At 37.2% G+C, this 72,089-nt stretch overlaps 1 protein-coding gene across 1 annotated transcript; it reads right to left on the minus strand.

Moving 5' to 3' along the window:
* Positions 1-33,876: 33,876 nt before the first annotated feature.
* Positions 33,877-50,665, minus strand: LOC149186573 (putative inositol transporter 2). Its single transcript, XM_089412636.1, has 8 exons — positions 50,445-50,665; positions 47,898-48,084; positions 47,684-47,754; positions 47,052-47,387; positions 46,811-46,918; positions 46,518-46,706; positions 35,272-35,673; positions 33,877-34,617 (listed from the first exon to the last, which is right to left on the minus strand). Exons 2-8 carry the CDS (start codon positions 48,028-48,030, stop codon positions 34,069-34,071), a joined length of 1,788 nt encoding a protein of 595 aa, XP_089268762.1. The 5' UTR covers positions 48,031-48,084; positions 50,445-50,665; the 3' UTR covers positions 33,877-34,068.
* Positions 50,666-72,089: the final 21,424 nt, after the last annotated feature.

Here is a 72,089-nt window from a genome sequence, read left to right on the forward strand (position 1 = left end):
CGGGTATTCCTGTGTGGTATACGATCTACAAAGATATCTGTTTAACATGCGATAATAAATATTGAACACAACTAAACAGAGATGATAACGTAAAAGATAATTCCTTTGACTAAATAGTTAGTCAAAGGAATTTATAAAATATATCGCATATATGATGAGTTATATATGAAAATCACAACTTCAGCTAGGCATCATACAAAAGTGCAATTAATGCTTAACGAAAACAATAAATCTCACATATAATTCATGAAAGTAAAGTTTTGCCACTAATTAAATGTAAACAAAATCAAGCATACATGATAATAGCACCATATGTGTGAAGTCCTGCTCATTTGACAAACGACATAGACCAACTTATTTCTTCAAATCAAATTGTCTCCCAAGAATACAAAAGTGCATCAACAAAGGAAAGTAGTCTGATATCTAAAGGAAATGACCATGTTCCATAATTTTACCAAAGCATTCACAAGCTTGCAGTAGTGCATTCTTTGAAAATGTTTTTGATAAAATTCTGGACCCTTCTCTAAATGCATGAGAAGGGTATAAATACCATTCTAACTAAATGTGCAAAAATAGATTATACAAAATTTGAGGAGGTTTCAAACAACCTTCCTCCTAACTAGGTGTTGGGGGGAAAAGTATCTAATGCAGAATGCCTCTATCCCACTCTGAAGGTGATAGTACTTCAGCAACAACTGAATGCAAAGCTATTCAAAGTTTCTTCTTTATGAGATAAGAGAGGGAAGAAAAGGATGATCTACTAACCGTTATCTTGCGCTAATAGTCAATCCAGTCTTCACTCCTTGCTGCTTGCTCCTAGCTCTTTGCCCTTTCACCGGCCCAGCTACACACAGATCCTGTAAAAGCACAAGAAAAGGAAACTACAAGAAGCATACATCCATAATCGATTATAGGATTAGCATAAATCAAATATACAAGCATCTATTCATCATAAAGACACATGCATATAGAAGAACCTCAAATACTTTATTGATAATAGAAGTAAAGTTCTGAGAGAGTTACAACCACAATGGGCCCAATCCAGCAACACCTCCCAGCTGAAAGAAATCTCCTCTTCACCTCCTTCAAGCAAAAACACCCAATAGCTCTATACACAAACCAACAGCACTTCCTTACTTGCACAAAATTCCAGCCTCCTTAGACCTCATGAGAGAGCTCTATATATAGGAGATTTGGAGAAAGGATGAGTCAGCTTGAGGCTGGCATAAAGCTGACTAGTGTCCTCTCCCACTTTAGTTAATCTTCAGTTCTTTAGTCCACTTGGAGAATCTTGCTTCCACTTGGAGATCAAGACCCTCTTACTCATCATAGGGCGAATTCCTTGAACCAAGTGTCAGTTTAGAAGCTTCCTGGGCAGTTGACACCTTGCAGAATGACTGTGCCACTTGGCCAATCTCGCCCAGCGCAGGTAGCCTTCATTGATTTTGACCTTCAGCGCAGGTACAAGGAGGAGCAGTTGACATTCAGCGCAGATGCTCAGTGGAGCAGTTGACATGATCCAGAAATAGCCTGTTTTTTAGTGTATTCAGGTGGAGAACTGATTTTTAGTGCTGTGGTTTGCTGACCTTGTTCCTCTAAGGGTAAGAACAACATGTTTAGGGACTTTGGATCCCTCAGATTATTGACATTTCATGCTCCATGTTGTAAGGCACAAAAATGTCTATAACAGTTGCCCCCTAAAGTATGAGGTCGTTTATCGGGTGAAATGCTTTATCAGGAGGATCCGAAGTTCATTCAATCGCTGAGAGGTGCCCTGTAATAAAATACAATACAATACATTATTTTTCATTCTGCTTTCATGATCTAGCTGAGGCGGGCATTCCCATGCTCAGCTTTATAAATTCATTTTGGTACATAGAACAGACGATCGTCTGATGGTAGACTGATAATTCTCTGCTGAAATTATCATCCTTTGAGTAGGATGATCATCTGCTGCAATGATGTACATAACAAATGTCTTTATATTTCCTGAATATATATCGCAGCCCGAATGGATGAAACTAGATCCGGGGTCTTCAATCTCGTTCGATCTTCACTCTAAGTACAAGTCGATCCATGTGAGAATTACGCTGAAGTCGAACATGGAAAGACATCGCTTGATTACCGGTCAATAATGTAAACCGTTAACAAGCGCAAGAGGAATCACCAATAATGACAATGACCCTCAAGGTACTACAGTACAATTCACGTGGTGTGAATAAAGGACTTGGCGTCGAACACCACGCAAAATCTTCTGGTCGAAGGTCATTGATGTATACCTGTCGCCGGAAGTGAGAAACTTGCCATTGAGGCATGCAAGCTTCAAAGTACTGGGGGGGGTGTTCCTAGATCAACTTCTTGGATAATGAGCTGAAGTCGACAAGAAGCGATCCGTCAAAGGAGGGCCTTAATGAATCCCACATCAGTGACACGGAACGGAGCTAATGACTTTAGTGGAGGTGAAAACAATCTGTGAAATATGATTCAGGGTGGCGATCATGGGTGGATGAAGGATAATGTATGGCAGTGGATGGGACACGGTTGACTCTTTCTGAACACATCTCTTGAACATATAACGACACTGATGTGATGGATCGGTAGCATTACCCCAAATACGGATGGTTTGGCGAAGACCATGGTGATGAGACCGGTGAATGAAACAACCCAACCCGATATGATACGGAGGACAAAGTGTCATGTTCAAGAGCGACTTGCTACCATCAAAGCTTTGAGGTTCTCCCAATTTTTCCCCAGTCATTTCTGACCAGTACCTCTTTATTTTTGTCAAGCTTGAGGAGGATAACATATGCTTGTTCTATAACCTGCCCTTCGGGCAAGCCCATCGCTATGTTTTAACGAGCCTAGCGATAGGGAAACTCGTTCTCGTCTAAAGACAAGTTTGTCACTATTTAATCATTTTAACGAGTCTAATGACAAGGAAAACTCGGTCCTTTTCATTTTTAGAGAGTCTGAAAAGGTACAGAAAGTTAACTCCAAAATTCATTTTTCGTCATCTAATCCCTTAAGTCCGAAAAAGTATAAAACAATACAGAAGGGATGAATTTTCGATAACTTTAACGAGCCAAATAAAACAAGCGCTCGACCTTTTTGTGCAATAATCCCTCAGGTCCAAAAAGATTAAAATCTAGAAGAGGGATAGCTCTTCCGGTCGTTTAACGAGCTGGAAGGCCAAAACTCGGCAAACTTTTCATATTTTACGAGTCAGATAAAAAGAGCTCAAAGAAGACTCGTCTTTTGAGGAACGAGTGATAAACAGGGATAGCAGCGGATTCCAGGTACAGGTTGGAATTTTCCAATCACGGCAGTGTCACAAGGATGGCTAAGTGAAATCACTCTTCGCAGCTGTTCCTCAAAATGGGTAAACAATCATATGGAGGTGAACGATTGGCCAAATGAAATGGAGGTGGCGGGTGCAAACACGACCAAGGCTTTTATGGCTAATAAATTTACGATCACAATGGTTATTTACCGGAATAGGTTCATTTTTTAATGAGCTTGAACTTTGGAGGAAACTCTTTGCTCAAAAGCTTATGTTTATTTTTTAACGAGCATGAACTATGACGCTAAAACTGCTCGGATCTCGCTTTTCTATTTTTTAACGAGCATAAATTCCGCGGTAAAACTGCTCGAAATACCAGTCATAGGATAAGAAATGTCTTCCTACAAGATTCCAATTTTTATAGAGCTTGCACCTCACATAAGCTATGCTCTAAATTTGGCAATTTTTGACCTTTGCCCCCCATCCTTTCTTTATGTAAGTTAGGAAACGATCAATGACCGCTCTTTGCTTACACTCCAAAAGGTTTGCATGCCCCCAGGTATAAGGTACAATTTCAAGGCTGCCCCTACTTATCCTCCAAAACATTTGTTTTGATGGGTGAGGCTTGCCTCTTTCAGGTTATCCAAAAAATGGTTTTATTTGCTGCCGCAAATGAAACTCTTTCTTTGGCGATGTCTATCATTAGGTTATCCAAAGATGGTTACTACTTGTTGCAGCAAAGGAATCCCTTTCTTTGGAGGCTGCCCCTACTTATCCTCTAAAACATTAGTTTTAATGGGTGAGGCTTGCCTTTTACCCAAAGATGGTTACCATTTGCTGCCGCAATAGAATCTCTTTCCTTGGTAGCCTACCTGTTTAGACAAAGGTGAATGACTAAAATCATCAAACACATAACTTTGACAAAAGAGTCATGTTCTAGAACAACCCCTCTTCCATCCACGGACGGGGTACGGACTAGTCATACTTTTTCACGGAAATTCTACCTTATACCCAAGGTTTCCTCTGCTCGAAGCAGACCAGGATGCATGCCCCCTGGGTTCCAGCCCTATCTTTCCGAATCACTCGCACTCATCGGGAAGGAGGACTAGGGGTGGAGACATTTCTTGGGTGAATAGACCATTCAGGGTTGGTATTTGACTATTTGCGATGCGTGACCCCGGAAATGAAAGTTGGTCTACGAGCTTGACCATTCTTCCTTCGTGTGGGAAACACATTACTCTAAAGAGTGAGGAGACTATAGCTCCCATGCAATATATATAGTCTCGTCCAAGGAGTAGGTTATAATCCAAGGGTCCTTGAACGACCATCACGTTCAATTGAACGGTCTTCCCTTTCAATGTAACAGGTACATTGGGGAGGATCCCTAATGATCGACTGGTTTCTTTATCAAAACCCGAGAGATTTCTTATCTCAGGCAAAAGCGCCGGGGAGCCCAATGCTTTCCAAGCAATAGAGGAAAGGATACTCACAGATGCCCCTTCATCAATGATAGTTCCAGCCATTACCATTCTGTAGATTTGGACTATGATTCTGAACGGTATATTGGCTGGTAACCGGGGTCTGCCTAGTTGGTTCCAATCAAAGGATACGACCAGGTTGCTTGGTGGTGGGACCGAATACACGGCCAGATACGATCCTGATGATGTTCCTTCGTGCGATAAAGGAATGGGCGCATTGCCCTGATGCTCATCAGAATCTGTGTTGATGAAAAGAATCTGGATGGTGTCATCCTTTTTCTCTTCAGTGAGGGTGTCACTTGAAGATGAATCTTCAGTGACGGTGTCATTTGAGGATGAAACCTCTGAAGGAAGAACCGGGTCAACTGCCGTATCGACCTTTAGACTCGTCTGGTCTGGATTCAGTAGGTTCATTTTCAATGACTGACGTTTCAGCTGACCACTTGAGTGGGCCAGCTGTATTTTCAACCAACGAAGGACTTGACACGAGTTTTTTGTATCCAGGAGGAAGTACTACCGGAGAAACCGAACGATCTTCCAAAACTCTCTTCGCTTCGTCTAAGAAGGGACAACGGTGGATGGCGTGACCGCCTTCACACAGTCTGCAGGGGGATTTTGCTCCCCCTCTTTGTCTTGAACCTTCACTTTCGCTGGTTGACGGTAAACAATCAACATGGTTATCAGAGGTTGATGCTCCCGAATTGTGCAGACGAGGGGACCAGTCCCTTAGTATCCGGGGAATACAGGGACAATCTCTATGGAAGTGGTCTCCTCTACATATGACACATGGCGATTTAGGCCCGGTCTGTGCTGTGTGTGGGTTTTTGTCAGATGTCTTTTGCTTGCCCCCAGTCGCCTTAGGCTCCTTCTTCTTTTTCTCTTTCTTCTTCTTTTCCTTCTTCTCCATAGGAGCTTGGCTTTTGCCAGCTTTACCTTTTGAAGATGAAGGATTGGAGGAAGGGTTAGAGGAAGTAGAAGGCTGGTGGGAGGCTCTAGACTCATCTAACTATTGACTCGACTGCTCAGGAACCATGGTGTTCTGAACTACACTAGTTGAGAATAGCCAAACAGGCAGGCCAATTGTCAGTCCTGGAAGCGACAATGTGGCCATGTGGGGCGCACCAACTTCTCCCCAAGAGGAGAAAGGACCAGGATTTCCATCATGTGGAGTTCCTTGGTTGGGGCGTTCCATGTTCTCAACTCAAATATCAACGCGGGAATAGGAGGTGATTATGTTCCGTTTAAAATAAATTTTATAACGACGCTTAGACACAACTTGCTTTTTCACTTTTAAGAGTCGAGAAAAAGCTAAAGATGACTCTAGTCTCCTTCGATGTTTTAACGAGCCCGAAGTGACAAATGCTCGGATGGACTTTTTCAGTTATAGAGTTTGAAAAAGGCCAAAAGAAACTGCTCTGGAGTTCTAGGCAGAGGGTGTGCCAAACCTTTCGCAAAACCACAGAATACGTTTTACGGTACGAGTGGTCGATCTTCGTGAATGCTGTGTTCACTGCATTGCGATCAGTAGGGCGGCCGACACGGTTTCCTATGGATAAAGGCTTTGATCCTATAGGGGTCTCCCAATATATACGCGACGGTACGTGGGAGCACAAGTCCGTATTGATACTTATCGCTTCACCGTGGAGGAATCACCCAACCACTCAACGCTAAGATATCACGTTTAACGATGCCGGAACACGTCTCTAGCTTAGACCTCTAGATGTTTGCGTTATGTTTCAATGCGTTGTTATGTAAATTCAATTTATTTTAAGGTTGATCTTGTTTAGCAGTTTGCCTTTATGGATCACCACGAGATGTATAGAAACACTCCTGAATGCAATCTAAGATGATAAGCAAGCTTTTCAATCTTTCAACTTTGAAAACCTTAACTACTGAGGGAGAAGGAAGATAACACCTTTTCACACAGATCATAGAGCACACACTAATGCACTTTTCTAAATCAACATGCAAACTGTCATAATGTACATGCACAATGCAAGTATTTCTTTTCTCTTTCTTAATGTTGATGAAATGCAAAAAGAAAGCTGTTGTATAACTTTGAATTCAATTTCGAGCGGAAGCAAACAAGTTTGTCCAAAATCGAAAGACACCTTACGATTCACTTGTTTCGACACTTAGAAATATATAAATTCAAACCATATAACGAAAGCGACAAACTCAATCAGCTATGAACAGCAAATAAACTAACTCTTAAGATCAGAACGACACTTAATCACAGGTCTAGATCTAAGAGGTCAATGCAAGACTGGTTCACTTTCGTTATGGGAAACTGTAAATGACACAAGAAATACAAAAGAACAAATACAGTTTCTTTATACAACTGAGGCGGAATAATGACAAAGGAAGATGGTTTCAGATAGGCCCACTGACTGGCAACAAACAGCAAAAACAATAGTGAAAACAAGGCAAGACACAGCAGGAAACCCCAGTAGCTCCAGCCAAGACTGGTCCAGCGCAGGTGTAACACTGCCTGTTTGACCTTCAGCGCAGGTAGCCCCTTCGGGAACTGCGCTGAAATGTAGACTGCCTTTGTACAGCCTGCAATGAAGAACGAGACTTTCATCCGTCTTGGTTTCCGGGTCACAGATTGCTCAAAAATTCACAGTTTTTGCTCAAATCAGAAGCTATCAGTCAAGGACACACTAAGGGATGTAAAGGAGGATGAAAAGCTATCACTAAGAGCTTATTAGAGTCCTTGTGGATCAGCTCTTCAAATCATAAACTTGCCCAGAAACTGAGCTAGAGTAGCTGCCCTCTACTTTGTGTTTGATGGATTCAAACACAGTTCGATTCGGTACTCCCTTTGTTTATGAAATGAATAGCAAAAAACCACAAACAACCAACAAGATACGATCCCCAGCGGAGTCGCCAATTTGTTGGGGGGAAAAGTATCTAATGCAGAATGCCTCTATCCCACTCTGAAGGTGATAGTACTTCAGCAACAACTGAATGCAAAGCTATTCAAAGTTTCTTCTTTATGAGATAAGAGAGGGAAGAAAAGGATGATCTACTAACCGTTATCTTGCGCTAATAGTCGATCCAGTCTTCACTCCTTGCTGCTTGCTCCTAGCTCTTTGCCCTTTCACCGGCCCAGCTACACACAGATCCTGTAAAAGCACAAGAAAAGGAAACTACAAGAAGCATACATCCATAATCGATTATAGGATTAGCATAAATAAAATATACAAGCATCTATTCATCATAAAGACACATGCATATAGAAGAACCTCAAATACTTTATTGATAATAGAAGTAAAGTTCTGAGAGAGTTACAACCACAATGGGCCCAATCCAGCAACACCTCCCAGCTGAAAGAAATCTCCTCTTCACCTCCTTCAAGCAAAAACACCCAATAGCTCTATACACAAACCAACAGCACTTCCTTACTTGCACAAAATTCCAGCCTCCTTAGACCTCATGAGAGAGCTCTATATATAGGAGATTTGGAGAAAGGATGAGTCAGCTTGAGGCTAGCATAAAGCTGACTAGTGTCCTCTCCCACTTTAGTTAATCTTCAGTTCTTGAGTCCACTTGGAGAATCTTGCTTCCACTTGGAGATCAAGACCCTCTTACTCATCATAGGGCGAATTCCTTGAACCAAGTGTCAGTTTGGAAGCTTCCTGGGCAGTTGACACCTTGCAGAATGACTGTGCCACTTGGCCAATCTCGCCCAGCGCAGGTAGCCTTCATTGATTTTGACCTTCAGCACAGGTACAAGGAGGAGCAGTTGACATTCAGTGCAGATGCTCAGTGGAGCAGCTGACATGATCCAGAAATAGCCTGTTTTTGAGTGTATTTAGGTGGAGAACTGATTTTTAGTGCTGTGGTTTGCTGACCTTGTTCCTCTAAGGGTAAGAACAACATGTTTAGGGAATTTGGATCCCTCAGATTATTGACATTTCATGCTCCATGTTTTAAGGCACAAAAATGTCTATAACACTAGGTAACTAACTCCAAAAATAAACAGAGGCTAAATAAACAAAACTAAGAGGATGGCTTGATGTCTGCCAGCTTGTCCTTTAAATCGCAAATATCGGTCATCAGTTGAATTTTAGGAGGTGCCCCGAAATGAGTCCTAAGTTGTCATGTGAAGATCGCTTCGGTGAGCAGTGGCAGCATCCTTTGAGTCATATCAAGGGAACAGTTGAGAGTCATAATCGGGCTATGTGGCTTAACAAGATACTGCCAATACGACTCCCAGTTGGTCATGGTCAGTTTTGTAATTGCCTCTCTTTGAATCCCCTCCTTTTCTTGCCAGCCTTTATACAGAGCAGTTAATGTTGAAAATGCAACAAGATGATGGAGCTTAGTGGAAAGGACTCACCTTCACTAAGTGGGCCTGTAGGCTATTTTTGGCGCAAAGTCCATTTTTAGACTATGTCTATTTTTAGACATATGGATCATGGTCTATGAGTTGCAGGATGCTATTTGTGGATGATTGGCCATGTTGGTAAAAATAGATGGACTTGTATTTTTAGACATATGGGCGGAGTCTATTTTTAGACTGCCAGAATAAAAATAGAACAGTCGAATATTATTAGCTCTTAATAATATTTGGACAATAAACATTATCTTATCCTCTTGGAGCACTTCAATTCGAGCTACGGATGTGGCAGATGCAACTGTCAGAAGGAAATACGCTTTTCTTATGGGTCAATTGAGCCATTACATGATGGACTTCAGTTAGAACTCAAGTGATTGAGTTTGGTGGAGTTGATTGAGGAGTTGATGGAGTTGTATTTAGTTTGACTTGGTTGAACTAGTTGTATTTAGTCTAACTGCAGAATACACCAGTGATGAGTGATGTGAATTAATTATTAATTAATTAACTAATTATTAACTCATAAAACAACTAAAGAATACATCAGTTAACTCAGTGCATGGACAGTTCAGTGGAGACAGGTGTTAGAGGTGAGTGAAAGGGCAAGACAGCTGTCAGTTGTGACTATAGTTGTGCATGAGATTTGCACAATCAATGGATTGAGTATTGCCAATGAGGATTGCGTGGTTCAGCCAAGGGAAATACGAGTTTGGATCAGCCATACTCATCCATTCTCATGCAGGATTGCGCAGTGGAGGCAGGCAAAGCAATGGAGGAGATTTTAACCTGTGATTGATTTAGATCTGAGCTAGTTTTGTGTGTAACAGGTGGAGATAGTACTGAGTACTTGTGAGGAGTATTGTACTATGTATTGTTACATGTTCTCAATCATTATAATATACAGTAGTGTGGGGTTTTTAGCTGTATGCTTTCCCCAGGTTACATATTGTGTTAATGTGCACATGCAATTGATGTTTCATTGTTTTTAATTCCGCAAAATTGATGATCAACGTAGAGGAGGTTATGTATTATGCATGTATTCCGCAATAGTGTATAATCGGGATAATCTCTGTGAATAAGTGTCATATTATTCAAAATTTCTACATGGTATCGGAGCAGAGTTGATCATCAGATCTATTATTCAGAAAGTGTTTACATTTCATTTCTTCAGGCAGAGTCTGTAATTGGGCCAGGTAACCTCTGGATTCATCCTTTCTTTGGAAGGTGAGATATCCGGTAACAGCCCATACAATCAATCTCTGTATGAGAAATAATTTGTTCTCACGAATTTTAGATCAGAGGCGGTTGAGTTTTGAGTTGGTGGAATTCGAATTTGCAGCAGTGTTTTCTTGGTGTCAAAGTTGAAATGTCTTTCAACAGATTGCGATTGGAGTATGCTCTTGAGGGCAGCTCGAATTATATTGCATGGAAAGACAGGATGGAGGCCATGTTAGATGACAATGGGCTGAAGGAGTTCATAGAGGCTGAGGTCCCAAAGCCTACTAATACTACTCACGTTGAGGTTTGGCAAAAGAAGATAGCAAAGTGTTGAAGGATTCTGTTGGAGGGCGTGAAGGATCACATTGTGTCCAGCCTGCATGGAAAGGCTTCTCCATACTTGATGTGGAAAGTGTTGACAAATTTATTCCAAAGCAAGAGCGACTAGAGGAAGTTGGCGCTCAAGGATAAACTCAGAAACATTAAGTGTGAGAATGGAGATAGTATGCCCAGGTATCTCACGAAGTTCACCCAATGCCGGGATGAGCTGGGAAGTGTGGGGGTGACTGTCGATGATGAGGACTTGGTGAGCTTGGCTCTCCTTGGTCTTCCGAAGATTTGCATTCCTATCAGGACTTTGTCAATGGTTGGGAGAAATTGCCAATATGGGAGAGACTTTGGTCATATCTTGTGCAAGAGGAGATCAGATGGAGCACCAGAGACAGTTCTTCATCCATGCATGAAGAGGAGAACTATGCCTTAGTGAGTAAGGTGAAGAAGGGGAAGGAGAAGGTTTATCTTTCCGAATCCAGTTCTTCCAATGATGGGAAGAAGGGTGATAAGTCGAAGGTGAGATGCTTTCATTGTCATGAGTTGGGCCATTATGCTACTAATTGCCCAAAGAAGAAGTCCAAGAAGGGATCCGGGGAAGGATCTGAAGGTGAGGCACTTGCTTCACAGTTCAAGTTGGATTTCACATACTTCGCATGCAGGGTTTCATCCATGGTGGGAAGTGGTTGGTTTCTTGACAGTGGAGCTTCTTTCCACATGACCGGTGACAAAAGTTTGTTCAGTACTTTGGAGGAGAAAGATCTCCAAATACTCATAGCGATGGGTAATGATGAGAACTATAGTGTCTCAGGTGTAGGCACGGTTATTTTTCAGAGGGAGCATGGAGCTCGCCTTACCTTGACCGACGTCAAGTATGTACCAGGACTGAAGAGAAACTTGGTGTCGATCGCGATGCTGGAAGACAAAGGCTGTGATGTAGTCTTCAGTAAGGGAAAGGTTTTCCTTAGACACATCATCACTAGACAGGTGAAGCAGATTGGTTCACGGGTCAAGAACCTGTATGCTCTTGAGGTTCAAGATGCATGCAAAGCCTTGAGCAGCGAGGCAACTGATGGAGACTTGGTGGTCGAGAGGAAGCGTATATTACCTCTCAACATGCAGAGCTAGAAGAAGTCTCAGATGATTGTGGAGGATCCATGATTGGTGCAGTAGCTTCAGGAGGTTGTGGAGTAGCCACAACAAGGGAAGCTCAGAGGAGATCGAGTAGAGACATCTACTCATGCAGAGACCTATAGTAGGGGGAAACTTCGAGCCAGGTGGGCTGAGGGATCACATGCAGCCATACCTCCAGGTAGGAGATGGGGTGATGTGGATTAATCGTCCCAAGGAGGAGGGGCAGGATCCTTGAGGTACCCAACCTCTTGGATGAGACCTTGCTACGGGAGCCCCGATGTGGAGTAGCAGGAACTGATTGATTGGGTAGAGACAAATGCGGATGGAGCAGCAGAGAGAGCGACAGTGTAGGGAATCCTAGGACAGTGCATAGCTAGCAGGCTGCAGCAATGTGAGAGGCACAAGTGTTTTGCACAGTGCTAGGTGGCACAGAGAAGTGTGCAATGGTGCGAGATGCATGGAGATGTTGTAGTAGCGCAGATGTCAGAGAGGGAGCACTTGTCAGCAGCAGGTAGAGCTTCAGCATCAGAGTATGTTCCTAGCCCAACAGAGTGGTCAGTTGGGAGTGTTTTTGTTCCAAGTGTTGTTGGAGCAAGTGGACTGGGCAAATGTGTTGCATGCAGAACATTCCAGAGTTGCAAGATAAGGGTTGCAGATGATCCATATCTTTTTGAGAGGGAGCGTTGAAAATGCAACAAGATGATGGAGCTTAGTGGAAAGGAGTCGCCTTCACTAAGTGGGCCCGCGGGCTATTTTTGGCGCAAAGTCATTTTTAGACTATGTCTATTTTTAGACATATGAATCATGGTCTATGAGTTGCAGGATGCTATTTGTGGATGATTGGTCATGTTGGTAAAAATAGATGGACTTCTATTTTTAGACATATGGGCGGAGTCTATTTTTAGATTGCTAGGCTAAAAATAGAACAGTCGAATATTATTAGATCTTAATAATATTTGGACTATAAACATTATCTTATCCTCTTGGAGCACTTCAGTTCGAGCTACAGATGGGGCACATGCAACTGTCAGAAGGAAATACGCTTTTATTATGGGTCAGTTGAGCTATTGCATGATTGACTTTAGTTAGAACTCAAGTGATTGAGTTTGGTGGAGTTGATTGAGGAGTTGATGGAGTTGTATTCAGTTTGACTTGGTTGAACTAGTTGTATTTAGTCTAACTGCAGAATACACTAGTGATGAGTGATGTGATTTAATTATTAATTAATTCACTAATTATTAACTCATAAAGCAACTAAAGAATACATCATTTAACTCAGTGCATGGACAGTTCAGTGGAGACAGGTGTTAGAGGTAAGTGAAAGGGCAAGGCAGCTGTCAGTTATGACTATAGTTGTGCATGAGATTTGCACAATCAATGGATTGAGTATTGCCAATGAGGATTGCGTGGTTCATCCAAGGGAAATACGAGTTTGGATCAGCCATACTCATCCATTCTCATGTAGGATTGCGCAGTGGAGGAAAGCAAAGCAGTGGAGGAGATTTGAACCTGTGATTGATTCAGATCTAAGCTAGTTTTGTGTGTAACAGGTGGAGATAGTACTGAGTACTTGTGAGGAGTATTGTACTATGTATTGTTACATGTTATCAATCATTATAATATACAGATAGTGTGGGGTTTTCAGCTGTATGCTTTCCCGGGTTACATACTGTGTTAATGTGTGCATGCGATTGATGTTTCATTGTTTTTAATTCCGCAAAATTGATGATCAACATAGAGGAGGTTATGTATTATGCATGTATTCCGCAATAGTGTATAATCGGGATAATCTATGTGAATAAGTGTCATATTATTCAAAATTTCTACAGTTAAATGGGGCATTTCTTTCGTATTTCCCTCTTTAATGAGATTGATTGCAAACAAGATGTGATTCACTGATTTGATGATATTCTTTGATACTTTGGTTGCCCTTGCAACTACTAGCTCAGCTTGTTTGATTCTGGCATCCCAATCTATGAAGAGAATGTCTTTATGAGTTTCCTCAATCTCTAGTATATTGGCTTTCCTTCCATCTTCTATTTCCTACCATTCGATGAACTCAGAGATTCTAGTGTTTAAATTGTTAAACTCCATTCTCTGGTCAATTGCCTTATCTGTCAGTTGGTCGCTAATAGTCAGGTAGGAAGTAATGTGTGACACCTTCTGGCAGAAATACACTTGTTGTTTCACCAGAAGGGAATTTAATTCCAGGACCTCTTTAATGAACTCCTCAGTAGTGGGAACATCCTTTTATCTTTCCATGGATTGCTGCATTTCCTGGAGTTGCATATTTTTGGCCGATATATCAGCTTCATGGCTTATTTTCAGGATGTCCATGTCTCGCTTCAATTGTGCCAGTTTCTTAGCCACCTGCCTATTTATGCTTGCTTTCTCTGTCTCGAGCTCTTGTTCAAGCTGCATAATTCTCTCCTCTTTCTCCCTTAGTAAAGTAGAGACCTCAGTAGCCTTGTCCACAGTGGCCGATGTGTATGCTCCCATGAACTATGATAGTCTAGTCAAGTTCTCAGCTGGATTGAAATGAATCTCCTTCCAAACAACATCCATCAGCTCGTTTCCAGGTGGGAATTCAGGTGTATCTACCCTTCTCCTTTTTCTTTGCCTTCTAACTATAGCCTTGTGAAGAGGGCTATAGAACACATCAAGTGGAGGTATTTCAATTACTTTCAAAACAATTTCCAATGTGGGTAGAGAAGGGATAATTTATGTATGCTAGGACATTGTGGATTGTTCCTCCATAGGTATGGACTGTTCGCCGATTGACTTGGGCTCTGTGTCCTTATGAACATGCAGAGGCGTTTTTCATTTCTCTGTTTCTTGGGTATTTGAGGATTTGGGAGCGCCTTTCAATTTCTGATTAAACTAATCCCACTCCTACTCCAAACTATTGGCCTCACTCTCTTAAAAATCAATAATAAATCCAATTATTAAATTAAATAAATAAAATCATGAAAATTCCTCAAACTAAAGAGTCTAGTTTGGATGAGAGATTCTCTCCAACTAGCTCTCATAAATTAGTGTGTAAGTTGAGAAATTGTCTCAACCAAGTGAGTCTAAGATAGATGCACTATTTTAAGACCACTTACTCATGTATTTAAATGTATTATTAAATTATTTAAATAATGTGAATTACATGAGCATAAGAGACCACATGATGGCTCTCTGCCTTTTCCGCCAGTTTAATTTTTGGTGTTAATTTGCTATGCATATGGTTATATGGCTTTGTGATTCTTCTTCATGTGGTATGAGAGCAGTAGCCTATTGAGGAAATCACTGTGAATTCTTTTTATGTGGTTTCTTTGTTGTTTTTTGAGAACATCTTGAAGTTCAATTTTTTGAGAGGTTTTTTTGTGGTAAATTTAGAAATCTATAGAGAGCCACATGAACTGAGTGTCCATGGTCAAGCCTGGTGTGCCAGACTTGTTTTCAAGTTAAAATGAAGATCAATGCCAGAGATCGTGGAAGAGTTGTCAAACAGGTGTGTCAATGTCTATCCGTGTAGGGTAGCATGACCAATGCCTATGGTTTTTTTAATAAAGCCACTATGTGAGTCGCCATGTGAAAAGACCTGTGAGATGATTATGTGTGATTAAGAACAGCGTGTGGAATTGCGGCGCAGACTTGTGTATGAAGACTATGTATGGTTGAAGCTATTTGTGTTGGAGGCCTAGATTACAACCTGTCTTGAGAACTGTGTTGGATATCTGTTTAAATGGATTTGTGTGTGTGGATGAAGGCAGAACCTGCGTACAGGTGAAAGAGCCACTGTGTATAATCTCTTATCGTTGAATCCATAGAGCAAAACCGAACTTGGCCTGCAAACAATTCTTCTTTAAGTGTGGTGTGGTTGGTGCATTGCGGTGATAAGTATTTGCTATCAATCTTGTTACTGATCTCAAAATCCATCTCATTACAGATCACAGATCCATTCATTTCTCGAATCTCCATTGTAGTTACTACAACAAGATATCCATTTTTCTCAGTCATCTGAATGCGTGATATGTCCTCCATTAGTTGCAAAATGATGGAACGCTGCAAGAGCAACCTTTGATCTTCTTCAATGCAATATCCAATGAGTTTGACCAGATTTTCATGGTGAAGCTCACCAGGGAAGTTGACTTTTGCCGTCAAGGTTGAGTGTCTTGACTGCAACAGTGAGGCCAGTGTCAGGCTTGACGGTGGCTGTCGCAGACTGGGTGCACTGCTTTTTACCCGGAGATACAAATGCCCATGACCCCATCAAACAGCTCGATTGTGCAGGTTTAATTTGATTCTCCAAGTATAAATATGGGCAATACCCACATCAGATTCGTGTAGGTCTTGAGCCCAACACAATCAATGTGGGATTTATAGAATGTACACGCAACGAGAACTGACTGCCTTGGCTCGGATGGATGGATATGCTCATGAGAAGCCTGCGTTTATCCTTTTTAGACGACTCTTGAAGACTTTCCTCACTAACCGCGGCATCTGGTTGTGCCATATTTCCTTCAGCCCTCACATTATTTGATGTTTTGACTCCAAAGAATCTTGCCTGCTGAAAACCAGCTCCAATATGCACCAGGGTAAGCCTACGAGATAGAGCACCAGGCCTTAATGCGGTTCGAACACACGCACTGTTTGTTTCTCTGAAATCAAATGTCGGCAAGAGGGTTGTGGAAGAATGCAAAGCCAACAGCTGAATTGAATATGATGCCATCATCACCATCTAGATGAAATCCAAAACTACAATAACCCCCTTTCAACCCCTAGGAAGTTCAAAGCTCTCATCAGCGGGATCGAAAATCAAATCAGGTCTCTGCGGAACTAAGTCTCTAGGCTTTGTACCATTGATGGAATTCTTGCTCTTAGACCTTGATTTATTAATCTCACGCAATTTTTAATGTGACTTGCATAAATTTTATACAAATTGTGCGGGGTGTGGCTTTAGTGGAAACATAATGGAAAGTGTCACTTATAATAATGAAGTCATAATTGAATTTTTTGTTTTTGGAGTGATAAGGTGAAATTCTTTTTGTAATTTTGGAGCGATAAGGGTGTTGTAAATCTAGAATGATATGTCAATTTTTTTTAAAAGGGAAGTTCATTATTGAAAGAATTCATTTTTGAAGACAGCTTGCTTCAAGGAGTTCTCACAGTTTGTGCTTGAGAAATTTCATTCACGATTTTGTAAAAGTGAAGGTTGATGTAATTCATAATTTAATAAAACATATGTTTTTTGTGTGATGATTGTGTCCTAGATCTGCCTGAAATTAAATAAGGGGATCTTAGGTACACCGTGTGTAATGAATGCATCTGCATGACTTGTGTTCAAATTATCTCTTTGTATTAAGCTTAAAACAACTACATGCACATAAGCAAGCTTAAGAATAAGAATGCTTAATCGAGCTCCTGTAATCAAGCTTAAGTACACAAGCACAAAGCGTCACATCATCATCTTGATAAGATGATCTTCCAAGCAAGCACATTTCACATCATGTAATCAAAGCAATCAAGTTAAGGACGCTACAAAATCCATTATTTCAAGCCAAGAGGACCTAAACATCATCAACACTTTTTGTATCACTTGCAAATACACATCTTTTCACTGAATTGTGAGGGTGAATTCTCGGTTGAAACCGACACCCATGTTTTGAATTGATAAGGAATCAATTAAACCAAGTGCATCCATTGTCTTTTCACTGAGTCATTCAAATCATTGTAAGAATTTCTCTTGGGTGCATTTTCGATAGTATTCGACACCCTTCTTTGATCAATCAAGAGTGTGAGGTCAAGCAAGTGCAAATCTCACAAACATCAAGTGAGCCTAAAACTGATTGAAGTAAGCATCAAGCGAGCATGAAAGCAAGCAAGTGTGAGTTCAACCAATCAATTGTTAAAACAAGTTCAAGCGAGCATGCAACAATCAACCAAACATCAAGCGAGCATCCAACAAGTATTAAAAGCAAACGAGTGTGAATTCCAACAAGTTCACATGGAAAAAAGCATTCAGTTGTTAAAGATTCTTAACAATTTGATCCTCTCAACTGTTGAAGACATGGTACAAATCACCGAAGCAGCTCTCGTTAATATTTCAATGATTCTACAACAAGCACATGAAACAATTTAGTTCCTTCAACTGGAGTCGCAACTTCAAAGAGATGAGTTACAATATAAGAGTGAGGTTTCCAAGTCTTTCATCTGCACCGATGAAGATAAAGATGTTGATTCCAAGTCACTAATCCAACCAACTTCAAGTGTCGAAGTGGTCCCTGATCCAGTTCAACTTTCTTCCAAACCAATCATCAAGCCATGGGAAGAACTTCAAAGTAACAAAAATCAACGAGGATTAGGATATGACAAAGATGAAAACAACTTGCATATCCCCCACTATTCTAAGTCGGTCAAGTTCATCAGCGCAGGGTTTCTTGATCAAATAAAATCAACAAGCCATGAGAAAGTTGCAGACAAACAAACACGCGTGCAAACTGAAGTTACAGTCAAACCAAAATGCCTTCATTTTCAAAGAAACGGTCATTTGGAAGATCAGTGTTTTGATCTCCATCCTTGTCACCATCGTGGCAAGTCAAATCAGTCATCAACACAATGCAACAAACAAACACAATCAGGTAGATTGAAGATTAAATATTCATGGATTGATCCCTGGGAATGGTCATCCATAGTCCAAAGATTGTATAAGTTTTACAATCGAATTCACTCACACATATTGCAACCAACAGTAAAAATGAAGATGGTACTCTCGTGCAGTTGAATGGAGGAGTACACCAATGAAACACCCCTACACCTGAAGGGGGGGAGTTCATCTATCAAATGCAGATGATTGTCTCTCCTTTTAGTTGACAAAGGGGGGAAAATGTCAATGAAATTGACAGTGGTTGTCAGACTGAAATTCTCAGCAACATCAGTGAATCAGCCAGCGGGCATCTTCATCAGCCAGTGGGTGATCATCATCAGCAAATACACTAGTGGGTGTTCATCAAATTATGTCAGTGGACACCGGATGTTGTTTTCAAGCAAAGGACAGTTGGATCCTTTTGTGGCTTGGCACATGATGGAGTTGTCAAGTGACATTCAGAGATGAATCAGTCATGTAGCTGACTCATGGTATCTTCATATTGTAGTTTCTTTAACATCCAGCTTTAATGGTTTTTCGGGAAAATGTTTTTTGAGGATCAACTTGAGAAATTGAAAGATGGTTCCTTGTTCATTTTGGATTTATCATTGAGGTGGGAAATGTTAGCCTCACTCTCTTAAAAATCAATAATAAATCCAATTATTAAGTTAAATAAATAAAATCATGAGAATTCCTCAAACTAAGGAGTCTAGTTTGGATGAGAGATTTTCTCAAAATAGCTCTCCTAAATTAGTGTGTAAGTTGAGAAATTGTCTCAACCAAGTGAGTCTAAGATAGACGCACTATATTAAGACCACTCACTCATGTATTTAAGTGTATTATTAAATCATTTGAATAATGTGAATTACATGAGCATGAGAGACCACATGATGGCTCTCTACCTTTTCCGCCAGTTTAATTTTTGTATGTTAATTTGTTGTGCATATGGTTATATGGCTTTGTGATTCTTCATCACAAACTATTACCTTTGGCCTCTGTAGTGATCTCCGTAGTCGAGGTGCCCATCACTTGTTTCTCAGCTGACTTCCTGCTGGACTCAGTTGTGTTGTCTACGTCTTATGGTTTCCCTGTGTCTGGTGTCTTCTCAGTGTTCACCTGAGAGCCTACTTGAGAGCTAGGACCTCCACTATCAACAGTGACACTTGGTGTAGACTTATCCTCGGGCTTTAATAGATTCAATGGGATCACCCGGAGCCTCTCATCTCTGAATTCTTGAAATATTTGAAAATCTTTAGGTTTCAGATTCACCTTTTCCCATTCGAAGGATACAACCGACTGTAACAAATCCTCAAAATAATTGTCTTCATGACTCTATGGCTTGAGCTTTATTCTAGTAGTGACATTATATGCCACATTGTTTGGATAAAATTGCCTCTTAAGCAATGTATGAAGCCTGAGGTGTTGATTCCTTAGTAGCATGAACAAAATTGCCTAAAGCAAAAGAAGTGCATTTGATAGGGGAAATGGGCCATAATTATTTCTTTCCGTCTTTGAGAACTTTAGTTAGGCCCCTTCCCACAATCTAGTAGGCAATCTCTCTTGCTAATAACTTATTAGAAACATATAAAGGAAGGATGTGTGGATCAGCGGTGCTACCAAGAAACCTAATGTAGGTGAACCATTCTTCAATGAAATATTTGCCGATAGTAATCAGGTCTATTGTAGCTTCTTGGGAAAACCTAGGGGCTTTCTTATTGAAAATTATTTGATGTAGGGGCAACACAACAGCATGAAATGTCTTATAGAAGTGAGGTATATAATGTGATTCCCATATTTTCTTATGACTGAGATGGATTGGGTAAGGATCTTGTAATGTCCATTTCCAACCCATGGTTGGAAATGTCGTGCGAAAATAAATAGCATCCATAATATATGCACTAAAATAGAAGGGAGGGAGGTTATCTGAAGAGGAGGCTTTCTTTTGTCGATATTCGGTAATGGTGGTGGCTAGGTTGTCAGATAGGATGGAAGGCCAATTCATAATATGGGAATTAACACAGGCATCAATCAGAGGAATCCATTCTATTGAAAATTTAGTATTTTTGAGTATCACATACAATCTACATAACATGGTTGCTGCATAGTTGTAGGGGTTTTCCAAAAAGGCTATATCATACATACATGATTTGTCATATTTGAATTTGTTGTCCAACACTCTCGAACCCTGAATTAGCTTGAATGGGTTTGGGTTCTTCTTTGCGAAATTGGCCACAAATGTGTTGTCATAGATATCCTACGGGTCAGGTATGTGGTACATTTTCTTCAAGTCCTCTACTCCGAACGACCCTATGAGCTCCATCCTTGAATTCTTGAACTTCCTATCTTCAATGATAAGGTTTTCAATCACCCACCTAACCATATCTATATAGGGGAGGATTTTAGCTCTTGCTCCTATCCTATGAAGGAAAGAACAAGAAGCATCTCTTCATTGAAGTCTTGAAGGTCTTGTTGAGTCAATTGTTTCTCTCGTAATAGTGATTTTAGGACGCTCATCCTCCAGCCTATTGTAAATTACTTCCCAAGCTGTTGTGCCTCCAGCAGCATCACAAACTATACCAGCGAAGATAGGAGCCATCTTTGTAAATTCATATTCAACAATGGTCTGTTTGCTTTATTTTTGCATCACCTTTCTTAGTGACATGTCTTTTGTGGCTTGCCTGAAATAGACAAGATATATTATCGCAGATGATATTTGATAATTAAGACTGAAAGATTCTCTGAAATGAATTTGGATCATGAGAAAGGTTTAATGAGATACTCGATTATAACTACCCATCGCCTGGCAATAGATTATCCTTCCTCAGGCCAATAAATATTTATTAACCTGTCAACTAGTTTGTTTTGGTATTTAAAATGTAATTATTCCACACGTTTTACCGCTCTTAAGCATGTATCGCGGTTTTTAAAGGGATACAGTATAGCGCTACCTAATGCATCAAGCAAAATGCGATTGCAAATATCGCAATATCGCATTTCGTAAATCGCTAACAGTCGTTCTAATGTCATGGTTAAGTTTCTTCCGAACTACACGAAGTGCGAAATGCAATTGCGGAATGACAAGGTGATGTTATCGCAATGGGAGACTTAATCTCATATTGCAATTTTCTGAAGGTGTTTTAACATAGTCATGCAGAAAAGTGCGATTTGCGATGTGGATTTCATCCTTAGTTTGTTTTGCAAGGTTTTGCTAGGTATTTTCTTAGAGTAAGGTATTATTATCCTAAGCCTAAAAATTTAAAAGGGTCCCCATTTATAGCCCTAACCTTAGCTATTGTTATTTATAAATGGGGGGGTTGTTTCGTAGTACAACACGTCCCCATTATTTATTAGTTTTTTCTTTAAATATAATGGGGGCTGGGGGTGTTGAGTAGTAAAACAGGCCACACGGCCTATAATATCAAATTACATGTAGACAAAATATGGCTCAAAAGCCATCTAGGTGACTAATCCCTATGATGCTCTTAATAACATACAATCGCCCGAGAAACCTTGTAGAGTAGACAACTGATATGCCATGGCACCCTATAGTGTATCATTGCATACAGATAAGGACCTCATTAATCCCTATGTCTGGTACATTGTGGATCAAACCCTTAAGATGATTCTCAAACCCAATATCTTTACAGTGTCAAGTTCACCCATATCCTCCTTTATCCCTACAGCCTCATCTTGAACAAGATGTGGTTGTGCTCGGAAATGAATAAGAAACATACCTATTGGTCACACAAATCCAATATCTAAATGTAAAAAATCAATAGACGGTATCTAATATATAAAAAATAAAAAAAATTGTAAAATCCAAAACACCAAAAATATTCAAAATGACTTTGTTTACCTGCACCACCCCATTTCTCGCCTTCAGATAAGACAAGCTCCAAGTCTTTGTGGAAATCAACTCCAGCATATGGGTAGTCCTCGATCATGATCAGCTGATTTCACATCCATCTAAAGAAGGTAGGGGTAAGACTCATCGTAGGTGTGTCATCATGATGAGACATCAGATCTACCCATTGCCTCATGTGAGATACTCTAGGTGCCAGAAACTCACAAGATATTTGTTGAGAACAAAGTAATGGTATCCTCTCCAAGGAAAAGGATATTATGATAGAACCATACCCAAAGGTCTTCAATCATCTTATCTTTTCCTGATTGATATACTCTTTTAGGTTGGCTAGAACCCCTTCATAGCAGTTAAATAGTGTTGTCTCCAAGCACTCTAAGGTGTATTGCATCTAGGTCTTGGTGGCTAAATGAAAAGCAGCATTGCTAGCCAACCAAGTGATAGTGAACAAACTACTCTTGAGAGGAAGGTGTACCACATCCTTTATCTCAAGCTTCCTATCCTTGGTTATTTTAGCACGAGGTTGATAATGAGAAGTAATGTAATCCTTCATTGTCTCCCCACCTCTCTTGAAACCAAAAAGTGAAATGGGAGCTCCTCTCCATGAAAAATCTGTTACGAAGTAGATGTCCTGCACATTTATCGTGACAGTGTGTACTCCAAACTTGAATTATTATCCCTGTACATCCCAACATCTGACCAAATACTTTGAGTATCATCTCTAACTGGGCCGTCATGCTTGGAATCATGAAAATTTTGAGAAGCCCTCAGTTTCTCAAAGCTTGAACTATTATTGGGTCATTGTCAACAACCATGTCTTGAGCCTCATGCTATCTTTGTCTCCAGGTAAAGTCCATTTCTCTCCAGTGAATGTCTACAACATGACATGAAAACACACATAAGTTCAACCATTTAAAAAAAACTGGGAGAAAAATCACTTAAAAACCAATTTTTTGAAAACCCTCTGCACCCATCATATTGTCTTTTTCTTGGATAGAGTGACCCATCACAATCACCCCCACTGGTGAGTGCACTAGATCACCTTTCCTAGTCTTATTCTTACTTACCCATCACACCTCACAATATAGGGAGGGTGTGATGGGCTGAGGGTGCATTTTTAAACCTAAAAACTCAAAAAAATCTCCTAAAAATGCATGAAATGAGAAATGAAAACCATGAAAATGAAGAGAAAAGATAGATCTCTTACCTAGAACTGGCGGTATTGAAAAAGGTCCACTGGATTGGCCACAATCAGCTGTTGAAGCTTGAAGGTAAAAACACACTCAGAGCTCACTTGCAATGGTAAAAATGAAAATGGTAAAAAATGAACTACTTTTTCACTTTTTACATTCAAATTGGGCATTATTTTAATATATTTTAATATTTTTTATAATTTGACCTAATTTTTACCATGTATCGTGTATTTTTTATCTTTGCATGGTGTTTTGAGTAGGTTTAAAAGATAATTGAAGGATTTGATGCAGATTATAAGTAAAATACAAGTCATTTTGATCAATGAGTATATTTTTATCACTTTTTCGGGCTCGTTAAATGTATAAAAAAGGAACCACCTAGAGTCCTCTTTCAGCTCTTTTCAAACTCCCAAAACATGAAAAGTTTGTCAATCACTTGTATTTTCGAACTCGTTAAAGTAAATGAAAATACATACGCATTATAATTTTAAGCCTTTTCGAGACTGGAATGGACTATTTATAAAAAAGGAATACTTTAGTCAAACATGACAAAAAGGTTATCCTGAGTATCGTTCTATTCATTTTCAGACTCACAAGACTAAATTTACAAAAAGGAACCTCTTGGAGTTTTCTTTTTGCCTCTTTTTCAAACTCTCTAAACATGAAAAAGGAGTCGAGTTACACCTTCGTTGCGCTCATAAAACTATTAAACAATGATGGACTCGTTAAACATGACGAGATTGAACCACTCCTTCTCAGGGTTCATTAAAAATACTCAGGAGGATTCATCTGAAGGATGAACTTATAGATCAAACATATGTTATCCTCCTCAATATTGTCAAAAATAAAGAGTTACTATCCAAAAATAGTTAGTTAATTGGGAAAACAAGGCTTCATACATATTAATGGTAGTGAGTCACTCTTAAATATGACACTCTCACTTCATCTTTGTGACTTCTTTGGGTTGGGGAATCTGCTTGCCTCTCTATTGATTACACCTTCATCATGGGTATTTGATGCAATGTTTCCAACTCCATTCAATGTCACTAATACGTTCAAGAGAAAGTACACCCTCAATTGACATCTACTACCATACCTTAAGCCTTATTTCATGTCTTCCGCACCTAAACTAGCTTTGCATCATTACATTCTTTCTCAAAACTTGATACCCATTTCATGTCGTTGGTGGGTGGATATATCAAGGCCCTCATTTGATGGGTTTCTTCTTGCCGACATTGACACATTATCCAGGAAGTTGACTTAGAAACTCCCTTCAATGCCTTGGAACTTGCATACCTCAATAACAAGTTTCCTCGCTTTCAGTGACATGTTTCCATCATTGGCCTTCGACCGAGAGGTTCCATGTGGTGTTCAACTTCAGCGCATTCATTCACACCTCATGGATTGTACTGTAGTACCTTGAGAGATATTACCAGTATCGATGGTTTCTCTCGCATCTATTAATGGATTACATCACTGGCTGGTAATCAGATGGTGTCTACCATGTTCGACTCCAACTCATTTATTCACATGGTTAGACTCATCCTATAGAGTGATGAGGTAGAAGACCTCGGATCTAATTTCATCCATCTGGGCTACATTCCCAAGATTCATAGCAAATCACAAACTATGAAGGCTATCATCGTCCAGAAGGCCATCCAAGCATGGGTCCACCATTGGTCATTTTTGGACATGACTTTGATCATTATACGTGTAATATTGGATTATAAGTTGAGTATGGGTATGCCTACCTCAACAATAATATCATGATGATTATGTATTGTAATAGATGACGATCTCAACCAACCTTGCTTGATCCGTACTTGTCACAAAGTAAATCACTTTAGTCCTTGGCCACTACTTTTGACTTTGTACTTTAGGGGGCAATATGTTACAGGTCATTTTGTCACATTCACTCAAATGGCCTAGAAATTGGATCAATCAACATCCTTGACACCTTGTCATTATCCCTTTACAAATCCTCAAGCATTACTTCTCTAAAAATTCCAATAATTCTGGGTTTATCAGCTTAAAAACTCATTTTTGGGCCCATCGCACCCTATCTTCTTTGCCACATACAATGGTTGCATCTTGCATACCTACATTGACTAGCGTAGGTTTCCTTTGCTACAGGTGTGATAGTTCTAGAATTTCAGGAAAATTGAAAAATAATTACGAAAAATATCTTTCCAAAAGCTTCTAAGGTGGTTTTAACCATTTACTATTGATTGAGATCTCAAATTCCTATCCTAGAGGTCTTATCTCTTATCCCTAGAGTTTATCCTCCCTCATATGTGGATCTAAGTCCTAGATAAGTAAAACCAAAACTACTTTATTTACCCTATAAATTCACTGCCTCTCATAGAGTCTCAAATGGTTTTTGGAGACTCTTAGTTATGATCTGATGCTGCTTCTTTTTACCTAAGGATCCATTACCATCCTTGAGCTGTGATTCAAGGCTTGCTTTGTGGATAAGGAAGGACAAGTTTGGTGGGAGACACCTACTTAGTCAAGGACTGTAAAAGGGTTGTAATCTTCTCATACATTTCATTAATACAAAAAAACTTTGTTTTCCTATACTTGTGTCTATTTGATGCTTATGTATGTCAATGCCCTCTTAACTCATTGATTAGAGATATTAGTTTATTCCATGTATATCTTGTAGTTCTCTTGCTTGTTGGAATTGTTTTACAGGTCCCATGTATAGTAATGGGAGCTAAAGCTAAAGTTTACAAGCCAAGAGAAGAGAAGGACTTGCATTGGACTCCAAGTAGGCCTTTCCTCCATTTTCTAATCTCTCTAAGGAAAACATTGTCCTTTTTGGTTCCTGTTGTTTCTAGATCAGACCACTAGATCGAGGGGATTGACTTTTGTCTTTAGAAGAGAATTTTCCAAATAAAAATATGTATGTATGTATGTATGCACACACACACACACATATCTGTGTGTGTGTGTGTGTGTGTGCCTTTTTTAATAAAAATAATATGCCTCGAGTTATTCATCTTTGGAAAAATTTAAAAGAATATTGAAGCATGTAAGACACTTGGAACAACATTCAAATCAACATCTAGGAGACCATTAGTTCAAAGCCAAAAGCCTTAGGGAGTTGAGAAAATTATTTTCATAGAATGGACATTTGGCAAAATCCTCTCTCCTCTATCAAGAGGAATTCCATTGGAAAGGATCTCTTTCTAGAATCTTAGAATAGACACCCGAATGGTTTCATCAAGATTAGTTTTAATGGGGAAGCTTAAGGTAACCTAAAACCAACGGAAGTGGGAGGGAATTTTAGGGATGACACCAACTTCGTTATCTTCATACTTGAATCCAATTGAGGGAAAAAGTACCAATATCAAAATGGAGTTGGATAGCTTAGTGAAAGGGTTGGATTTATCATGCCATATTGAAAACAAGAACCTCATTATGGAGGGAGAATCATCAATAATTATCTAATATTTCATGAAAATTATTAGTAGCACCAATCCATGGGGGATTCACCATGTTGACCAATATCTTATCATGTTCATTCATAAAAGGGGTTTTTAAATTGTAAAAAATAAAGTCAATATTATAGTCATTAATGTTGGGGAGGGTGATGTGAGGAGAAGGGATGTTTATAGGTATTGAGGAGTATAAAATGGGGTATCCAGTAAAAATAGGGGCTTTTTCAATTTGAACAATGTGTTGGAAGGTGGGGTTCAAAAAAAGGATTTTTGAGATGTGTTTATTAATATTTGGTGAAATTAAGGGTATTACTTAATATCCCATGAGCATACATGCTATGCCAGAAGTTCAAAAAGTGAAGACCCCATGTACCATTCTAAACAAAGTTTCACAAAATTTGTGTCACTTCGTCGGATTCATGAAAATTTCCACTTCTGTATACTATGTCTCCAACATCATTCCCTTCCACATCACAAAAACGAAAATGGTTTAGTAGATCCAATTTCAAATGGAGTAGTAATGTTGGATAATCAATAAATTATATTTCCTTTGAAATCTATGGAGTTCAACCAGCTCAAAAATGATTGCTTCATGATCAACAAGCATGAAAAAATTACTAGAAGGGTTGTCAAGACAAGGATTATTCCTACATGATTGGGAAAGGTCATGGGTCATCATGAAATCCAATGAAGAGTATATACGAGTTTGCAGGGCTATACAAGTTTTTATGGTTAACTCATGTTTCCCAATAGGAGATTCCAAGAATGATGGTTGGATATGATATCATGACAAGAGAGAGGATTTTTGGGATTATAGCCAGTGTTAATGGTCAATAAGAAATCCCATGGAGGAACTAATTAGACTAGATAGTTCTAGAATTTTTGAATTCAAGCCATGAATTAGTAATTGGAAATGGAAAATGGAACTCCTAGTTAGTATCATGCTCTATGTTTTTAAGATTTTTGGTTCTATGTTGCTGTGTTTTTTGTTTTCGAATGGTGTTTAGTATGTGGAAAGTTTGTGTTATCTAGAATAATGGGGTGGGATCTGAGGAGTTAACTTGGTGGCCTTTGCATCCTACCTCCTAGCCTTTTCTTTCACACCTATTCTATGTCTAATTATAATCTATCTAATGTCATCGTTGGTACTCATCATTCATAATCTCAATGAGAACATAGATAAGGCAATTTTGTGGGTTTGAGACTTGTATTTTCAAGGAAAACTCCCTTTGGTTTACTTTGGGTGGTGTCTAGTCCCTCCTTTGGTTTTCGAGTATATTTCTCTTACCAACCTTCTCCCTTTAGATATTTTCACCTTGTGTATTTATGTACACCAACATCTAACTCAATTGAGTCAAATTGCTAGTTCCTCCTTTTGGAACCCTTCAATAACCATTCTCAATGAATCTCGAAGGAAGAGGGGTCATTCCTATTGCAAGAAGCCTTCCTATTAGAGGCATCTCCCATGCATACACCCCTTTTTAAACCCCTATGCACTAGACCTGAGCTTAGCTAATGCAATGAAGGTAACCTCATGTTTCCACTAGTGTTTCTCTAAGGAAACCAAAAAAGAGATGGATAGGATAGAAAAACATACAAAAGAGTAGAGGCTGTTGGTTACTAAGGAGTAGCTAGAAGTAGAATTTATAGAGTGGGTACTTGACTCAATATTTTAGAGGACTAAAGAAACAAAAATCATTAAACTATGTGGAATTTTGATACCAACGGGAAGAGATGGAGTGGAGCGCAAGTTTTAGATTTCTTTGTTTTGCAGCCTTGTGCAACACATTGTGACTGTTGAGCAAAATGTTGTCGCTGCTATTAACGAAGAGTTGAGAAGTGGGGTTGTTGGTCTCAACTCTTTCCATGGCTTTGACTATGAACGGATTTGGATTCTAACTGTGGTAGAATGGAAACCCATACATAGATGTGGGACTCTAGATCAAGAAGGAAAATGGGGTATGAGGCATGTAAACACTCCCCACATTTGGTCAGCTTTTGCTCATTGTTGATTTAGGGAGATATAGGTCGAGGTTTTGTATCATATCCCCTCAGGTATTTGGTATTTCTTTGTTGATGGCATGAAGGGGATATGTGTGGTTGAGTGGGGGTTTCCACTGGTTGAAAGTCCTTTTCTCTCAAGATTATTCATTCCTCTACCCATAGATCATAGTCGATCTGGCCTAGAAAAGTCTTCTCAAGGTGGAGGGATATTTTTCAGATTTTTTTCAAGAATCTCAGGGGGGAAACCCCATTCTCTGGACCAAGGGCTCAAGTCTGGTTGAAAATATTAAACAAAGCGTCCAAAAAATCCTTGGTATTGCTTCTCAATCTCAAAGTTTATTATATGAGGGGAAATTACTACATGGTTCTATTATGATGAAGGAATATGGCATTGTGTGGGATTCTGCCATTATCTTAAATCTAAGGATGCGAGGTGGAGCCCAAAGTTCCAAAAGCCCTAGTGGATCAACATCATATAAGGAAGTTGTTTGATCCCAAAAAACCTGTGGATTGAGCTCTTTCAAGGGCGCAATGCAAGGGAAGACACACAGTTCATCTGATCAAAACCAAAATATCCTAGGACCTTACATTATTAAACAAATGAAACAAACACTAGTTATGATAGTTAATCTAATAGACGTAAATGGTATTTTCAATGTCCTTTAATCTAGAGCTAGTATTTGTAGATTCGATAGGTTCTTGCCCAAATTGGTAGATCTTCATCAATGGGTATCCACCACCTAGACCCCCACTATGATATTTACTTGTGTTCCAAGGGATTCTTTACTGTACAATTTGATACACAAAAAGAGCTAGAATTTGCTCTAAATGAGGGGCCATGGTTTTAAGGCAAAGTTAGACTCTTCATTAGTCCATGGTTTCCAGAATTCAATGTTACAACAATGGTGGTCTCAAAAATGCCGAAATGGGTGAGACTACGCAATATTTCTCTTCCTTTTTGGCCATAAAGTATTAGAGGGCAATTGAAATAGATTGGAAAAGTTAAACATTGATATAGATAGAACAGATAAAAAAAGGAACATTTTTACCTTTTTCGGAATTTGTGTAGAGATAGATCTTAGCAAAGGTCTACCTTATCACATTCACTCGACTCGTAAAAATTCTTAGTGAACCGAAATATTAGATTTTGAAAACATGACATTCAGGTGTTGTATTTGTTTTCAAATGGGATATTTGTGTTGATTTACCACCACCTTGTGTATAGTTTAGAGTCTTAAAATCATTAATGTTACCAAACCAAGAATCTCAACCATAAACTACTTTTCACGGTGGAATAAAATAGCAGTAAATCACACATGCACATAATATAGACAACTTTTTACAATTTTTCAACCCAACTTCGTTATATTAATCCAAATGATATAATATAACAGTTTAGGGCTCTTGTACCAGGGATAATGGCCCTCATACATCCACTAGTACAAGATACAAAACTGGGGCTTGGTGTTGGTCCATCGACAACCAGTCGACCCTCAACAAGATACTCTGACCATCTGGCTTATGAAGTCAACTCTCTCAGCTCCCCTCGATTGTACCCTATACCTACCTGGTCCTTCAGCTCCCGATCTGCAGCACCTGCCTCTATCAATGCTCCAAGTCCATTTGGTCATTGAATCTCGGCTATCTAATCTTCTCACTAGTTGATCGTTCACCTATCAACGCATCAACACATCGAGACTCTTGTCGAGTTTTTCATAGCTCGACTTGTGAACAACTCTCAACTTCCCATTATTGCTCCTCAGCTACTCAGGGACTTCAACCCACTATGGTCTTCTTGCACTGCTCCAATGAAAACCAACATAGAGCATGAAGGGTTGCCACCTATCACTACAAAATGTCCATCTCCCACAATGAACACAGGTTAGGAGGATTTCCCATCTTCTGTTGTAAATGTACTTCTCCACACACAAGTCTCAGGCTCCACAACTGCTCCTCTGGTTCGTCAACCCTTGAGCTCAACAACTGTCTCTCTTGCAAATACCTTTGTACATCAGGGTGTTGCTCACGGGGCTCCAACTTGGACACTATCACACTGTCCTCCAGCAGACCACAAGTTCCCAATCACATCCACACTTGGTCTTCTCTCACGCTTCCCTCCAACAGTCCACGAGAGACCAAGTCCACGTTGTAGCATCTACACCTAGTTAGGGCATCCCCACACTTAGAAGACCCATGGACTCCATCACTCTACCCTTTGTTCTGCAATAGAGGAGCTATTGCACAAATGTAGGCATCAACAACTTGTCCTCTCCTAGGACTCCATCAACTCATCAACCAAGGGAATATCTACAACACTTCTTGTTGTTGTCCTCTTGCCTTCCAATCTGATGTGCCTGATGTCACCTTGGCTTCTTGATAGGTCTCCCAACAATCCATGTGGGCTCCTTCAAACAACTCATAAGGCCTCCTCAAGCTACCCATCAAACTTATCGAAGTTTGGTCAACATTTTTTACCCAACATCCATCCAAAAACACTATTGTAATGATGTTTGACTTTGTTGTTGGGATAGTTCTGGTTAGAGCACACGTTGCATCCCTAACTCTACCTAACATTCATCAAACAAACCCTTTCAGGACTACGACATACCTTAAGAAGGCACCTCCCTTTCCACGCTACCTCTTTTAGGGCCTAGTCTACCCTTGACAGCCCTTATGTAGCTCTTGAGTGTGTGCTAAGGCCTATGGCCTAGCACAACAGTCCTCTTGTAGCACCAACCCTCTCCAAACAATTCCCAAACACCCTCCAAACAACAATGTTTTGTTCCTTAGGAACTCGGCCTAACAGCGAGCCTCCTCGGCCCTCATCACAACAAACTCGACCCTTATTTTACGCATTGTTCCAGACCAAAGACAATCCACACTTGCCTTAACCACACGACCTCCTGTAGCAGACTTCAGGTCCCTTCCTTTCATGTTGTTTAGGCCTCCTCCTTTGCTGCGATTTCAAAGCTCCTTTCTCTAGGAGAGATTTTGCACTAATGGATGCCTAAAATGCCTCACACTCACCGTCTATATATACTAATAAGAGGGGCCTTATAAAACATCATAATGAGGGGTTGCCAGCTAACATGAGCCAAAACACCTTAGGATGACCTACATACACACTTGTAAACCCATCATTAACCTTAAAAATTTCATAACTCCTCAATGACAACTTTGAATCAGATGATTCTCATTGCATTAGAAATGTCTCGTCGAGCGTTATCATCCTCATCCATCACATGTTGAAGGCTCATCATGGTTTTGGCCAAAACATCTATGGTGCAAAACCCTAGGCTTGGGTTCCAAGCCCACAAGCCTACTTGTGGCTCTTTGACCTCTAACCCTTGAACACTAGGGCTTGGAGTGCCTCCCAATCTACATAAAAAACAACAATTTACAAAATACATGTCCACAAGCTAAAAAAGTTACAAAAAGGAAAAAGAGATAGTCCCAAAAGCCAAAGGGATGGCAATTTTCAAACCCTCAAGAAGAAGAAGAAGAAATGATGGAGAACCCTCCAAATGTGGATGTATAGAATCATCAAGGCACATAAGCAGATGAGGGAGTTGAGAATCAACACACTGAAAGTCCCTTTGAGAAAGGCACAAAACTAGCAGTGATCCAAGCATGAAATACACAACATACAAGGGCAAGTGGCACAAAGAGAACACATGCTTTTGAGAGTTCAAAATTAGATAAAGAAGTGCCCCTTCAGACTGAGGAAAAATAAATGGCATTGGTAATTGTCGATCCCAACCTTGAGGGTTGGAAAAGAGTTCAAAAAAAGAAAAACAAAAAGGAGAAGCTTAGTGATTTTTCACTTAACAATGGCATTTTAATGTATTTTACTGTATTTTCTTTTTTATTGTTTCATAAGTCAAAAGGCTTATATGTTTGAATGCAATATGCATCTGATTTTCCTTCTACATGCATACACATAGGTGGTGTGTCTACATAACGTAATTTTATCATTTTCAATGAATAAAATTATGGTTTTTTTAATCTCCAAAGAAAAAAAAAAATCATTAGGCTCACTCAATTGTATTGGATGAACAAAGTGTTCATTTCTCACATAGTTGAAGTGTCTACATAATGTAATTTTATCATTTTCAATGAATAAAATTATGGTTTTTTTTCTCCAAAGAAACTTAAAAAAAATCATTAGATTCACTTAATTGTATTGAATGAACAAAGTGTTCATTTCTCAGGTAATTGAAGAGAATGCAACCCAACAATATGCCAACTTGTATTAGTTAAACATAATGGATAAAAAATTCAACGCTCTTTACAAAGAGGTATTCAACATTGAAATATGGTCAAAAACCGAATAAACTTACTAACAAATCATGGTCAACAACCAAGCAAACTTGCCAAGCTATTTCATGGAGACCAATGATCCATTCCCAACATCAAAATGCACTCCATCAAACCCTAGTTGGATGAAGAACAAAAGAAGGGAAACCCTAAACATTTATGTCAGAAATAAGAACTAACTTCAATTTAAATCACTTTGATTTTCTTGATAAAAATATTTAAAAACAAGCAACAAGTATCTCCTCAATCACTAACTTTATGTTTTGCTTTCAATTATTATTAAATAAATAAAAAAATAATTTAATTTATAACTATTTTAAATTGCTTTAAAAAAAACACACACACAAAAGTAAAAAAAACACACACACAAAAGTAAAGTCTAGCCATTATCATTATTATAATTCTAATTTTCCAAAAAAACAAACCATATATATAACTATATTTACTCAATACTAATACTAAAAAAAAACGTACATAATATAAATGCTAAAACTTCCTATTTATCTCACCATACATAATGCTAAACTTTCTATTTGTCTCGCTATACATACATAAAGACCAGTCCATTTCCACAATATGTGTTCCGTTCTCTCTGATTGTGCCAGTTAATTTAAAAGAAAATAAACCTCAAGCTCTTATAATAAACTTTCCTATTAATTATTACTTGAATAGCTGAACTTAACAGATATTTACACCTGTAAACCATTCATATAATTTAATTTAAATTGAACATGTATTAATTTGGTTTGTTGTCAAAACCAAAGTCAAACAGATCATAAAACGTCCAAATACTTTTGTGCAGTGCAGCAGCACAGCTAGCTATATAATCAAACACTCTAAACATCTTCATCACTCTCCGCTTTTTGGCCCTTATCCGCTTTTTGGCCCTTATCGCGTTTTTTCACAATGTAACAGACAGAGCTCCATCGATTGCCCTTCTTCTTCTCCATATAGAGATCGTGCAACATCTCCTCAAGCTGCTCCAGTGACATGCTCTTCGTCTCTGGCACAAACAGGATGACGAACACCAAGGTAAAACACGCTATGAACATGAAAATCATAAATGTTTTGGAGACACCGATGGCAGAGGTAAGGGTCAAGAACGTCTCCGACACGATCAGATTGGAGATCCACAGACAGGTAGCTGCAAGTCCTCCGCCCATACCTCTGTATTTAAGAGGGTAGATCTCTGAGTTCACTGTCCAGGGTACGATTCCCATGCCAGGCGCAAAGAAGCAAATGTAGAGAGCCATTGCCAATACGGCAAGCCAACCGAACTGGCTGGGGCATCCCCGAGTGAACCAAGAGCTGCTAGAATGGCGCAGTCTGTGGCACATATGTTGCACAGTTGAATTGGACACCAGGCAGGTTCCAGTATAGTGACCCTGTATCAATGTCAATGTCATGTATAATTATGCTAATGAAATCTATGATGGGTAAAATCATAATCATATTTAAAATTGTACTATTTATCATAATCTCATTCAAAATTGTATTGTCTATAATGGTAGTTGGTAGTTGAAGTTGAATTTCAGATTAAAAAAACTTAAATCTTAGAATATTAAATAATACTTGTTCTTTTTCTTAAGGGATGAATATTTCTGGAACAACGTACTTTCATTGAGACATTCAACATTTCAGGTCAAGACTTCACCTATCTTCAAAGATATAAAGCTCAAATGACTTCACCTATCTTCAAAGATATAAAGCTCAAATGAGAGGGGATTCTAGTTCACTGTCTCTGAAGATAAAAGAAAATTTGAAATTTTTATCCTTAAACATAAGTAAAGTGCTTACCCAAAACATCGAACTTCAAAATTACACAATATTACATAAATATTCTATCATAATGTTTCCCAAATATGAAAATCTACATAATAAGTTTCCTTTCTCCTTTCACTATTTTCACTCTTTTTTTTTAATTTTCACTCTTTTTTTTTTAATTAAATAATAATAAAAGCGTAAAATCTCATTCATTTATGGAATCTCAGTCATTTATAATGATCAAAAAGGTAGAATAGCAGTCAGTCAAACCACACCTTGCGTAACATTGGTGTTTGACAGAATCCACAGCTGTTGTCCAGGCACTGACCACAGGTCCAATGCTGACTTGAAGTTTGAAAAGCTGGGCAAACATAGGCACTTTCTGTACCCAAGGTTCTCGATGAGGTAAGTACAGGAGGAGAGTGAGTTTCTGTGTAATGGAATGCACCTGTGAGCATTGCAAGTGCCAGGATAACTCCACTTAAACTCACGATTGCAAGCATCCTCCTTCCTGTTCTGTCAATGAGGTACATTCCCAATAAGGATCCCACTGCATTCAGTCCTGATGTTATCAGCGATAGCAGCAGAGCTGTTGTGTTCGATGCGAAGCCCGCCAGTTGAACAATTGTGGGACTGTAATACATTACAGTGTTTATCCCTACAAACTGTTGAAGGATCTGTTTCAAAACAAATGAATCCAAGAGTTAGTTATCTCAATCATAAATAAAATGCCTAAAAAGCATTTCTGATCAACATGCTGATCATGAATCCTTAACTTTAACAGAACTTATGCTGTAAAGGCTAAATACAGAAGAAAATCCACTTCACCCAGGACTTCCTGAGCAAATAAAACTCAACGTGTAGGTCTAGAAGCTATAGACACCTGACAGCTTAGGGTTTTTAAACAGATACACACACGAGATTTTCCCGCCCCGTCCCTGTTCGGCTGTGGAGCTCCTTCGTGGCAAAAATATATTGGAAAATGAATATTGTTTAATAAAATATTGAAGATCCACGCTTAGATAAAATACAGACGAGGACAGATTACAGAGGCAGGAAAAAGGGGAAAAGGCCTGAATATAAAGAAGGAAACCAAAGTCCATTTTAACAACTCAATTTAAATTAAAAGAAAATAAATTGAAATTTTTATTTACACAGGAAAATGAATTCATCAAAAAAAAATTAAATTTACCTGCTTGTTAAATCATTCACTCAGACATTTCAACATTCAAACTGCATCGAGCTGCAAAGTATTTATTACACTCTTAAACAATGTATGCTTATTAAATCATTCACTCAGACATTTCAACATTCAAACTGCATCGAGCTGCAAAGTATTTATTACACTCTTAAACAATGTATGCGTAAGTATGGATACACCACCTCCAGAATGGAGTGTTATTAGGTGATGAGGTTAGCCCTCATAGATGGATAGAGGTATGTCTGCATGGGTTAATTCATGCTATGGACAAGGTTATGCAGGGTGACAAGGTTATGGAGGGTGAACAAGATAGAAGTTATCATTGCATAGTCAATTTATGAGTTTCGTGATGATGTGATTTAGTTTTCAACTCCACTTCATGGAGATTATGGGTAAAAAAAAAGGTTTAAATGGCTCAAGAAGCATAAGATGATGGAGGTTTGAATGAAGAAAGTTACTAGGGTTTACAATACTGATGGTTTCATCTCTAGGTTTAGTCTCCTTGGCTTGACTTTGAGATTTTCTTATTGGTTTCTTTGTGTGGTGAAGATTGAATGAAGAAAGTCACTAGGCTGTGTAGTAATGAAGGTTTCATCTCTAGGTTTAGTCCCATGGCTTGACTTCGGTTTTTTCTTATTGGTTTCTTCATGTGTTGTCTTAATATCTATTACAGTCCACCATTGAGTGAGGATGCACAAAACCCACTGGGAACTAATTGTATTATTACATATAAGTTGTAAATGTTTCTATCTAATTTTTTTGTTTGGGTGGGTGAAAAATACCTTAACTTCAACTATTTCCCCGTAGTAGTTGGGTCTCCACTTTACCCATTCTTACAGCCACAATATAAGATGCCCGACATTGGCAATGAAATGAGCCCAAAATCCAACAAAAGGGGGTTTAGGTGGATGATCCAGGTGAATATCAGTGGCCACTCACCTCTTCCATTAACTCAATGGTTCTCTATCTTCTTAGTAGTTTTTCTATTTTTTTCAGCTCCCAAACTTTTGAGGTCATTTTGAGACCCTAAACGATGTCTTTTGGTTATTAAGGGTCCCAAAGGTTGCCATGACGTTCCCTAACCCAACCAAAAGTTGTAATCCTTGCATAGTTCTTTCCAATGAGCCACTATGTGCTCCAAAAAATGATTGTATGCAAAAGTTGTGCCTTTGGGAAGTTGATGTACCCACTAACCACCTTAAAGTCTGCAAACCTTTAGCATTTCATCTTCTAAGATTAAGGTTTTAGACCTCTAAGGTTCTTTCTTTATGTTAAAAGACCATTTTTTCGGCCTCTTGTAATAGCTTCTTGTGAATGCATGTAGTTTTCATCTTTCTCATATCATAGATAGCTACCACCATTCTAGCCAGTTTATGTTCTTCAATAACCTGTTATTTTATTTATTAATAGAGGTTGGGTTTTCAATATTTCTCTATGTTTGTATTTCATTCCTTTTCCTTCCTTTTATTTCATTCCTTGTACAACTTGGATCAATCGTATTGAAGCAATCTGCTCCTTGTTGTTTCTTGATGCATGCCTCTGACGAGGCTTGGATATAGAGGGTTGGGTTTCGAGTTAGTTTCAGTTGGGAATGATCACTCTTGCCAAATGAAGTAATCTCCCATCCAGGAAGAAAAGAGAGACAATGGAATAAAATATCCTAGCAAGCTTTTGCTCAAGGAAATACTTGCATGACAGTTGAATGAGGTGATGGACAATTTTGCCCAAATCCTTCAGTGACTACCAACATCAACCAAGGCACCTTTAACATGCAACAACTTAAGAGGTGCAACACCCTTCAATGTACAAGTTAACTTTGATATCTCCTTATTTGAAGGCCAAATAGATGCAGGTTCTTTGAAGAAATGGTTCAATTTTTTAGAGGGCTATCACTTAGTCCAAAGATTTTCCGACAATGAAAATATCACCTTCACGCTGCTAAAGTCCCTTCCCTGTGCCAAATATTTGTGGGGGGTTTACTAGGAGAGACATAGCAATGATAAGTTTACAATATTAAAGGTAGAACCCACTTGGGAAACTTTTGTTGATGCTCTCAAGGAGGAATTCTACCCTTTAGGGAACTATGATGACCGGTACACAAGATAAACAACTCTATAATAGGAGAAAAACTAGATGACATCAAAGTACACCAATATTGTCCACACCTTGCGCTCAATGGTGGGTATTAGAGATTCCAAGTGGCACCTAGTTCAGAAGTACCATAGTGCCTACATAAGTACATCCAAACAAAGATGGATTTATTGGATATCTCCTCATTGGGAGATGGTTATTGATATGCTATTAAAACTGTGTAGAAATTAAAACAAAGTAATAAGGAGGAGTTTGGATCTACAAATCCATTATAGACAAGCTTGGAAAAGGTAGCTCTAACTCACAGAACAAAGGACAAAGCAAGGATATCCAAGTCACACGCAAAAACTTATCCAATGAGTACCCATTGTGCATGCTTCTTAGTAAACCCACATCGAAAAAATAAATGAAAATACATGAAAAATGTGTGTTGAAATTTTTCATGTGTTGAAATTTTTTCCAACATGGATCTACTTGGAAGCATGCAAAGTGGATTCTCCTAGGATGTGGAATTTAATTTTTCATCCAACAGGTGTCTAGACTTGACATTTCAGTAAACCTATAAGTGGAGATAAACCAAAAATACAATAAAAAAAAGTAGCTTCGTTTCTTTTTCTTTATAAATTCATAGCTCTCATTTTATTATTTTAACTATTTTTTTATTATTTTCTTTAGGTGTCCCATTTTATGCTTCAAAATTCCCCTAATGTGTAGCACATTTAGCAGGCCATGAGCACCCTGCGACAACACAAGTTGTATGCCAAACTAGAAAAATGATCATTTCATGTGTAGAGAAGTCAATGTTTGGGATCCATTGTGGATGAACATGGGGTGCATGTGGACATATCCAATATCCAAGTCATTTGGGATTTGGCAGCCTCGATGACTCTAGCAAACCTCCATTGCTTCTTGGGCCTTTCTAACTTCCACTGAAGGTTCATGTCAAGGTTCTCTCGTATTGCTTGGCCCTTAAGCCAATTGACTAAGGGTGGAGCTAATTTTTTTTTTCCTATTATGAGTCACAATAAAAAGGATTCGAGGATTTGAAACACTACCTCTACTATGCATCAGTCTTCACCTTGCCAGACTTGCAACAACCATTTGAGATTGATACAAATGCCTCTAGTTATGCTATCGATGCAGTCCTCACTCAACAAAAACATTCAATGGCATATCATAGTGAAACACTTTCTTATAATGTCTAGAGATACCCCACCTATGACAAGGAGATGTACTCCATCATGCAGACACACTAACAATGGAAGCAATATATTTTGGAGAAGGAGACAATCATCCACACTAATCACAGGCCTTTGCAATTCATGTAGACACAAGAAAAGTTCTAGAACTACCACCGTAAAAAAATCGATGTGATGGATCTTGAAGAATAAGATCAAAGCAATTCAAATCACAAAAGAATCAACTCTGAAATAATGGTACACCTACCTACAACAATTCTACTTGGACATCAAGTACAAGAGGCATAACACCATCATGTTGTAGATTATCTTAGTTGGCCCCCGGTTGTGATACTAACCATAGTTCTTAGGTCTTGTGGTTATGAAACTTCTGGGTGACAACAATTATATAATAGTGACTTTGATTTTGTTGTTACATACGAGATGTTGATCATAGGAAAAAAAATTCCAAACTTCCACCTATGCTTTATCGTGCTACCTAGGCCACCTTTGTGTTCCTTCAAGCAAGTTTGCCAAGGTGAATTGGGAGGCACATTATATTTGGGTGGGAGGGAAATTTGTTGTTGAGAAGACAATAATAATACTTCAAGAGTAGTTTTACTAACCAAAGCTTCAACATGACGTCCATCAGTATATCAAACTATGCATTTCCTATGCCACCACTAAAATGACCATTAAGAAGCAAAGTTGTACACTCCTCTACCTACCCCAGAAAGGCCCTGAGAGTCAATCTCCATCGAGTACATGTTAGGATTTCCCTCCACCAAACATGGTATGTAATTGTCAATTGATTCTTTAAGAAGGCTATTTTAGCACCATGCAAGAAGAGTTTAGCAGTGGTTGAGTGTAATAGTCAAAATCACTGCTAAACTCTTCTTCAAGTGTGTTTTTCATTTTGGGCTACCTCATACCATTATTTCAAATAGAAGTAGTAGGTTATTCGATACCTTATAGTCCAACCTATGGTCCTTGATGGATACCAAGTTGACAAAATCAATTGCCTTTCATCCCCAATGAGATGGAAAAACATAAGTGGTCAACATGATGATTGCACATATCTTGCACATGTATAACTGCAAACATTTTTGTACATGGGGTGAAATCCTTCCATATGTTCAACATATAGGTCCCTCCATAGCTCTATTGGTCACATTCCTTTTAAAGTGTGCTTGGGGTTCCAACAAAAGCTGCTTGGGAGTGGGAGAGGGAGCGGAAGCGGGAAATGGGAGTGACATTTTCAAAAGCTCTCAGGTCGGGAATGATTTTTGGAGCGAATTTTATATAATATATATTTTTATATATTTTGATGCACATCTATTAAAAAAGCATGTAGAATGATCAATTAGTGATAAAAACATAATAATATGGATTAAACCATAAAACATCATTCATCTAGTGGTTATAATCTTCATCAACCACAGGTCCAAAAATTAAAAGTTCTCATTTATAAAGCATGTAAGAGTGCACACAACCAAAATGGAATCGAGTGCAATACATCTCTTAATAAAAAATACATCAACAAATAAGCTTTAGATGACCTCTAGCATCTAAACAAATCATGCTACAACAAATACCTACATATCATCAAAATCATTTCCTATATTGGGATCTTTGTTACTAATATCACCCTCTAAGAATTAACATAAGATAGAAAAAACGTAGCATGTCAAGTTAAGATTTTGTTTTAGTGACAGGTAAATTTTTAGTAGGGTCATGATCTTAGTCACCGGATACGGCGTATTTAATCCATAAAATTCGAAGTTCGCCGTATTTCAAGCTCATTCGAATTTGTTCGTTCCAGTTCGCCGTATTTCATGCCGTATTCGAATTTCATGGCGTATTCGAATTTCTGTCGATTAAATTCGCCATTAAAATCGTTGAAATTCGTTTAGATGCGTTAAAATTCGTTTTTTTCGCGCCGCGGGTATGGGTGTTGCTGTTTTAGCTTAGGTTTCCGTTTCATTGGTTTCGTTGTTGTTTTCATTGCCGCCGCAGACGCACGACAGAGACTACAGTCTACAAGACACTGAGACAGAGACTACGACGGGCTCGGGTTTCGTTGACGGTTGTTTACGTTTTCATTGCCGCCGCAGACGCCATAGACTCTACACCTTGAAGGCTTAACAAAAACATATAATATATTTTTTAATATAACCCACTTTCGTTTTCCTCATATTCTCAATAATATATAATGATGATTATACAATTAAACAATTATATTCATCAAGTTATTATTTTTTAAAATTATATATTTAATTTTACTAAATACATTATGTATATTTTAATGGTTTTATCATTATAATAAGTATATGACTATGAAATGCATTTTACCTGAAACCACGATTTGAATGCTTTGTCATTTTTTCTCTCCATTTATGATTTAATATTCTTTTAACAATTTTTCTTATAACATTTAAGATAACATAATGAATTTCCAAAATATATATTTGAATTATATATCATTTAATTCAAAATTATTATTATTCATTTTAAACATGTATGAATCTAAATGTATTTTAATGCTCAATCTATTATATATTGAGGAGGAGTAAATTCTAAGTACAAGTAGTAATTTTGAATACAAAGTATTGTAAAAGATTAGTATAAGATGTAAACTAATTGTAAATTTGACATTCATATATACAATTTTTAATTTGGAATATAAAAACATTTAATATTGAAGTAAGAGGCATACAATTTCTATATGTCGAATTTTATGTCGAATTTTATCGACAAAATTTGAGTTGTCGAACTTTATTCGAATTTCAAGGTCCTCGAACTCGAACTCGAACTCGAACCTGGTGACTTAGGTCATGATAGAGGAGTTTGACAACCAATGTCACTAACATCAAGGTACATAGAGGGTTTGGTGCTCTTGATTAAATATGAGTTTCATACCCTAGTACATGACAAAATCCAATGGAAACATTGCAATCCCCCTAATCTTGAAATCCTGAAAAAACTGATAAGTTTGCTGGATTTTGAGTGAGATCTAAAATTCTACTTTCTCCATATGAAATCCAATGAGGTTGGAACCACTCTCAAACATTCTGAGTCATTTCATGGTAATGTTAAAAAATTCTTTAAGAGTTTAACATTACCATGAATTGCATATCAATACTAGGTCCATAGGCTTGAATATTAGACTACCCCACTCAAAAAATCGTGTTTCCAATCTTCAATAGCTCCCTTGATTATTCTTGAATTGGCAGGGAGTGCAAATTTTTTTAGGACGCATGCCCCGGGGTTTCTCCTGATGTGCTCGTGCTTGAAGCGTGCTTTGGGAGTGGATTCAAGCGGGGGGGAGGTGTGGGATCCCCTGTAGCCTTGGTTCCAACCATTGGCCCCAATTTATGTAGTTGTATCCATTGCATCTTCACCAAAAAAATTCTCCCGTGCTCAAGCCACAACAACTAAAGTAGCCAACTTTATTGAACGAATCTAACACCTCCAAAAACAAGTTCATGATATCCTGCAAAAGGCCAATGTCAAGTACAAACAATGACATGATCAACATTGGGTTCCACACAAGTTTCAAGTTGGTGGTAAGGTGTGGTTCCATCTACAGAAAAAGTGCCTTGAAGGCCCCCATAGGAAGCTCATACCACTTCAATATAGACCTTACATAATCACGCAGGTTGTGGATGAAATTTTTTTGAATTGAGTAGCCCCCTTTCCTTGCCTTACACCTGGTATTTAATGTGGAGTTGCTTTGACCATATTTTCCACCTCTCCTAGACACCTTGGAGGTAGCCAAGCAATTAGCCCCACAAAACTTAATTATGATTGCATTTAGCAGGCTACAATGGATCAGATCATGGATGCCAAGACAAAGGATACCCTCCAACAAAACACACAACTTTGTCGAGTTGTTAAAGCAAGGTAGCTTCTTCATCAAGACAAGTGGCTTACTAGGAGCCAAATTTAGCAAAATTTTCCCCATCTGATGAGTGAACTTGACGTAATGGATACCATTGCTTTCTAAGGGGTGGGGGGTTGATCTAGGTGGATATTAATGATTACCCACCTCTTCCACCAACTCAATTGTTCTCTAACTTCTTGGCAGTTTTTTATGGTTATGGGGGTCCCAAACTATTGGGGTTGGTTTGAGACCCTCAGTGATGCTTTTTAGCCATTTGAGGGGCCAAGGGTTGCAATTTCATTCCCTAGTCCCACCCAAAAGTTGTAATCCTCAAATAGTTATTTCCAACAAGCTACTATGCTCCCCTGTAGCCTTGGTTCCAACCATTGGCCCCAATTGATATAGTTGTATCCATTGCATCTTCACCAAAAACATTCTCCCATGCTCAAGCCACAATAGATAAAGTATCCAAATTTGTTGAACACAACAAGTTCATGATATCCTGCAAAAGCTAATGCCAAGCACAAACACTGACATGATCAACATTAGGTTCCACACAAGTTTCAAGTTGGTGATAAGGTGTGGTTATATCTATAGAAAAAGTGCCTTGAAGGCCCCCATAAGAATCTCATACCACTTCAATATAGGCCTTACATAATCACAAAGGTTGTGGATGATTTTATTTTGAATTGAGTATCCCCCTTTCCTTGCCCTGTACCTAGTATTTAATGTGGAGTTGTTTTGACCATATTTTCCAACTCTCCTGGACACCTTAGAGGTAGCCAAGCAATTAGCCCCACAAAACTTAATTATGATTGCATTCAACAAACTACAATGGATCAAATCATGAACACCAAGACAAAGGATACCCTCCAACAAAACATACAACTTTGTCGAGTTGTTAAAGTGAGGTAGCTTCTTCACCAAGACAAGTGGCTTACTAAGAGCCAAAATTAGCAAAAGTTTCCCCATCTAATGAGTGAACTTGACGTAATGGAGACCATTGTTATCTAGGGGGTGGGAGGGGGATTGATCTAGGTTGTGGATATCAGTGGCCACCCACCTCTTCCACCAACTCAGCGTTCTCTATCTTCTTGGCAGCTTTTCTATGGTTATGGGGGTCCAAAACTATTGGGGTTATTTTGAGATCGTAAGTGATGTTTTTTAGCCACTTGAGGGGCCAAGGGTTGCAATGTCATGCCCTAGCCCCAACCAAAAGTTTTAATCCTCAAATATTTATTTCCAACAAGCTACTATGCACCCTTAATGGAGATTGTATGCAAAAGTTGTGCCCCCCGAGAAGTTGATGTACCAACTAACCATCTCGGGGGCTTGCAAAGCTTTTGGCACTTCATCTTCTAGGGTTATGGTTTTGGACCTCTAGGTCTTTTTTTTTAATGTTAAATTACCATTCTTTCAACCTCTTTTAATGGTCTTTTTGTAAATGTGTGTAGTTGTCATCTCTCTCTCTCCTCAAAGATAGCTACTACAATTCTATCCCATTTATGTTCTTTTGTGTTCCATTCTTTTATTTATTAATAGAAATATGGGTTTTCATTAAATTATTGTGCTTAGATTTGTTATATTTCTATCTTTATGTGTTTCATTTCCTTTCATGCCTTTCATTTAATTCCCTATACATGCTAGAATAATAAAGGGCGAACAAGCTATTCGCATCCCTTGCCCCAAAACTCCCTCAAGGCATTCCTTGAGCCTAAATGAATGTAATGAGAACGATCTCTACTTACCACCTTTGTTTTCCTATTACTCTTTAAAAAGAGAAACCCATAGAGAAAACTTGACTTAATCATGCATAACAAGAAACTCACTAAAATCATATTAAAGTAAAATTCAAAATCTAAGTTTCAAACACAAGGTTTTCGTGATAAAAAATAGCTAAATTGATAAAATTCACAAAACTCTATTAACTATATAAAATTCTTCATAATCAAAATAAGAAGGAAAAAATTGTCAAAATCACAAAACTCTATTAACCATATAAAACTCCTCATAATTAAGGTAAAAAACCAAAAAAACGAAAAATACAAAAAAAACACCTCACGTTTAAATTAAAATAATATATAACATTAATATTATAATCACACGTGTATAAGACAACAAACACAATTGAGTGTTGTGCTTGCTCAAAAATTTGAAACTACCCTCTCATGTCTCATCCTTATTGATAAAGAACTTTAAAAACTAAAAAATATTCAACAATAATCAAAGTAAGCACATGTGTTCATAGGCTACCCAACGAAAATAAAATAATAATTCAAATAAAAATAATCTATTGTATTTATATGAAATATAAATTATTTTGAAAAGAAAGTTAAATTAGTTTAAATTAATTTAAATTCATCTTAATTCATTATAATTTTAATGTGCTATGTACTTAGTTCAAAAGAAATCAAACCTTTTTAAAATATAAAAAAAGCTAATCTCTTTCATCCACAAACTATGGTCCACAAATAAAATAAATCTAAACGAATATATTTTATATTATATTAATATTAAATATAAATATTTTTTAAACATATAAAAATTCTTATATATATTTATTTAATTTATTTTATATTATATTAACATTAAATATAAATATTTTTTAAACAGATAAACCTCCTTTGATTTAATTTATATTAATATTAAATAAAAATACTTTTTAAACATATAAAAATCCTTTTATATATATATTTAATTTATTTTATATTATATTAATATTGAATATAAATATTTTTAAACATCTAAAAGTCCTTTTATATATATTTTAATATATGGGCACAGACATCCAAAACACCTAGACAACCACATGGTACAGTAAATCCAAAAACTTACATGTATTTTAATATATGCGCACAGACATCCAAAACACCTAGACAACCACATGGTACAGTAAATCCAAAAACCCCCAATCGATCAAACAGCCACAACTTAAAATGAATAATCAAACATTCATCCGGCAAGCAAGATTAATGGTACCCAGGAATCTGGATCTGGGAAAGGATATTAAAATATAGAGCGAAATAAAAAAAAAAAATTTAATTTGATTTTAAAAAAAAAATTTGTTATGTTTAGTTGTAAATTTTGAAATGAAATTATGATTTGTGTTATTTAAATTGATTTTTTTGATTGTGTATATAAATTCAGCACAATATAGTAATTACTCACCGAAAGCCCAACGCCTGCCACCACAGCTGGTCGAAGTTCAGGTGATCTTATCAATGTGCGAAATTTAGTCCACGTTGTATTTGTATCATCTTCTGCGGCAACGGAATCCCTTAGAGCTGTAACCTCAGCACCCACATCTTCCTTTGGATAGAGCCTTTCAAGAATGGCCACTGCTTCATCAATCTTGTTCTGCAACTCAATATTCATTTCCACATACACAGGTTATTATAAAAATGTAGACAATTGCCTGTTTGATTAATTTTCAGTTTGGATACAAGAAATTAGCAGAGAACCTGTCTGTATAACCAGCGGGGAGATTCGGGTAAATATAACACCAAAACCATCTGAACCACAGCAGGCACGCCAGCAACACCGAGCATCCAACGCCATGTCCCGGGTGCCTGAGAAACGAAGCCTCAAGCAGTAATCAATAGAGCTTTATTTATCAATTTAGGGCTTCTAGAACTGTGTTTTAGATTTCGCTTACCTGGGCGAAGGCCAGATTGATGGGACACAATTGTAAATTTCACATACCTTGGTGAAGGCCAGATTGATGAGATAGGCAAGAAATTGTCCGCCAGTTATCATAAAACCATTGGTGCTCACCAAAGCTCCTCTTATTTTAGCGGGAGATGCCTCTGAAATGTACAGTGGGACGCTCACAGAGGCAGCTCCTACGCCTAAACCGACGAGTACACGACCTAAAATGAGCACGCCCGGATCTGGCGCCACAGCCATGACAACTGCGCCTGCAGCGAACACCGCATCCGCTCCAAGAATCGCTGGCTTCCGCCCATAATAATCGTTCACGAATCCTCCGACTGCCGCTCCAATTATAGCGGTCGCAATGGTCACACTCACTATTGTCTCCTGTAGATATAAGATTCAGGGCAAATCCACACATCAAACGTTCTTTTTCGGATGAATCAAATTTCAAAATAAGATATTTTTGGAATTTGCAATAAAGATAAGTTTGAATTTTACATTCTTGTTCTTATCAAATTCTAAAATCCTTTATTGAGTTAAAGATTCTAAAATATTATCGAGATCCAGAATCTTTATACATAAAAATTCTAAAATATTTTCAAAATCTGTGATTAAAATAAAGATACATGCCATACACACAGAATAAGTGTAAGTATTATTCTAAATGCAAACCCGCTTACCTGCAAGAATGAGCTATTGTCTACTGCGGCGAAATCATCTCGAATATACAGCAAAGCCCCGGATATCACTCCTGCAATTTAGAAACACAGATTTCGATTTAAGATTTGTGCGAGAAATTCAAAGCCAGCTAAAAATACAAAGATAATTGAACGCGCGCATTAAAGGCCTTTAATTTATTGTAATTTTCTGTAAAACAAGCGTTCATGAAGTTACCTGTGTCATATCCAAAGAGGAGACCGCCGACCCCGGCAGAAAAGGCAAGCTGCAAAATATATGGATTCTTCCATACTATCGACCAGAACGTCTTAAACTCCTTGGCGTCTAATCCCCCAGCTCCTCCCTCCATTATAATGCCTTTGAAGAGGAATCCGCGAGGTTATTATGAATTTTCCAGTCTCGCCTGTTTCAGAGATTTAGATATTTTTAATGTCTGAAAGATTACATGTATTTTGTATTCAGCTTCACAGTTTAGAGGCGGAAAAGCTAGTTTTTGCCTTTTTGGGGGTTTTTAAGAAGAAAAAAGCAGACATGCAGAGTCTTGATCTAATATCCTGGGCATCACATGGTTAGGGTTTGAATTTGAATTTGGGTAGGGTAATGATTAGGTTAGGTTGAGTCTAATTTTTCTTATAAAATTTAAATGAGGTTGGTTATTAGGTTCTCTCTTAAATTTTTATATAAGATAAAATAGTAAGAAATTAACATTAATAAATATCAAAATATTATTATTGATATTACTGATGTGGAAACTGAAAGTATATATGACATGAGGTTATAAAATTAATATGAAATTCCATGAAATTAACCAAATTTCAAAAGAAAAAATTACTCAAAGTTAAAACTAGATGACCCTTGTGACATAATTCTCTACATATAAACACACAAGTTAATCCAATACATAACATTAATATAAAAGCAAAAATAATTTCTTTAATAATAATAATACTAATTTAATTTTAAAATCACATCAAAATTAATAAAATACTAAATATATTAAATCTTTTATTGGTAAGATTTCTATTTTTTATATTATTTTTTTAATTTCAAAAAATCTCATGCACTTAAATAATATTACATAAATATAATTAAGTAATTTTACAATATAATATAATATAATAATTTGATTTAAATTTATAGTCAAACTTGATATCAAATTAATATAAAAACACAATACACAGATTATATTTTTAAATTTGGATTATGACTTTTTATTATTAAATTTGGAATTATGACTTTTTATAATAATAAAAAATGCTTTTTTAATCATGCCTATTCAAATTATTATAAACACTTAAATAAACCTACCTCTAATAATTAATTTCAATTATATATTTTTTATTTCATCATCAAATATAAATATATTTAATTGTTTTAAATAGATGATAACTTTTAATTAGTTTGACCCGCATCTATTTAAGAATAAAAATATTTACAAATATTAAACATGTTTTACATATATTAGGAATTTTTTTGGCACATTTGTATATATTTGAATTTAATTTAAAATTTTTAAAATTATATAATTTATGGTAAAAAATTATTAAATAAATAAATAAATATTATTTTTATGTGAATATAAAATTTTATTAAATAAATTATTTCTTTATTTTCGGAGGAGTTAATTTTTTCATAGCAAATTCAATTCTCAGGAGTGATATATAAAATCAAATATATTGTTGTGATAGTTTTATTGTTAGACTCTCATAAACTTTGAAATATATCTGACATCATTTACAACTTAAATATTTAGCTGAAGTTAAAACAGAATTAAATATTAAACTGAAGATAAAACAGAGTTGTATTTAGTGAAATTTTTTGGATTTTCTGGGTGTTAGAATTTGGTGAAAATTTTTGAGGTAAAATCTTGATTTGTGTTATTTAAACTGGTTTCTTTTACTATACATATAGATTTAGCACTCTGAAAAACCCTTAGCACTCTGAAAAACTTTAGGGCACTTCTATTGTGCAGGGATTAACCCATCAAGCTTGTGATTTCGATAAATTCCTACCAGATTTTATAGAGAAATTAAAACAGAAAAATCTAATTAAAAAACTTCTAAAAAAATCTAACCAAAGACAACTGGCTTAATTACTACCTCAACTCAAATATATTTATCACTGTATTTGATAAAATCCCAGATAAATATAAGGCCTCTACCTGTTAAAACCCTCTAACACTACACAATTAAAACTCAATCAAACTGCTCTTTAAAAAAACCTCTCTGGTGGCACTACACAATTAAACTCAGTCAAACTGCTCTTTAAAAAAACCTCTCTGGTGGCACTACGCAGAATTAAAACTCAATCAACCTGCTTCTTTAAAAAAAAAATTGAGATTGACTTTAAAACCCTCTACTAATCGCCCTGTAAACCACCTAAGTTCGAATCTTCTACTCGACCATAATTTGATGAAATTTGTGATAAATTTAGGGCTTTCAGCTATTAAAACCCTCTGATAGCAGAGTCACATATTGGTGCCTGGACGGGAAGATCACAAACTTGAAGAGATTTAATACATAAGCAGAGGTATTTTACACAGAAATCCCTGTACGAGTATTAACAATTTTATTCTGCGTTAAATTATTGCGAAGTGTTCAGCGTTCTTTCAAAATAAAATTACAATTTCATTCACAACTGCATTCTTCAACAGTTATATTCTGTATGTACTTTTTCAAGAAAGATTACATTCTTCACATACTTTCTCAAGTTTTTTCTGCTCACTAATTCTTTCTCAAGATTTTCCTGCTCACTAATTCTTACCTCGCAATGACAATAGAGGGCCTAGCGGTCTTCAAGCGGTGTGATCTGCTATTCTGCTTCAGAGTGATGTGACGATATTCGCTGCTGCTTTAAGATCTGCTGTGCTCCTTCAGGGTGATGTGACGATATTGGCTGCTTTGAGATATGCTCCTTCTCCTTCAGGGTGATGTGAAGATACTGGCTGCTTTGAATCAGTTTATATAGTTTCCTGGAAAGGGACAAAATTGAGTTTTAGTAAGGAAAAATATGCCGTTGTTAGCTTTTCGAGGCGTAAAATAACTAAAACATTCAATGAACGTGTTGCTCAGAGATACGCGGCACAATACACGGTTTACACATGTTCCAATGGCGAGTAAGATAGTAACATTAATGAAAGGGACATAATTAAAATTTGAGGTGGAAGTATGCGCTGGTTAATACCATCAATGAACCTATTTATTATAACCTTTGACCATAACTTTGATCCTGTGCTCTGGGCTGCTGAGAAGTTTACATTTCATTATTTTATTGGCAAGGCACTTTCAGAAGTTTTTGTTTTGGACTTTTCTTTCTGTTTTTTATTTATTGCGTCTCACAGACTACTAAATTTGCGCATGGATTAATGATGACAACGAGAATCCCTCACAGTTTTTCAAGTTCCGTGTTCTAAATATGCAGATTTACCAGCGCACTGTTTATTTTTTCCTTGAAAATGCGAATATGATTCAGCTCACTGTTTATTTTTTCCTTGAAAATGCAAATATGATTGCCAGGTTCAAATAAAATTATGAATATGTTCCTTGAATCATTATGAGACAAATATGATTTACATGTTTAAATAAAATTATGAATCTATTCCTTGAAGCACTATGCATTGTGGAGTTTGAAGTACAATTTGCTCCATACAAATGTCAGGCCAAGAGCTAATATACTCTCTTTTGACTTTTGAATTCATGAATCTCTTTTCCCAATTAATGATCATCTCTTCCTTTGATCGTTGAAATAGACTCTGCACCGTACAAATGTCATTTCAGGTATGGGTAATACTTCCTCTTTCTCTTTTGAATATATTATTATTTCTTTCCAAATTCTATGCCCTGTTTCCTGAAAAGTAGAATAACATTGCACCACAACCCAACAGAGAGATCACAACACAGCAGATTGAAAGAAAACTTTTTGAAGGACATTCCTACAAATTCAACTTTAGGAAGAATTCTTCCACTACTAAATGTCAGCTTGTCACGTATCATAATGGTTATGATTATGAACGATTAGTATCAAGCTGTAGCAATGCTCAAATCTTCTGCAAATCTATTATAACATTATTGTAATTGTACTCGTTACTTTCTAATATACCTTGTCCCCCCTTTTAAATATTCTAGCTTGTTTACTGATACAGACAAACCACCCAGTCTAAACTTGATAATAAATATGTGCATTTTGGATGAAAAGTCTTGGTGTTTTATGAAACAGAGGATAAATTTCTTCCATGTCAACTTCATGCATAGGCCTCTTTCAATCAGCTTTTGCATTTTCTTTTGATATGTTGATATGAATCCTGCTGGAATATCAACAATGTTTAATGTAATTGTGTTAATTTATCACTTTAGATTCATTTCAATTCCCTGGTAATCAAGCATGAAGAGGTTTGTTAAAAAAAGTCACTGTGACAAAAAGACAGGATTAAAAAGGCAGAGATAGGCTGAGTATTGATCTGTGTTCTGTTACAAAAAAACTGGATATTATTAAATGGATGCAATAAGCAACCAAGTTTGGATGTTTAAATTCCATCCGGTTGGTTAAGCAACCCAAGCTTTGAGGTTCAAATTCCATTTTGATAATGGTGTTGGTTGGATAATTAGCTCTTCTGGAAAATTGAAAAGGAAATTTAAATTAATGGTTTCAACCAGTTTTGAGGTTCTAATTCCATTTTAATAATGGTGCTGGTTGGATACTTAGCTCCTCTGGGAAATTGAAAAGGAATTTTAAATTAATGTTTACTGTGAACTAAGCCTGGTATGACAGGCATTCAACCACTTCCTATTATGGATGGTTTTTTTTGACACATTTGCCTGAATTCCACCAATGCATCTGTTAAATTTGCATATCTGCTATCTCTCATGATGATTCAATGACGATTTCAACGGTTTGATGTGCGAAATTTGATTTAGGATCATTTACCTAAGATGGTTATGTGACCCCATTGCGTACCATTCATTCATTGATTTCTATAGAACTCCAGTATCCTATGCTGGCATTGGATGCCCTTAATTACAAATATAGAAATACTCCGAAAATATAGTGCAGCGGCTTTCTCTGCACCCACACGTTTCATCCTTATCAGGAACTGAGTAACAGTGGGACACAAAACTGGAGATGCAGTGGAGACTCGATAGTGCACATCTAGATAACTCATAGTTTATCTGTTCTAAGTTTTTAGAAGATTGTTCTGATATATTTTTCGGTTTAATTAAATCAAAATTTAATTTATTAGGGATTTTTTGAATCGCAAATTTAGTTATAAACTCTACCATTTAAATTTTCTAAAAAAAATTGAGAGTGCTAAATATATATAATCAAGAATATTGAATTTCAAAAAGAATTCCAAACTATAACATATTTTCCAAATAATATTTATTTCTGAGACATTTAATTTTCAATAAATTTATTAAAACAAAAATTTTAAATCTATGATTTACCTAATTTGAATGACTTTGGAATTTTTAAAAATTATTTATTAAAAATAAATTTTGAATAACAAAAATTTAAAACCTCGTTCAAAATTTATAAGCTTATTTATGTCCAAAAAAATTGTAAATTAATTAAAATACACTCCCTGTTAATCACAACCATGCAATTTCAAACTTCCAGTGTGAATTTTAAAACAAGTGATCAAACTCTCAGTATGAATTTTAAAATAAGCTATATAATGTAACTACTATTTTAAGTGGGTAGTTTAAATATTTGAGGTTTGATTAAATTAAATAAAATTAAAAATAAATAAAAATAAAAACTTCAAATAATAAAATTATATATTTATTATTTTCATAACTAAAAGTAAAATTATTTATCAAAATGTTTTGTAATTTTTAAGGGTTTGTTAAGTTAAAAGTAAAATTATTTATCAATAATGTTATGTAATTTTTAAGAGTTTGTTGAGTTAAGAAACAAAAGGTAGAGAAATAGTTTATTTTAATTAATAAATAAAATTATTTTTTCCTAAATGAATTTAGTGATATCATTTTAAAAATCTCGGCTGTATTTTGGTTAAAATTGACAAGAAAAAATGTCCATAAAATGAGCTTAAAAAAACTATCAAAATTTTAGAAAAATAACTTTTATTTTTAATAAAATTTGGAATTTGATGGAAAAATAATTTTAATCTATAATAAAATTTCTAATTTCAAAATATGCATGTTGCACATCAATAATGTTTTGCATTTTTTAAAGCAAGTTGTCTTTAAGTGTGATTTTTTGAAAAGTTTTCTGGTTTATTTTCCAATTTAATTTGTCTAGCATCCAGCAGATTCATTTAAGTTTGATGGGTCAACTCTAAAAAGGATGTTGAATCAATATATGCAGTGAAAAAAACCAATTTAAACAACACAAATCAAATTTCACCACAAATTTTTCCCCTCAATTTCAACCAGTAATCCACCAGAAACTCCAAAAAGTCTACAACTCTTGCGTCAGAAATTATTAAAATTTTGGAAAAATAATTTTGATATTTAATGAGATTTTGAATTTCAAAATATACACGTTATATAATTCCAAATATGGAAGGTTTTTTTTGGGTTGCAAATTTGTATTTAGACATGTTAACTATTTTTTTTTTAAGTTAATTTATTATTTTGTTGTTATATTTTATATTTTAAAGGGTGAAAACAATTTGTTATAATTGTTAAATTGGTTGTAAAGATGGTTGTTATATATTGTAGTTATTAGAAGAAAAAAAATATAAATAATTTTTTAGTCAAATTTGCTCCAAATCCAATAAAAATCTCTTGGAATAATAAGTTTCAATTATATAATTTACAAATCTCTGATGAGGGTGACAATAAATGGCATGTATCTCCTGAAAAACATGCATTGAAGGATTTGGAGAAGGCAAGGGATATAAGTGTTGGAACAATTTCCTTGGTATGTTGTTGGTTGCATGAGGTTATGGGATTGGAGGTGGTGGAAATCTTTGAGTGTTGGTTCTGGCAAGGTGGCATTCTGGCTATGCCAACCCCTACCCTTTACATTACGATGAGCTTAGGAGGAGCTCAAGCTAGCTCTAGTGAAGCAGAAAATTTTAGAGTGGTGCTCCAATGTAAGATTATATGGGACCCAGCCCCTGGGGATGCGGCATGTTGACTAGTGAACACATTGTTAAGGAATTTCAACCATTGCGCAGGTCATGAGCTCAAACCTCAACATACATGTGCATCGTGCAAGGGGGTTGTGTAGTTCGGGAATTGACCCTGTGGCTGCAAGTACAAAGACCGCCCAACTACTAGTTCCTCTAGCATGATATTAAAAAAAATTAAATAAATAAATAAACAACAACAACAACAAGATTGTATGGGATTCGGGTTGGTCACGACCTCCACAGTCAGTTGGTTGTGTTTGTGTTTCTTGCGTTGAACAGCAATGACATGCACATGTAGTGAGGGTGGTTCTATGAAATGTCCCTTTGAGCCCCTGTCTGTAGGTATTTCCCTTAAGCCCTAGGTTAAGATTGGTTTATGTTCTTTCTTTTTATTGGTATGTAAGCTCACCAACCTTGCTTGTAGACTTAGATGCTTAGAGGTGGGGGATTTGAGAGGTGAGAGGGAAAGGACCCCTCGGTTCTCTGGTTTTCCAAGACTGGGGCATGAGCTATGTGGCCATGGGTGTAAATTGTGAGGTGGTTTTCACAACTCTACAAGTGTTGTGTCACCTATGGTTCTTTTGTCGCTATAGCAGAGACAATAGACTGTGGAGGGGGGGCCTCATGAAGTGAATTTCATGTATGGTGAGGGGGAGGATCACTTTAAGGAAGACCTTGGGTAGGCAGCCGAGGGAAGGAGGTCAAGAGGAACAAGGTTTCATATGTGTTTGCTTTCCCCTGGGTGCTTTAGGGTCGAGTGTGATACGATAATTAGTGGGCTACAGAGCAATAGGAATTCTTGATAGAGCGCCACCACGTTTTGGTGTATAATGGCATTTTTAGGTCCCATACTATGATAATGTGGGCGATTCCAACAAGGCATTAGGCCATGAGGTCATGGGATAGCCCGTGAAATGGAAAATCGTGATCTAGGAGAAGAGGTCAACCCTCTACCAGCACAGTCTCTTGGCATAATTGAACTGCCTCCACCTTTGATTCTATGGATGACTGTATTCAACAAATCTTATTACTTATAGAACAGCTTGGTTGTAACATGGATGAGGACAAGAACAAGGTCATTGGTTTCATGAATGACCTTCAGCAAAACCAATGGCATATGATGGACAAATTGGCTTCTCTTCGATGCAGTCAGAGGAGAATTCATGAGAGAATGGAGAGTCTAGAAAGAAGATCGGAGCACATGGAAGGTCTTGTTCATAGTGTTTACAATCCTCCTCCATCACCAAGACATGGACAAAACAACCCAACTCAAGTCCACTTCCAAATCAAGGATCCTCCCAATATAACTATAGTTTGAACCAATAAAAAAATTTGATCCACACAAAATAAAAATTATATACTTTGCAAAATTCAACCACTTTTAAAATTTTTTGTAAGAGATAAATCTATTTATATATTAAAAACAATTTTTTAACAACTAAAATTCATAATTTTATTTAAATTCGTAATAGTGATGCGTCAACCGACATTCGCGGATAGCGGCCAGAGATGGCTGTCCTCACTGTTGATTTGACAACTGAGTTTGATAAATTTTTCTACCTTTTGAAAAAAAAAAAGAGAAGAAGAAGAAAACAAAATAGAAAACAAAAATATATAATTAAATTGTATCATTATTGATTAATATCAATTCATATAAACATATAAACTGAATTCTTCATTATTATTTAAAAAAAACTACAGTTAAAACCAATTCATTAATAATCCATAAATAAACAGCGTTATTATTTTATATGTAATTATTTTTTAATTTTAAAAATAAATAGTTTTTTAAATCATCAAATATATATAACATTTGATATAAAGTGTTCATCTACATTCTTCTTTTTTTAATTGCGTTCAGCCGTTTTTTGTAATTTTAAAATAAAAAAGTTATATGATTTCTTCTCGGGTTATTATCATTTTTTCTTAATTATTTAGATATATAATTTTGTTTCATTATAAAAATAAACGAGTGTAATATGTAAGTTCAATGTTTAGTACTTGTTTTTTTTAATGCAAAAAGTATTTGATAGCAATTATTTAATGCATGAATAAATTCATAAATTTAATAATGAAATACATTTGAATACAACAGAGGGAACTAATGAAAGTAATTAATGGATTAAATAACCTTACAACACTATAGAGATAGATGCATAGATAATTTTGGATGAAACATTAGCCCCAAAGTAACGAAAGTAATTAATGGGCTAAATAACCTTACAGCAATATAGATATAGGTGCATAGATAATTTTGGATGAAACATTAGCCTCAACATTATTGTTTGTTACAAAAGTTAAGTGTTTATTGAAATGTGCTTACGCACATTTTATTCCATCTTTAGCTTATGGGACCAAATAAGGAGGAGAAAATACAATGTCTAGTATCTTTATATTAAATAATGTATATATATGATATAAATAAAATAAATAATTTCTTTAAAAAGATAATTATTGTAACAAACTATTTATTTAACTTTAAATTTATACTCTCCCCGACGGGGGTGAGATCTCAAGACCGTGTGGCTCCTCGTGTCCCATGTTAGTAGTCATGCGGCAAGTGGAAGGGGGACTGGCCCTCAGTCCCCTCGCTTCATTAAGCGACCAAAGGTGAGTAATGTCGAGTGTGTGAAACAACCCAATGCCTCTTCAAGTGTGGGAGGAGATGTTCTAAGGCAACGAATGGGTAATTTGAACAACATTCGTGTTGAGGTGGTGGTTCAACATCATGCGTCTGAGTGGTTGTATGCGTGGCAGAGAAGGCAGAGGAGTCTGGCATTTTGGTTTTGGAGGCATTGGAAGTGTTTTCTATCTAGGTTCGAGCGAGGTTGTCTTGTCCTATGCCTGTCCCTGAAAGGGTTCCCTGGGTTATTCTGGTCTGGTACAATGTGGATTGAGGTAACAATAACCACCTAAATTTTTTCTGTTCAATTTGAATTTGGAAGGTGTGTGATTCTGGTTCTTTGGTGAGTGTAGAAAGTGGGTGTGCGGGCGAAGTCTCTGGTGCACTGAGTGGAGCCACATCGTTTGGCTCTTGTGGTTTTCGCTATATACCAGGGGAAGGAGAGCTACTCTCCTACAATTCATTGGGTTTGAGTGTCGAAGTATTCAACGAGAAGGGTGTTGGTGTGCTTTGGTCGGAGTGAGGTTTCATTTGGACCACTTTGAGCCTCGAATTCGACCACCTTGGCGCTTTGTCCAACCACCTCTGTAGTGGAATCGATTGGTGGAGTGACGAAGGGTGGTGGGAAGCAAGGTGTTGCCTCTAGAGAGGTATTGGTGGTTCACACTCTTTCTTGGGTGACGAGAGGGTTTGGATTTTGGAGAGGAGACGGTGGTGGTTTAGAGGTGGGCTCACCTAGTCAATGGGTGGTTGCTCCAACTTTCCTATTTGTAGTGACTGTTGTGGTATCGCAGGCCCCTTTGGATGAGTCCATCTCCATGGCGTGGTTGTTCTTCGCTCCCTATAGAGCATATCCCGATGGGACGTGAAGACCCGGAATTGGTCACCCCACTTGTGAATTCGGGGCAGGAGGGTACTGGGTCGAGTCGGGGAGGCAAGGTTGTAAGACATTTTAGGCGGTTAGCTACTAGTGCGCAAGGGGGATGCAAAGGTGGTGGGAATGTGATGAGGAAAGGCGGGTGACCTCCATGGGCTTAGAAGTGAGGAGGAATGTAGCGTGGTGGGAAGAGGAGCCATGGGTCTAGAAGCTACTTGGAAACCAACCCGTAGGAAATTCAACATTGCTGCCTGGAGAATTGTCGAGAATTAATCTAGCCTTTACTAGATTGGATGGAAACAACTGAGAGAATCAGAAGGGAGGAACATGTAGAGCTGGTACCCACCTTAGACAGAATGCGCTACTTCCAGTGCCAAGTTCACGAGTGTGTGGTGGTGGTTTGGCGTGGCTAGAACCTGCTCTTTGAAAAGGTGGAAAAGTTGGAGTCATGGATGGCTCACTTCAAAGGGCATGTTTAATGTGCATTCCATCCACCCCTTCCTCCAGGAACATCCCCAAATAACCCAGCTTCCATCACTTCTGATGAATAGCATGATCACAAGTGCCTCTTAGTATTACTTTTCTTTTGGAGTCACTAGCCCTCGCAGGTTGGGACTATGTCTCTAGCATCCTTTTTGTATTTTTGTCACCTCTTGCATACGGTGGTCAACAAACTTGGTCGAGGTGAGACCACCTATTTTTTGAAACTTCATATGTATATCTTTTATGCTAGTTGAATAGAATATTGATTTACAAAAAAAGGGACTTTAAATTTATACTCATCTTAGTTGAGTAGCAAATAAATAATTATGGTAGAATTTCTATGTTGAAAAAGTCAAATTGATATGAGTTATCTCGTGTCGTCTTAATCAAGTGGCAAATAATTCATATGTAATAAAATATCTAATATAAAAAATTGCAATGTCTAGTAAATTAAAATAAAAAAAAAATTAGTTACTCAAAGGCTTAAGTGTGAGTGCAAAAGATTCCTAAAATTTATTTTTTTTATTTTATATTCTTAAATCATTATTAAAATTATGAAGACAAAAGAGAAAATCTTATTTATTGTAGTATTAAATCAAATTTATTTTTTATATTGTATATGATTTAAATTAAATTACAAAAATATGTAATATATGTAATGTTTATTGAGGAAAATGATTGAACCAAGTCCATTCAATAATAAAAATTAGTAAGGGAGAAAAATGAAAAAAATCAGTAAGGGAAAACTCACTGTAATATGTAGTGTTGGTGCTTTTGTTTCTTAAATCGGCTAGTTTCTATAGTTAGTAAAGACTTGAAACATAATGACAATTTTTTTTTGGAAAAGAAAATATTAATTATGGAAAAATCCATAAATTTGGATTTTTTATTTCTTTAAAATTAATTTATAAGGATACTTGGCGATTAGAGGTTTTTTCTTTTACTTTTTTATTATTAATTATGAACATTTGATTTTAAACCACATAAAAATAGTCATCCACCAATCAAAAATTAAAAATTCAAATTTTAAAAATCCAAAAAATAATTTTTAATTTCTAAAAAAATAAGTTTAATATCTAATTTAACAAAAACTTTAATAAACTTTGGAAATAGTTTCTAAAAAGTTGCAAATTAATTAAGAGTTAAAGCATTTTGACGAAGTGAGGGATGGTTGTCCTCACTACTGGTTTGACAACTGAGTTATGATAGATTTTCCTACCCTGTGAAAAAAATTGAAAAATTCATATAAATTAAAATTTAAAAATTAATAAGGGGTGGCAGGAAAGGGAGGAATTCTCTATGGGTTGTAGATTTTTCAAGGGGATTAGGATACGAGACAAACAACCAAGTTGAAGCTTATGCCATTTACTGGAGAATTCAGTAGCCAAAGAAAATTAGGTAGCTTCTCTCACTGTTTTGGAAGACTCCCTCCTCATTCAGCATTTGGTGAAGGGTTCCTATTGGAGGCACAAAGCATTATAAAGTCTTATGAAAAGAATTAGGAAAGCACCGAAAGGGTTCTCTTCAATAGCATATTTCTATCATTTCCATTATCTCAATAAAGATGTTGACTTATGTGTTAATGAAGGGTGTAAATTAAGTCTGAGAGATTTGAAGATCAATGGTAGAATCAGATTTTTTCATGTTCCTTAGAGCTAAACATATTGGCATTGCATACTTACGAAGGATTGCATTATCAATCAATTATAGTATGACATAAATTATATTTTTTGGTGGGTAAGTTTTGTAAGGTATATACCTACAAACCCATTTTTTGTTGTCAGGTTTGGAGTTTATCTAAAAAAATTATAGGTTTTTTAGATAAAAGGGCTTAGGAATTTTTTTTTAAGGTATAATTATATACTACTAGAGATATTTGTTGTTATTTTAAGGGAAAATTTGCATATAGATACAAAATTCTCATTTTGGTTAAAATAATAATAATAATAATAATAAAACAAATTAATTATAACTGTAATAATTAAATTAAATTTATAAATATAAAAAAGTATTATATCGTATTTTTTATTTTGGTAATATTTAATTTTATATAAATTTCATATTGGTTAAAATCTTATAATATTTTAAAATATAAAATGTTTTATATTACCAATGTCACATTAATTAAAATTATCAACATGAAAAAATGATCAAAATGAAATTATGTGTGTGTGTGAGATGATGATGATGATGATGATTAACGTCCACTAAGACCAGTATGGTCTATCAGGCCATAAAAAGTAAGAGATTAGTTGAGATTATTTAATAATGTATTTCTATGATCTAAAAGAAGAGAGAGAAGAATTCCTAGATCACCATAGTTTTGCTGACTTAACAAGTCAAGAAGGTCGGTAGTGTAAATATTTTGAAAATTAGAATGAATGTGAGTAAGGGCTAGGCAATCCAAGATAAAGTTCTTTTCATCTTCAACCCTCTTAGTATTGCAAAGGTGACTGACTCTTTCGTTGTTTTGGAAATTGACCAAAGTCCGGTTTCACTTTGAACCTCATAAGAATTAGTTCTTATCTTGGCAATGTTCATTTTCTTCTTAGCACTAGTCAAGACAGAAAAATAATTATGGTTATCAAGATTGCGATTGATCACCTCCTTGTAATACCTTGGCTTCCTTTTTACTTCTATCTCCTTATCATCCCACAACTTATCCTTAAATTTGGAAGTAATAATATTTTTAATATTATCCTTATTCTCCAAGATGATCTCCTCCTTTACCCCAAACGATCTATACAAGATTGGGCATCCTTATGCCAATTTCTAGGATTTCTTCTTCCTCTTCCTAATCTGCCTATGTACCAGAGAATTGACATCACTTTGGCTTTTAGTCTTTTTTCTTTTTTCTTTTAGGATTCTTTGCCTAGGGACACAAATTTTGGAGATGTCTAGTTTGCACACATATACAATATGTGAATGTTGTATTTTCAAAATCTATAGTGTGTGACCACTACACATTATTATGAATCAATATAATACGGTCAGGGGATCCTTTCCTAAGGTCTACCTCAACATAGATTCGTGTAAATGTGAGTATTCCTTTTGTAAGTTTGTCTATCCACCTTTATGAATTTTCCCAAAGAATTTCCAGTTCCCTCTAGGGCTTTGATATGCCAGAAAAGAAGATTATGTAACCTGGCCCAAACTAATAGTTTGGAGACCACCATGGTATTTGCATCAAATACCGGAAACCATGGGACCTTTATGAATTTCCCAAAGAATTTCCAATTCCCTCTAGCACTTTGATATGCCAAAAATGCAAAGGAAGATTATGTAACCTGGCCCAAACTCATAGTTTGGAGACTACCATGGTATTTGCATCAAATACGGGAAACCATGGGATCATAAATAGTCTTTCACTACCCCAAAATCATGGTCCCTCTTTTAAAATGAATTTCATATCTTTTGTTGTATCAAATTTTACAATAAAAAACTCTTTAGAGCATAGGTGAATGTCACAATTTTCAGCCAAATTAAAGTTTATCCATTGATGTAAGTCCTTTGTCTTAGGCCATAACCCATTAAATCTACATATGACTACCCTTGAATGGAATTCATAATAAAGCTCATTGACTTCTCTAAGATCTATTAATATAGGGCCCAGGTAAATTGGGAAGAATATCAAATTTTTTTTTGTGACAGGCCTTCCTTTAACTGCATCTTTGAATGTGACTGTACCTTTGGAACTAGATCCAGGGCATCCTCCAAGTAATCCCATATTAAAGATAAGATAATAGTCGAATCAAGTTTGATATAGTCTTTCATCTTGTGGTCCTCTTGCAAAGATTTTGTTGGCATTATGATTCAAGTGTTGTCCTTGATGGCAACTCACTCAGAGGTTGGTACAGGTACTCAGAGGTTGGTACAGGTGATGGCAACTTAATCAGAGGACAGATCTGAGTATAGCAGGCCAAGACAGTTCATACACGCAGGTTCGTTAAGCCCAAGTCGCGTGTACACGCAGGTTGGCTTCAGTAAAAGAGCGTGTATGTGAAAACGTACCTTTGGTCCATGGCGGTTAGTCCTTGGAAGTTGTGCCTATGGTTTTGGACCATGGCGTCTCGATGGACGTGTTGATCCCTAGTTTTGAAGTTGATGGTATTGTGTTACTATGGTTTTGGACCGTGGTATTGTAAAGGGCCTAAGGCTATATAAGGAGAAGATCATTAGGCAAATGTATTGAAGCAAGGTGCAAGAGTGTGTGAGTGATGAAGATCTGAGGAAGTGTGAGATCCAAGTGCTGGTTATGGGTTGGTGATCTGAACCAAGGTTTCACTCATGTGGAGGATGATGAATGATGGAACGAGATCTCAAGGATTGGATTGATTATCTTCATATGGTTTGCCTGTGGATAGATCAGATCTACTGACGCATGTTTATTATTATGATCTGGGTATGTTTTGATGTCTGATATAGCTGCAGAGTTATAAGTTAGAATTTACAGATCTGTACGCGGTTTGGCTTTGGTAAAAGAGCGTATACACGCAGGTTGGGTTCATCCAAGTAGCGTATACAATGTGAAGTATGATATTTGAAGATGAAGTTGGATCTGGTTGTTGTTATGTTGTCTGGTTGTTGTTGACAGGGTTACAGTGATTCAGAATTGGGTGTTTCAGTGATTGATGATGCAGGTTGTTCTACAATGGTGATTGTTTCATGGATCCAGTATGAAAATGTATGAAACGTGGTCCCGGGAAGATCGTAGGTCGGAACCTACGTACTGGTAAACATATCAGCCAGCACAAGAGCCAAGGGGGTTGTAGCTCCCTTCCAGGAGCAGCTGGAAAACGAGTGAAGGTTGTAGCTTTCTGTAGGGTTGGCACCTACGTACTAGTAAATGGATCGGCTAGTACAAGAGCTATGAGGGTTGTAGCCCTCTGCAGGTTGCATCCTGCGTGCTGGTAAATGACTGCACCAGTGCATTGTAAAAGAAGTTTCTTATTAAAGAAGAAAGAGACGAATTGCAGCAGGTAGTTTTCACCCACATTGGGTTTCCACCTTATATCATGGTGTTCATGTGTGTGGCTCTTGTGTGATGTTCTGTTCTGTTATACTGCACCTGTTTACTGTTAATATGCTTAATAATGTTCTGATGCATTTACTGAAGATTAAGCTAACTGAATTATAAGATCTCTGGGTATACGCTAGTTGCATTAGACACAGTCGCGTGTACACGCTGGTTCACTTAATTAAAGTCGCGTATATGTTTCTGAGCATGAAATTGGAAAGGTTTGATTGATCTGATAATACTGATTCACCCCCCCCTCTCAGTATTATTTCCAACAATTGGTATCAGAGCAGGTCCTTTGGTAGAAGCTTGATCGCTTGAAGGAGATTCGTAGAACAATGGGGAAGAAAGCACGTCAGAAGAAGAAGACAGCTCAAAGGAACAATGACAACCTGCCGTTGAGTGGAAGTAAGAATTCAGATCCTGAATCACCTCAGAATGAAGATGGACAAACAAATGAAGCATCAGATCAAACCATAGATCAGCAAGATCTACCTAGCAAAAAGGAGAATGCCCTCAAAGAAGAAATCATCAAATTAGAAGATCTGTTGGAATGTGCCTCCAGAACTCGACAAATGCTGCTAGCACTGAATAAAGAGCAAGAAAACGAGATCCTCAAACTAAGGCATCAGTTGGATGAAGGAAGGAAAGCTGAAGAGACCTTGAAGAAGCAATGTCTAGACAAAGAAGAACAACATCAAGTTGAGGTAAATATCTTGAAAAGTAAGTTAGAAGAAAAGGATAAACTATTACGATTTCAAGATAGTACTAAGATCTTGGATGATATTCTTAGTAGTCAAAGGTCCCCTGCTATCAAAACTGGTCTTGGTTTTCATGAGTCTATTGAAGGTGAATCTGGTTCACAAAGTAAGACAAGAATCTCTAATGCAAAAACTGAAAGGCTCCACAAGGAGATGAAAGGTCAACCTCATCAACAATCAAGGAAAGAGACTCCTCAAAGAAAATCTTTTACTCCTCCCATGAATAATGTTGAATGTTATGTATGTCATAATCTTGGACATGTTGCAGCCATATGTAGAAGAAGAAGGTTTCAAGACCATCATGCAGAAAGATCATCACATTCAAGGTACTTTAATGGATATTGCTTTTCTTGCAATATATTTGGCCACAAAGCTGCTGATTGCTATAAGAGGAATATGAAACATGTAAGATGCTATGCATGTAACAAGTTTGGACATAAAGCAAGAGATTGCAGGAAAAAAGCTCATGATAAGAAGAAATCATCAACATGCTTGAAGATATGGAAGAAGAAGGAAGTTCAGCCAGAAAGATGTGGCACAGCACAGGGTACTCAGCACAGCACAGACATAACAGACTCAGGGGGAGCTGAAGATGTAAAACTTCAGTGTTCTAATTCTCATACGCAAGTTTCATGAAGTAAATCCGCGTATATACGCGAGTTTCACACTGCAAAGTCGCGTATATTTCAGTTTGTGAAAAAGCAGTAGGGACAGACTCAGAAAAGGGGTCTGATATGATCCAGTCCAGTATATGCTCTATTGGTTAACAGTTACAGTCTGCTGAGGATGGTTGGAAATGTTTTGATACTTGTAAGATGTTAGAAGTGTTTAATCCTAACTTGATGATGATGAGATCTTGATGCTTATTATTGGTGTATGCATGATCAGATCTAACTACAGATGGCACAGGCTCAGGGGGAGCATATACTTCAAATAATGCATTGTTGGCATTATGGTTAGAAGTTGTTGATAAAGTCTATGAAGCTAAATGATACATCTTGTTGTTTGATCAAAGGAATGGCATTGCAGGCTGATGGTACAGATCATATATGATGAATGATAGTCATGGTCTTGAATGAATTGCTGGTCCTAGAACTTGCATCTACTCAGGGGGAGCATGGATGGATTGATACAACTTGGAGCCCATTCAGAAACTTCAGCATGTATCTCTGTTGTGATATCTCTTTTATGGTGTCAAGGTCATGTAACGGCCTATGTTGGTTTCCCCACTATGCCTGGGATGAATGATGTAGTGTTCATGTCTTATCATGAGTAAATTCTTAATGTATCTCCACATGGTTAGGTGGATGAGTCAATATTGGTATATCCCCACTAGTTTGGGTGATGAATGTATGGATTGAGTCTTTTGGTGATAGGAAGGTCTTCTATGGTGTATAAGTCTTTGTTCTTCTTGAAGAACATCTTTTGCAGATCTTGCCTACAGTCAAGGGGAGCATGAACAGCACAATTCAGCAAGAGCAGGATGGATAGATCGGTACACTTTGGCATACACAAAGGGGGAGCACATTTGGAGATTGCAGCAGGTACTCAGGGGGAGTATGGACAGCAGAAGGTATACCAAAGAAGAGGATATCTTGGTTCGCCCTTTGCCCTTGATGTCAAAGGGGAGAGTGACTTGGTGTGGTGGTTGCCATCAAGTCCAAAGGGGGAGATTGTTGGCATTATGATTCAAGTGTTGTCCTTGATGGCAACTCACTCAGAGGTTGGTACAGGTACTCAGAGGTTGGTACAGGTGATGGCAACTTAATCAGAGGACAGATCTGAGTATAGCAGGCCAAGACAGTTCATACACGCAGGTTCGTTAAGCCCAAGTCGCGTGTACACGCAGGTTGGCTTCAGTAAAAGAGCGTGTATGTGAAAACGTACCTTTGGTCCATGGCGGTTAGTCCTTGGAAGTTGTGCCTATGGTTTTGGACCATGGCGTCTCGATGGACGTGTTGATCCCTAGTTTTGAAGTTGATGGTATTGTGTTACTATGGTTTTGGACCGTGGTATTGTAAAGGGCCTAAGGCTATATAAGGAGAAGATCATTAGGCAAATGTATTGAAGCAAGGTGCAAGAGTGTGTGAGTGATGAAGATCTGAGGAAGTGTGAGATCCAAGTGCTGGTTATGGGTTGGTGATCTGAACCAAGGTTTCACTCATGTGGAGGATGATGAATGATGGAACGAGATCTCAAGGATTGGATTGATTATCTTCATATGGTTTGCCTGTGGATAGATCAGATCTACTGACGCATGTTTATTATTATGATCTGGGTATGTTTTGATGTCTGATATAGCTGCAGAGTTATAAGTTAGAATTTGCAGATCTGTACGCGGTTTGGCTTTGGTAAAAGAGCGTATACACGCAGGTTGGGTTCATCCAAGTAGCGTATACAATGTGAAGTATGATATTTGAAGATGAAGTTGGATCTGGTTGTTGTTATGTTGTCTGGTTGTTGTTGACAGGGTTACAGTGATTCAGAATTGGGTGTTTCAGTGATTGATGATGCAGGTTGTTCTACAATGGTGATTGTTTCATGGATCCAGTATGAAAATGTATGAAACGTGGTCCCGGGAAGATCGTAGGTCGGCACCTACGTACTGGTAAACATATCAGCCAGTACAAGAGCCAAGGGGGTTGTAGCTCCCTTCCAGGAGCAGCTGGAAAACGAGTGAAGGTTGTAGCTTTCTGTAGGGTTGGCACCTACGTACTAGTAAATGGATCGGCTAGTACAAGAGCTATGAGGGTTGTAGCCCTCTGCAGGTTGCATCCTGCGTGCTGGTAAATGACTGCACCAGTGCATTGTAAAAGAAGTTTCTTATTAAAGAAGAAAGAGACGAATTGCAGCAGGTAGTTTTCACCCACATTGGGTTTCCACCTTATATCATGGTGTTCATGTGTGTGGCTCTTGTGTGATGTTCTGTTCTGTTATACTGCACCTGTTTACTGTTAATATGCTTAATAATGTTCTGATGCATTTACTGAAGATTAAGCTAACTGAATTATAAGATCTCTGGGTATACGCCAGTTGCATTAGACATAGTCGCGTGTACACGCTGGTTCACTTAATTAAAGTCGCGTATATGTTTCTGAGCATGAAATTGGAAAGGTTTGATTGATCTGATAATACTGATTCACCCCCCCCCCTCTCAGTATTATTTCCAACAGATTTCATTGCAAAAATCAAATTTTGAAGATCGGTTGGATACCTATCTGATTTTGTATCTTCCGCTTCAAGTTTTGTATCAGATCTCCATTCCAAACTCTAATTGAAACTGATTTCCCAATTATATTTTAATTAAAATTTGGAAAATTTCCTTTCTCTGATCACCGGATCTTCCTCTTGCATTGTTTTTCTGATTAGATCTGTAGGAGACCGATCTAGATCTGAAATGGAATGATGCAAAACTAGTGCAGATTGGTCCAAAATGTGAAAAGCACACTACACTTTGTCCCAGGCCCCATCCTTTGTTGCATGAGCCAACAGAGAACGACCCCCTTTGCGATCTACCTGAGAAATTCCATAAATGCATGGCTCTGCATATAACATACCCTTGCGAAGTGGATCTACACTCAATAAGCCAGATCGATGCAGGCGACTCGAAATAGAATGAAAAAATCTCTATCTGGTGAGAGGAGAGGTTGATCTACATCTGGGAAAGCTAGATCTGAAAGATGGTAGATCGGATATGTAACTAGCGTAAGCAAAAAATCATGATTGAGTCTTTGCAAAGGCAAATCGGGCAGCGAGGAAACAAAACTCCTAGCGTGACCCAAAAGGGTCCCTTCCTCTGATGAGAGCTTACAACAACAAACCTGACAACGAACCATACTCTGAACCTGCGAGGCGTCATCTAGTCATCGTGTAACAAGATAACAAAAAATTGATCTCCTCTTCATACCTTCTACGGATACGTTCATTCAAAATTACCCCCCCTAATAACTTCAATGATTTTTAAACATACAATTACGAATTAAAAAAAATATTATAAATGATATTAATTTTTAATTTAAAAATAATTTTAACATTTTTATTATATATATAGATATTTAAAAATATTTTTTTTATTAAATTATATATATAATTTGATTGTTTTATTATTATTATTATAAAAGTATTATATGGGAGGTTTTTTTGTTTGAATTTAAAATTTTTTTAGAGAAAGGAGAAGAAAAACCCACTGATAATGAGTTAAATGTAATATGAGTATTGTTTAGGGTTCCTAATTAAAATTACTAAACCATAGTTATTTTTTATGTTTTAAAAGAAAATTCCCCTTATTGAGGTGACAAGCCACGTGACATTGGAGATTGGGGGTGTTCGCCACCTCCCACAACATTTAATGGGGGTTTGGTGTGGCCTGCCCACCCCATCCAGCAGATGCGAACATAATTCCTTATTCCATATGATGGACAATCTCCCTCTATTAGTTCTTCTCTTGCACCAAGGCTTTGATATTTGGAATTTATGTTGGGTCTAGCAACTCTTTTACCGTTGGTGGAATTATAGTTTTGGAAATCTATCAGTACCAAACAACAATTGGAGGAAATTTGTCTGATAAGTGGTGTGACCTCTGCCTTTTTTTTAGTCTAGGTCACCTGCCTCTAGTCTTGGAGCATCAGGGACCTGGACATGCATGCAATTCATTGTGTTCCTCAAGTCCTGAAGGAATAACAACTTGAGTGATAAGGTGGATGTAGGTGTAGTGCTAGAACCGGCTTATGCAAAGATTTCATGCCAAGAGACGTTGTAGATTGCACTAGGGTTGAAGATAGTCACTACTAGTAGTGCCACCCTGTATTTAGTGTATGAGATTATGTTAGATACAGTGAAGTGTGATAGCAGTAGCATGTTTCAATCTAATCCCTCTTTTGATGTGGTCTATTGTTCTAATTCTAAGTTCTACTGGTTTAATTATGGAGATTTCCATTTAATCCTTTACAGGGTGTAATGGGTCTGGCTCTCTGGTGTCTTATAACATGATGGGGTCTCTGTTTGGAGGTGGTTGTATGTGTATTTGATGTATGGAACTTTCTTTTCCTACAAGCTTGGGTCACTCTAATCCTCTATTCCTCTAGGTTTGTCATCTCTTTGGTCGGTTTAAATTCCTACTTCGTCCAAGTCTAGTGCAGGTTAATTGTTTAGCTTGATTATTTTCCTATTGGGGGGAAATGCCACAACAACATGTGTGTAGCCATAAGGTTGTTAGGGGGAAAGGCCAACAAGGTCAGTTGTGTGCCCAAGCCCAGACTCAAGAAGGAGTAGCCATCCTTCACTCTGCCACTCCTTTGAATATCTATGAAGAAATTTGCCAGCTCAAAATCCTCACCGCTAATGATCATCAAGCATACTTTGACTCTGAGATCATGGAGGAAGTAGCCAAATGGCTTCCTAACCTTAGTCATACCAAGGGAAGATAGAACCAATATTTGAATTCTATCATCCTCCATTAGTAGTTGAAAACTCTTTTGGGTATAGTCCTAAAAGAGAAAAATGAACATCATAATGATATCATTTCTTCCCTGAATGTGATAAAGAGGGTGCAACATCATACATTGAATGTACAAACATAAAGGTGCATGCCCTAGTGATCAAATGGCTTGACCCTATGGAAAGAGAGTAGTAAGAGTTGATGGAAGGAGGCCCCTTGGCTGGGTCTTTATGGAGGTAGGTGAATGGTGAGTTGAAATATATATGGTCTAGCAATATTAGGGGAGATAAGAGGCTAATGAAAAATGTGGGTATGCATTCAACATAATCAACTAGAAAAATTATGAATGACTAGGAGTCCAAGAGTATGGGCCATTTGGATGATGAGAAGGAAGCATGAGGTTCATTCTCTCTAATACAAACTTTCCAAACGCCCATCCTATGCATGTAAATAACAATGGTTTTGATAATGTATGGGGATATAAAACCAAGGAAACCTATGGGGGTGGAATGTTGCTAGTCAGTAGCAACTAAATGCATGTAGAAATAGGAAAAGTTGCATACATAGCAAAGGAAAGAAGCCTTAAATATATATCGAGGATGATACTAGTTGATTCCATGAGCAAAATGGAGTTCTTAATATGTAAGTTTGAAGAAGTATATACCTGAAGGCATAGGGAAATGGGCCCTTATATGTGCAATAAGGAGACTAAAATGACCTCCTTAGAAATACGTGTACACATGAACCCAAATAATGGACATGAGAGCACTAATGAAAATAAATACAATGATGTAGTTGTTATAAAAAAAATCAAGCTAATGAGCTCACATACATATTTGTTGAACTTTGATGGGGAAAATGGTCCTTAGATGAAATTTATGGTGCTCCTTGAAGGACGCTAGGGAATGATGGATTCCTAGAAAATGCTCTTTCTAAAGGAGGCTAAGGAACGATTTCCTGTAAATGACACTTCATAAAGGATGTAATGACACTTTTATGGGGGGTAACTAAATAAACCACAAATTAAGGGGCCTCACCATAAGAATAAATGAAGCTATATTAGTGGATCATTCTGATTAGGCCATGTGACTTATAATGTTTAGGGTCACAAGACATAAAAAGGCGAGAAGAGGGTACCTAAAAAGCATTGAATGTTGGTGTTTTTTTAATAGTTAGTTTTGCGGGATCAAGTTGGAAGTGGTACTACCCCTAATATTGTGATATGAGGGTTAGGGGAAGGGTTACTACCAAATTCCTAGGATGATCGACCAAACATATAAGAGTAGAAAATTTAAGGCTAGACATCCATAAAAAAAGACCTAAAATTATGTAACAAATACCCACAAGGGGAGTTGGGACCTAAAATTGTTTGACAACATCACCTATTGGGGTTATGATTAATAACCATGGAACCATGGAATCCTCATTAGTCACAAGAGATGATTTTCTGTGAGAAGGAATAATGATAGTTCCAAGGGAGATAAAATTAGAGAGTCAACTTGTTAAGTTCTTAAGACCATGTAATTAGTCAATAGGAAAACTTAGTTGGAGGTTATCATTAAGACTAGTGAAAGAAGTGATGGCCTCAAAGAATTGTTCATCCGCTAAGAGTGTGGTATTGGTCATGATTTGTTTTGGAGATGGGGGGGATAAATAGGTGTGGATTCCCCCAAGGAGGAATGAATCTAACCAACCTCCAAATTAAACTAGTAAGGAAGTGGTTCTAGAGCCATGGGTTCACATCTAATAGGAGTGGATATTGTGTCACTAGTTGTGGTGGACACATAGTGCATGGACTTGATTTGAGCAACAAGAGGTGATATTTTATACTAAGGAGTAGGTGAGGGGGTATCATAATAGGAGAGTTGATCAATTACGGTGATACATCCCTCATGTGGGAATACCATGACTTGAAAGAGTGAAGACACCACAACATTCATGGAATGAATGTAATCCCATCCAAGGAGGATATTATATTCAATGAGGATAGAGATGGTAGAAAATTTGATCAAAATAGTCTTACTAGCTATCATGACAGGGAAATTAGGTAATATCCTTAAGGGAGGGAAATTCTTTTAGAAAATTATCTTAACTCATTCATTAATGGAACAAGA

Source organism: Pinus tabuliformis, chromosome 3_1, assembly GCF_031772625.1.
Source record: "Pinus tabuliformis cultivar Carrire ecotype Pingquan chromosome 3_1, CPIR1, whole genome shotgun sequence".
Lineage (NCBI taxonomy): Eukaryota > Viridiplantae > Streptophyta > Pinopsida > Pinales > Pinaceae > Pinus > Pinus tabuliformis.

What these genes read in the sequence shown, in the direction of transcription:
- LOC149186573 (XM_089412636.1), bottom strand. Translation starts at nt 48,030, where the DNA reads ATGGAGGGAGGAGCTGGGGGATTAGACGCCAAGGAGTTTAAGACGTTC. An exon ending in CCCGCTGGTTATACAGACAG is followed by an intron (nt 46,707 to 46,810) that starts GTTCTCTGCTAA and finishes ATTGAGTTGCAG; the next exon opens with AACAAGATTGATGAAGCAGT. An exon ending in TGGCAGGCGTTGGGCTTTCG is followed by an intron (nt 35,674 to 46,517) that starts GTGAGTAATTAC and finishes GTTTTGAAACAG; the next exon opens with ATCCTTCAACAGTTTGTAGG.